This window comes from Pantherophis guttatus, chromosome 1, assembly GCF_059756535.1.
Source record: "Pantherophis guttatus breed Tessera chromosome 1, ASM5975653v1, whole genome shotgun sequence".
In the NCBI taxonomy this organism is placed as follows: domain Eukaryota; kingdom Metazoa; phylum Chordata; class Lepidosauria; order Squamata; family Colubridae; genus Pantherophis; species Pantherophis guttatus.
This window is the reverse complement of record NC_142063.1, coordinates 121,600,716-121,661,898: the sequence shown is the minus strand read 5'-3', so window position 1 is coordinate 121,661,898 and position 61,183 is coordinate 121,600,716. Positions and strand designations below refer to the sequence as shown.

Sequence of the window (61,183 nt, the reverse complement as noted above, 5' to 3'; positions counted from 1 at the left end):
ATGGACTAAAAGTGTTTACCTTTCTGCCTATTATGGTGCAATTTTAAATGCAATTATGGGTTCTTAAAGCAAAGTGTTTTAAATCTCTTATAATGGGATACTTATAGTCTACCGTGTTTCCGCAAAAGTAAGACCCTGTCTTATATTTTTTTGAACCCTGAAATAAGGGCTTGGCCTTATTGCCATGCGCTCAAAGCCCGATTGGGCTTATTATCAGGGGATGTCTTATTTGGGGGAGAACAGGGTATTAAGAGACTCAAAGACCCTAAGACTAAACCATCCAAACAGAATCAAACCTGTCTGGGTGATCTGTTGTTGAGCAGACCATGCAGATGATACTTGTGGCCAATGTGGATTTGCTTTTGCAAGAGTTAAGTTAGGGGTCTCAAACACTAATATTACAAGTCCTGAGTAGTTTATTATCCCAGGAACTGCAAGACTGAAACCTTTTCTTGAATTGCTACAAAAATTTCTAATGTGTCCCCCCACCCCAAAAAAGAAAAGAAAAGAAAAGAAAATGAGCAGCTCAATGGGTACCATTATATATTTTGAAAAAAATCAACCCTATCCTAAGTTACTCACGAATCCTATATGAAATCCAGATCGGAACTGGATAGCAGTCGACCACACACATCTACGTTTAATCTATTGACAAATGCTTTAATTCAGAAATCATATGTTTAAGTAGATAAAACAATGCACACTTTCTAAATGGCTTTCTGAGCAAAGAAATTTAGTTGATTTGATTAGAGAACTTAGGAATGACGTAAAAGCACATACAAAGGAAAGTTATTCAGAGCCCAACTCATTTCACTGTGTTGATGTTATGGGGAAACTAAAGGGAGGGAGGAGTATGTTTTCTGCCTTGACTTATTTATAAAAATAATAAAGGTGAGAAAAAAATGAACAAACCTCCTTTAATTCCAAGGAATGTCTTTCTGCTTACAATATAATGGGCATCTGCCCTCCTCATTGGACTATTGCAACACATGCTACATGGGACTGTCATTAAAGATTACCCGGAAGCTTCAATTGGTGTAAAATACAGTGACCTAGATACTCACAAGTGCTTGAGTATATCCAACTCAAGCACCTGTGAGTATGTATAGTTTATTGAATAGCCCGAAGGCCTTTTCAAACAAAACAGAAGAGAAAAAGGGAAAAAGATAAAACAGTTACAAAAATAGCAATCTAAAAATATATAATAGATGACATTAAAATTTTACCATATCAAATTTCAATAGCTAAGTTGCCAAGACTAGAAGACTAGATAACCCAAATAGGATAGCTCCTCTCTAACTGAGCTCATCTTTCTTACAATCGATAAAATTTTCCTTGATATAACTGGCTCGTATTGCCGTCAACCTTTTAAGGTATCGAGTGATCGCTCTTACCAGGGGAGGAGAGTCAGCCCTCAACAGAAATGCTAATTTTTGGCTTATATTCCAGTGGGGAAATTTATTTATAATTGGGGACAGATATTGATTTCTAATTTCCTGATACAGACTACATTCGAATATTATATGCGCCGTGTCCTCCACGACGTTTACCCCACATATGCATATTCTTTTGTCATACGGGATTTTCCGATAACGGCCGAATCTAACGTTGGTATCTAGAAGTTCGAATCTAAACTTAACAAATAACTGTCTCTCCACTGATGGCATTTCTAAATATAAATACTTTTCCAGGGTGAAAGTTGTTTTAACTGCTGTCAGCAGTTTAAGGGAATGATTAGTTGAAAGGGTTGCCATATCCATTTGCCCATGTATATCTTTAATCCGTTGTTTAACTTGGTTCAGTGTGTCACACAACGGGAACCCTACGCCATATCGGTTCAATATTTCTGACAGCCGGGTTAGCCAGGAATACCTTTGAGGATTTGAAATCTGCTGTTCCTCTAGACATATTTTAGGGAGTCTGCTGGCATCCATCTGGGTCATTTTTAGCCAGTAGGCTACCGCCCTAGTGATTGTATAGGTGTAAAGTGAGAAATGTCCCAATTCAGCTCTGACGGCTGCAGCTGAAGTGGAATTGTTTACCCCAAGCATCCTCCTTAACAGATTATTTTGAGTTCTCTCTAATATGGGGGCCTCTGTAAGACCCCAAATTTCAGCACCATAGAGCATGATTGGAACAAGTTTAGCCTGAAAGACTTTACGAAGAGGTAAAATGGAGGTTGGTTGGATTCGTTTACTTAATTTAGATACAAGGTTTGCTCCTGCTCTAACCTTTTGAGAAAGGTATTGATGGTGCGGAGTCCAACCTCCTGCACTGGAAAAAACAATTCCAAGATAAGTATATTGGGTAACTTGTTCAATTTTTGTGTCGTTAATCTGCCAATTGTGCTTTTTATTCTTGTTGCCAAAGACTAAAACTTTTGATTTAGCTACATTTATAGTCAAGTGGTTTGCAGTACAGTAAGGTGTGAGCTTGTCAAGAAGTCTCCTCATTCCTATTTGGGTTCTAGAAAACAACACTAAGTCATCGGCATACATTAATACGTTAATAAATCTAGAGCCTATTTGGGGGCCACCTGTGAGTAGGTCACTATGTATATATCCTACTCCTTTGCAGGGCCAGCATGAACTTCCAGTTAGCTTACAAGTGAGTAAATCAAATGAGAACAAATCCTACTCCCTACTAGCACTGGTGATGTTACTTAGTTTGGTAACGAAAAGTTTGCAAGAAAACAACTAAGCTCAGACAGCACCAAGGATCCCGCAGTTCAGTCCTGAACTACAAATGTTCTCTTCTATTGGTAGATTCTGAGTACAAGTTAAATTGTTGGTTTTAACTCATGAAGCCATTAATTGCTTGGCACTGAGTTGCTCATAGGAACATAATTCGTTATTAGTCAGCCCAAACACTTTGGTCAAAGGCAGAATTAGGTGGTTATTCCCCATTTTTGGCAAGTGGGAATCAAAGCATGGAAGAATTCTCTGTGTGTGTTGTTGTTGGGTGTTTGCTCATTATACAGTAGGTTTGTCTCCAACATTATCTGATTTCTGGACAAAGCTAAAAACATCTTTTCTGGAGGGCTTTTGGAGTGTCATTCCAGGTATTGCTTTGGGTTTTATATAAGTTTTCCTATTATAAATGGTAATTGTGAGCTATTGGAAGCTTGTTTTGATTATGGCAGGCAGGGCCATTTCTGAGCCTAGGCAACCTAGGATCAAATTTTAGGGGGCACCAACATTTAAAAGACTAGTGAAGTATTCAAGTACAAAATCTAATCTTTCATTATTGCTTTATAACTATGCTTTTGAAAAACACCCATAAAGTTGGTTGACTGGCAGTGAACAGTATCCTTAATTGGATGTTCAAGTCACAAAAAAGAAATGATTATTATAACTAAAGAAGTTGGTAATATTACCGAAGCAAGACAAAGATCTGACTAAGGAACCGAGTCACATGACTTAGCTTATTAAAGTTATATATCAAAAAAATGGAAACTGCATTCTGCATATCAGTATGCCAACTTGAGGGTTAAATATGCAGTAATCATAGGGAGTACCAGAATATGATTTTGCCCAGAGTGCTAATATGTCTAGAGCCAGTCCTGGAGGAAGGATTTAAATCTGTTAAATAAAAATACGCATTTCAAGGAATAATGAATACTTTATCAGCAAAGCTGCCTTTGTACTACATTTCTCAGAGTGCTGTTTGTGGTGGAAGATGTGTCAGAATTGAATGTATTCAGGAGTGTTTGAGAGCTCGGAGCTCAATCCAATTTACCTTGTTTGAAGGCTCTTTTATGCTGTGGGGTGATGCCAGCAGACAGATGAAGTTGCTATACAATTATGCAGAAACTCTTATCCGTGCCAATATGACAATCAGATGTACTTTGTACTTTAAGGGACCATTGGTAACTGGTGAAACAGGTGTACATGTGAGAAGGAAGAATACTGTGGGCTGTAGAAAATGACTAGGATAGCTACATTCAGGCATGGATGTACAAATAACCAGACCATCACTACATGTTTTTTTCTGGCATCCCATTTAATTTATTTCAAATTTCTTACAGTTTAGAATCAAACAAAATAAAGAAAACAGCATTGTGATTTCTAAACAGGAGTAAATTGTAAGCATCAGCTTCCAATGGCAGTATTTACATGGAAAGTATCTGAATTCTTCTTTGATGGGTATTGATAGAAAATAGATAGCACCAATTATTATTAATTACTAAATGTTGCAGTACGAAAACTGGATGCCTCCCACAGGAAAAATAAAACCAAACAGAAATGTTGATTTATATTCCCAGAACATGAAGTGTTTTCAGTGTTTTTATCACCATAGTTCTAGGTTTGTTCCTGAAGAAATATCTACAGTTAAGAGTATAAACTTAAGGGGTAGGTGGTATTCCTCTATTAAGGCACCGATACTAGTTTCTAAATTGCTAGATTGGAAGTGGAAAGTGAATAAAAAGGAACAAATATTTTCTTCCCAATGAGAAGAATATTTGCTTGATGAATTTGGGCTTGGAATATACCAAGCATAAATGTTTAAAAAGAACAAATAATCAAGGTTCTGCCTGATAAAAAAATAATGGTTTTCATTCACTGCAATGAATAAGAATGTGCCATCTTTTATCACAATGGTTTTATTCCTTATGTACTGTGACTGCTGGAAGAACTTCTCCAGTGCAATTTAAGATTTACTCCATCACATTCACTGACAGCAGGGTTGTCAAACTCCCAGCCCACGGGCCAGATGCATCACACACCTGGCCCGGTTTAGTGAAGGGGAAAACAGTCCCGATATGTCATGTGATGCCGCTGTGACACCATGAGTTTGACACCTCTGATTTATAGCATTGCCTTTTTTTCTCCACAGAATTTCTTGTCATCAAAAGCATATTAATTCTTTAGCATATATCTGCTTTCCTACTGGGAATAATCCACTGTCTACAATTTGCTCTGGAAAAATGTTTAAATTCAAATGTAATATTAATAATAGGTTGAAATTTAAATATCAAAGTTAATGTTTAAATTTCAACTCATTTCCTCTGCCAGTCTCTGTCTTGCAACATGAAACATTTTTTAAAAAAATATTCTCTCTTGAAGCAGGTGTGTATATGTACCTGCCTATGGGTCTGAGGTACTGACATTCTCAGTAATTCACAATTCCACCCCCCTCATTTTCACCAGAGATTATGGAAGTGGAAAAGAAACATGGCTTATGCCTCAGATTATGAACTGTCATAGAGTGCTGTAGTTTTGGGAGGGGAGGCAGGTAGAGAAGGAAGGAGATTCTTTCAAGGCATCAACCATGATAGAACAACACGAGTTGCATGTGTGAAAAGGATGCAGTGAAATGGCAAGTTGCCTGAAGGAGAACTCTGTTATCTTAACCAGAGACAAGCCCAGTCATTTTTCTACAGTCATCTTTCTGCTGTGTTCTTACAGAAAAAAGATGGAAATGTTTCATTTTTTTTCTCTTCCAATATATATGGCATAAAAAAAAAGGAACACACACAAAACCTCCTGTCTTCAACATTATACTAATAGCAACTGTTCAGTAAATAGAAATTGGCATATATAATACAAGAAGACATAATACATGCAACTGCTTCTCATTTTTTTCAACATTTCCATGATCCACCCAAAAGCAAAATCAAACTCAAGAGGGTGAAATGGTTATCTGAGAAACTTAATTCATTACTGGGAACTGAAAGTTCAACACCATATCTCTCCTAGCTCCCAGATTTGATTATTCTATACAGGCTTGTATGCATCTCAATGAACATATACATATCATCTGTCCACTTTCAAGGTTTACAAAGCACTATATTTAGTGTCATTTACTTACAGAGACACAGGCACTGCTCATCTTGGACCTACGTCATTTTGGGTAGGGAGAATGACTGGTCTACTCATGGATTTTAAATGGGTTTTTGCTTCTTAAGAGTTATGAAGTCTTATCTAAGAGGCAGCAGGATGCTGAATAATAATCCGTGGCATTGAATTCTCAGTGAATAAGGCTACATGTTGATGTTTTAACATTTAATGGCAGGGGGTAGGGGGTGGTAGCAGGGATTTACACTTTTGTAAACCTTATATTAAATGCAGTGCCTTCTAGGACAAAATGGTGGCATGGTGTAGCTCCTTGCTGGCCATGCCTTCCAAGAAATATTGATCCCTAAGCAAAGATTCTCTTTAGTCCTTTAGCTATAACACACCTAATAATCAAATGGGACCAACATAGACAGACTGCAGGGCTCTGTGTAGCAGGCACAATGTAGTATTTACAATCTTTGGTCTTTGGCTTGGGTGGTGAGAAAGAATTAGGGTAAGGATTATCTCATCCAGCCTGGTGGGAGCAGGAGCACATGTGGGTGAAGAGGTCAGGTTAACTCTTTGTTCTGACCTCGTTTTCTTTGCTCCTTCTGGCAAGAGTAAAAGTGATTTAGAAGAGTTTGGGTAGAGTTGGGAGCAGGATAAGAGAACGCCTGAGATACCAAACCTTTCTATCCACCACCTTTATTGTATTTTCCCAATGGTGCAAGCACCTGAGATAAATGTATAGCCCAGATTTCCCCACCCACCCACCCACCCAAAAATCCCTGGGGATTTGCTGGAACATCAACACGAAGGAAAAAATCAAGATGCATTAAAACCCATGTAAAATCCAGCACTGAGAATAGGCCAAGCCATAAAACAGAGAGTAGGAATGTGTCCATCTATTGCACTTGAAAGGCTGGTGTTCCCTTGTCTTCCTGCTCATCGTCAGTGTAGAAGAGATGGCATTCAGGATCTCCACGAATGGTAGGAGATCCCAGGATGGTTTTCCCAGTGTTGGGATTAACACACCAACATTCTCCTCGCTGGCCATTCACTGACATTTTGCACTAAAAACAGAGAGGGGAAGCAGAAGAATTGATAATTCAGCTGGCTAAATAGACCCTTCTATAGTTGACAATCATGACAAATGATTGCTCAGTCTTCCAAAATCACCAGGATTTATTACTCAACCATAGTATCTGCTGAATACTGAAACCTACTCAAACCATTCCATTTTCTTAGGATGTTTAAAGCCAGCCAATTCTATAGACTAGAACAGGGGTGTCAAATTGGTGGCCTGCAGGCCGGATGCATCACGCACAGGCCACGCCCACCCCAACTCCGTGAATGGGGAAACGTCACATGATGGCAACGTGACACGGCGAGTTTAACACCTGTGGACTAGAACATCAAGCTGGAAAACTTGATTTATTACAAGATTTGGAGGATCAAATGACTGCTTGCAGTCATATTGTCTGAGATTAACAATGTAATAATGAAACATCAGCAGGCCAAATTTACAATTTAGATACTTCCTATTTAAATTACATGTCACAATCACTTGTAATTAAGAAAGAGATACTGAAGAAATGTATGGCCAATGGGAATCAAATGAGCAAAGCAGTCAGCCACATATTTCTTCTTCTTGCCCATACAGACTGCACTTTTCTGTATTTTTAACTCAAATATGCTTCAAACCCTCTAGCAATGCTTATTTTATTTTGCAGTACCAAGAAGGGAGTCCCCACTCCACATGTATCTGCCTGTAATCTGATCTCATTTAAAAAGAGCACATAATAGTTCCTTCAGGGCACTAATCAATTGAAGGGGCATTGTCCACAGCCATGGGTGTGGGCCTTCCAAGATAATTAGACCCCTGAAGGCAACTGGGGTTATGTCCTTTGTCTTACAAAGAAGAAAGTTACATCAAAGCAACCACACCCTACATTGATGTTCACACTCTTGTATGTCTCAACAGGAGGTTCTAAGAAAAGAAAATGTCTTTTAGAAAGGAAAAACTGGATGGATTATTGATGTATCTTTAGAAAATGGCAAGTGGGCTCACCTAGGGATATCTGAAATGAGAAAAAGCTCCTGATTCTATGATCCTGCCAAGAAACCTTGTTCCCTATGTTATTTGTGGACATGGACTCCATCCTTTATTCCTCTAAGGCAGTGGTTCTCACCTTTCCAGCTTGGCGGACCAGCCGGTGGGGCGGGGGAAGAGGGGATAGTTCTGTGTGAGTGGCAGGCACGCATGCACTTGCCACTTCTGCAACCTGGTTCCTAACAAGCTGTGGCCTGGAGTTGGGGACCTCTGCTCTAGGACTTAATCTAGAAACTGTATTTTCTCAGGAACAAGATGTTTTGTTTGGCATTCAAATTCAAGAGCCTAGAGACCTTTTGACAAATGGCTGATGTTTTTCCTAGGATCTTTAAGTACACTTTCTAAAAACCAGGGTATGTATTTTTGAATAATCTCTAGAAATATAGTTCATGCCAGCAACTAAAATTAGGACATGGTTCCTGTCTCCTTTAGAAGGCCAGATCCTGAAGATGAAACTCAAATACTTTGGCCACCTAATGAGAAGGAAAGACTCACTGGAGAAGAGCCTAATGCTAGGAAAGATTGAGGGCAAAAGAAGAAGGGGATGACAGAGAATGAATTGGATGGAGTCACTGAAGCAGTAGATGTGAGCTTAAATGGACTCCAGAGGATGGTAGAGGACAGGAAGGCCTGGAGGAACATTGTCCATAGGGTTGCGATGGGTCAGCCATGACTTCACAACTAACAACAACCACCTGTCTCCTGACTAGAACATCTGTCCCTTTACAAACTTGTCACTTTTGATGTATCAATATCAATAATTTCAGGAGAAAATAAACATTTGACATAATGTAGTTCCTTCTGGATATGGAGATCTAGCAAGGTGTCACCAATGCAGTGAATTTTCTAACTGAAGAACAAATCTGTAGAAATCAAATATGCCTACCATGTCATTACTCTTAGCTGTTTTCAGATTCCAGTGTATAAGGATGATGAAAAGGAGGAAAATAGGGATTCCAAAATTGATGGGAAATCGGAAAAAAAATTCTTTAAGAAAACAGCAGAATGAACACTCTGTATATTGTTGAATTCCCTACTCCAAGAAGCCCAAATGAGCATGGAGACAGTCAAAGATGTGGACTATCAACAATTTTGTGTTCTACAATACATTTTTTAATTAATTAATTCCACTCAGTTTTTTTAAAGTTTGCTTCTTGTTCTTAATGTTTATGATATAAAGTTGTTTTAAAGACAATGAAATAAAAGACAATAAAAACATGACTCAGAAGATAGCAGGTAGACTCTCATCTGGGCAACTCACTCACTAATTACATAGAAACAGCAAAACCTCTTTTCCATGCTCCAGAGATAGTTTACCATATCTATAATGGGCATAAAATTAAAATATTTAAAGCAAAACAGGCATTGTATGCCCACTGGGGATGTGAAAAACAATACGAATGGGAAAATATTCTCTCTTCTGTGATTTTCCTTTGAATGACTATAATATATTCGTTCTATATAAAACAATTGTTTATTAATACACCAATAACAATTGAACAATACACCACTGCATGGTCTCGTGTTCAGTTTTACATGAATCTGCTTAGGGTGGAACTATGCACTAATCCTTTTACTATGTTTTCCACAGTCTCCCAAGTGCTCTTCTTACCTGTTTGAGATTGTAAAGGCCTTGCTTATCACAATTTGGGATGTTCAGGGAATAAAGATGCTCTAATGGACCACGTTCATCTGGCAGGCGCATGGTTGATATACGTTCCAAAACCTGATCCAATTCCTGTTGACAGGGTGTCTGCAATGCACCAACAATACAGAAAGAGAAAACAGAACAGAAAAGCTCAGAGCATATCAAAATTCAAGTTTTTTTTTTTTTTTAAAGAGACAGCAATTGCTTTTGGCTTCTGAGATAGCTATTTCAAGGTTTGTCATGTCTATGCTTGGTTTGTGTTATTATTTTTTAAATTTTATTAGAATTTAGAAGCTGCCCAACTCCAAATAACTCTGTTTAGTTTATATATTAAAAGTAATCAACTACAAAAGCCAAAGTAAAAGGTAATGGACATCCAGAACAACTCAACATCTCTCAAAGGAGAACAGAATGCAATTCCATATACTGGCTAGGACTTGCAATCACCTTATTGCCAGACCTGAGAGTAAAATCAATTTCAAATACTTATGGAACATCTTTACGATGAGAGCCATATGGATTGCTGGGGAGATGATGTTGATGCTTGCTTAACATAACTTTATAGATTTGAACCTAACAATATAATTTAAAAATGTGATCACTCTCTGCCTCCACCTCAGAAAAGTATATTACCATAGCTCTTTGCACTTAATATAAGCTTTTTTAATACAGTGTCCTATGGGATGTATTTCACTGATAGCCTTTCTCTGTGGCTAAGATCAACCGTGCCATGGCACTCTCATATAACTTTGCTACCACATTTCTCCCTGTAGATTTCTGGGTGCAATTCAATGTGCTGATTGTTAGTTTAAAAATTCTACCTGGCATGGGGTCAGATTACTTGTGGGACTGCCTATATTTGATGGTTCTGCCCATCCCACCACCAGGTCTGGCAAAGTGGGCTTGAGTTTCTTTGGTGAAATAGAGTAAAACTAGTGGGCTCTTCCACCCAAACACGTCAGCTAGGATGTTAACAGAGCTCTGGCACGGGTGTGTGCAATATATTGCTACTGAGATTTTCATAGAGGCCTTGACTTGGGTTTTTTTTAAAACAGATTTTGATAATTGTATTATGCCTTTACCTCTGTTCTCCACCCAGAGTTTCACTTTTTAGATGGATGGATATTTAAGTTTGAGTAATAAGTAACTGCTTAACCTCCCATGATCACTTGAAAATAGTTTATCATGATTCTTTTATCTTTAGGTAGCAAGGAGATGGTTTTTATATAGCAAAGACTCCATCACTATCACTTCAATAAATTATAATCAGAGCTTGCCTGTTTTATCAGTGCTCATTCTTCAATCCATCTTGAGCTTCCAAGAATATAAAAGCACCACATGCCAAGTTTTTAACACACACACACACACACACACACACACACACACACACACACACAGGCCTCAAAAGCTTTCGAGAGACTGTGAAAACCAAGTTCAGAGCCTGTCCAAGAAACATCCTGAATAGTTTTCAGCTACTCAGACTCTGCCTGGATTTGGGCCAGTTAGAAAACAGTGAAGCCAATTAGACCAGCCTAAATATGGCACTATGAAGGACAGAATAAGAGAGGGGGAAAACCTCATGCATTGCTAGTATAGCAAAACCAAAAGGGGTGGTGTAAAGGGCAGCTAACTGGTATCAATTTTACCTGAGGGAAAAGATTGAAGACTGAATGACAGAACCTACAACTAGAAATAATCCCTTTACACTACACTCACCAGCTGTATTCCTGATTGACAACTGTGTGCCAAAATCTTCCTGGGCCATGCCAAAATTCTTCAAATTTATGGAAAGAAATGTTCTGTTCTGATCTGTTAAGTATTATTTTCTCTTTTCCCCTGGCAGTCTTCTCTAATTTCCAATTTAAAACTTGCCGCCCCATTTAATTAAGGCAAATTGAGAGACCTACTGTAGTTTCTGATAGAATCTCTGCTGAGCTATAAAGTATATTAAATTTTCAAAGCACATGTATATTAAGGTTCTCTTTAACTGTAAAAGAATAAATAGATAATCAAAAACAGAAGTGCCTTGCTGGATTAGCCGCCATCTAAGATACTTGTTAGCATCCACCTAATTCATTATCTTCTGCAAAAAATCTCAGTAACCAGTAAGTATTATGTGGGTCCAAGAATTCTAGAGTTCTACAGTCCATATTTTGCCATCTAAATGAACATGTCTTTCTTCACTGATCTGCCTCCTAAACTTGTTTAAAGACTAACATGCACAAAAACTATTGCTACCAGCTGAATAATACAATAAAATATGTTGTTCTCTAACAGAATTCATTTGATTAAAAAAAGAGATGATCAAAGTGAGAACAATTACTGTGAAATCTCTGATTACTTTTGATATGGCACCTAAGATATTACAGACAATAATCGTAGTGGTTCAAAACAACAGCCAACAAAAACAAAAGATAAAACAATAATTTCACATAAGGGAACATCACACTTCCTATGACACTTTCACAACATCCCTACATTGGCTGGGCTCACTCCCACGCTGACTAAATGCCTGGGAAGATAGCCAGATCACAGCTTTCCAAAAGACTAAAATCACCTGGTTCTCTGCCTGCCCAATAAAATTCTGTGAAATACTACCTATTGCACAACAAAACCCTCACCTATAATTTAGTTATCATTTTATCCACCCAATTTAACAGCACTTCTTCATTCTATTGTTACCATTATATGTCACTACCATCTAAATTACTTTTTAGCCTAATCCCAAGAATCCAAGAAAAGTATCCATTTCCTGTATTCATGGTTATACTTTTATCTGTTATCTTATACATGCTTGACAAATAAAAATAAATAAAATAAATACAGGTCATCCTTGACCTACAGCCACAACTGAGTCCAAAATTTCTCTTGCTAAGCAAGAGAATTGTTAAGTGAAAATAGCTGTAAAGATCTGGTTATATCTTACCACAGCTTTTAAGTGAATCATTGGTGTTATTAAGTTTGTAACATGGCTGTTATGTGAATCTGGCTTCCCCATTGACAAAAGGAGGATCACATGACCCCAGGGCATTGCAACTATGCAATATGAACCAGTGGCCAAATGCCTGAATTTTGATCATGTGGCCATGGGGATACTGCAGGTTGTAAGTGTGAACACATGGACAAAGAAAGGTCGGGAGACTGACCATATACACTATGAACAGTTGTTCCATATAAGGAGACTGCACATCAGTGGACCATAGTGGGTTTTGAACACTCGGAAATGACAGAAATAGCCATCTTGCTTACAGTTCCAGTTGGTGCCTTTCAAAGGACAGTAAATTCACAATCTTTCTTTTCTGTTCATGTTCAGAAATTGGAAATTAACTACTTTTAAACTATTAGAGACTTTTGGATTGATAAGTCTGAAAATACTAGATGAGTTTGCCGTACATCTTTAATGAAAGAAAAAAAATTAAGTTTTTTTTAAAAATTAAAATAAGCAGCAAAAGGCTAAATACCACTTTGATTCTAGAAAGTTATAAATGGATTAAGGATATAGATAAATTTGGAGTAAGATTTTCAAATACTGAAGGATGCTTTTGAAAAACGAAATCAGAATTTAGTATCAATAATATTAATGGCATCAAAAATGGATCAGGCTGTGAGAATGATATAGAAAAAGTCATCTCACTGCATATTCAAAACAAATGCGATGTTTCAAAAATTAAAAGGGTAATACAAATCATAAATCAAAACAGTGACCTGAATATATATTTTTTATTTTTATGCTGGATTTATAAAATAGGCTTATTAAAACTTTGAAGAATCTTGTGAGGAAAAAATGATAAGAAATCAAATTCTATGACATTATTTTAATGAACTAAACTTTTAAATCAGTGGAAGTAAAAGAAGTTGGCTTAATTGATCAAGGTTAAAATAAAACATGTTCTTATTTCTGGTAAATGATAATGGACTTCCTGCTGGCATCACGACTGAAAAAATGATGCTTTATGGTTTTGTTTATAGATATGGAATGAAGATATCATTGGCTGTAAACTATGAGAGGGAAAATAATTACTAAAATTGTTTATACTTGTGACGTAAGTTGGAAGTCAGTTCTTTATATATTTTCTTTAATTACCATATTATTTTCTTCCTTTTTTGTACTTTTTATATTTTTCTTCTTTTCCTTTGCATCTTTCATTCTCTTAATTCTTTTTTTAGTTTATATCAGACTTTACTATTGTACTTAAATCTTCAGTAAAAAATTATATATCATCTTTTAACTCAAGCATCCCTAAACTAGAAAAGAGACAGACTAGAAAAATCTTCAGTCAAATATTATGCAGTGCCATTCAGAGAAGATTAGTATCCTAAATGGAACCATTAGATCCTTGAAGCTACTTCATACTGTTACTAATAAATTTCATACTAGCATTTATCAACTCACCCCAGGGTGGATTTGATTTAAATCAAACTGATTTAAATCACGATTTAAATCACGATTTAAATCACTAGTCAGTAAGGCTTGATTTAAATAATAGTTTTCTACATAAAGACTAATTCTTGCTGGTATAACTTTAATATGCAAGTAGATGAAGATTTTTAGAATAACAACTTTTCATATTAGTTTTTTTATCCCCAGTTTAATAGGTTAATCATTCATATTTGGACAACTTTTCTGTTGTACTTAGGAAGGAGAAAAATAATCATTACCTTAATAATAACAATTTAAATAGATTTATTCAACTGAAACAATAACATTACAGCATATGTTATTTGCTTAAACAAACATCCATGTTTGTTAACTAATTTGGCTAAACAAAATATATATATTTTAAGAAACTTAGACTGTCAGCCCAGCCTACACATGAAAAACTTAAATACTGTCCTCTGTAGCTCACTCGTCATCTTCATCTTCTTCTTTGTTCATAATCTGGAAAAGAAAAACAAGCTTTCCTGCTTTATCGGGTCCCAAACGATTTCTCAATTTAGAATGAATGAGTCCAAAGGAAGAGAATATTCTTTCAATGCCTGCAGAAGAAGCTACTGCTGTTAAAAGTGAAATCATTACTTGAACAGTCTTTAAATCCAAGTGCTTAAGTGACTTCCACCAGTTCACTGGTGTGACTTTCTTTAAAATATCTTCAGCAAACATATATTTCTTGAATGGTTCCCCCTTAGCTTTGAAGTTTATTATAGTTGGCATTACAGATGGATGATTGCTGGATACCCTTGTCATAGCTAACTCCTCTTCCTCAGCACTTAAGTTTTGACCCTGATACTGGATATTGACAATATTTGCCAAAAAATGAGCTGGAGACAGTACTTGTCCCATTCGTTTTTTTAATGCTTGTAATTTAATTCTGTCCATGTGTAGTTCTGTTTTTAAGTGTTCACTCAGTTCCTTCCAAATTTCAACAGCATCAGCAATAAAACAGCTATTTTTCTGTATTTTGTTTAAAGCTTCAGAGATGGGTTTCAGGATGCTCAGCATATGTTCAACATTTCTCTTAAGCCCAATGTTGAGGATTTTGGCCGTGACAGTGCCATCTATTTTATCTCGATTTTCTTCACAAACTGTCATCAGAATAGGCCAGTTCTTGATATACTGCTCAAAACAGTCCACCACAGAGTTCCATCTAACATCTTGTGGGAGCGTTAGCTTGGTTCCACCCATCCTTTTCAGAGCTGCTGCAGCAAAATGATTGTTACGGAAGTATTTAGCAATTTCAACAACATTAGTGACTGAACCCTATTAATGAAATGTGGGTTCTCAGTCAGATGGAAAGAAGAGTTCGTTGCATAAACAAACTGGGCAATTTTTTCATCAATTAACTTTTTCTAATCTGCTAGTTTTTATCACAAACTTATCTATGGTGGTTCCAGGAGGGAAGGGTTTTTTCTTTCTTTTAGGTGATAGTGATATGTGGCTGTGGGTGTCTGATGATGATGCTGATGCTAATGAAGCACTATCCTGGATGGATAACTCTGAAACTGTAGAACAGGAGGATCGTGATCTTGAAGGTGGATAGTTTCCAGAATCCATGAATTCCCCTAAACAAAAAAGTCAATGCTGTTATTTTATTGTTTATACAATTTCTGCTTATTGTACACAGCACTGCCCCAAAAGGAATATTTGCTTTTCTTCATAACTGTACCAAATGACAGTAACATGCAGTAATAATAAGAAATATAATTTTGCTCAAACATGACAGTTCAAGGCAGTCTTTAGAAATATGATTCAATAAAAATGTTTACCAACCTGAAGATCCTGCCTGTTCAAATGTGTTTCTTTGGTCATCTTCATCACAGCACTTCTCATGATGTTGCCTCATTAGGGCCACCAGGCCTTGCATTTCTTTGTTGCAGTGTTTGCAGTTTGCACGCATGCCTGCCTTAACGATAGCTAAAGGAACTTCATTAAAATATTGCCAAACTGGGTCTCTTTTACGGCCTGCTGCCATTAAAGGTTTTTTCCTCCAAGGAAAGAATGTGATAAACCTCAGGTCATACACACAAAAAGATCCAAAGACTTGTCTGTCTGTGGCTGTGCAGTATTGTGCTCAGAAAGTTTCACTTTCATTTTGTACTGCTTGTCTGATTGCCCCTTCCTCCTCACACTTAGTTTCACTTTCTTCTTGTGCAGATCTATTCCACTCCAAACAATTAGAAAAATATTGTTTCTATTCTATTCACTGAACTTCTTGAAACTTAGCACTGAAGGGGTTGATTCTGTATTCATACGTTTGTAGAACAATAGGATTAAGGTCTTTTTCTCAACTCTGTTCATGTTATAACATTTTTGCTGTGAAGAAGAGGCAGATTAATGGAATTTATTTACCAAAAAAATTAAACATATACAGCCTTATTCTACATAATTAAAAAACTAATCTTTATTTCATGATGGAATAACCTTTGGATGGTAATATATTTTCCTCAAAAAGCATTTTATTTAAAAAAATCCGATTTAAATAAAAAAAATCTGATTTAAATAAAAAAAATCCGATTTAAATTTAAAAAATCTGATTTTTTTGTTTTTTTTAAAAAAATCATTGATTTTTATCCATCCTGACTCACCCTAGGAGGTTGTAGACGTATCTCAACCATTTTATTCTTGTTCATCAGCTTTTGCTGCTCATTCGTTTTCTCACGAAGTATGGCTATTTCCTTTCTAATAGCAGGCCTTCCAATCACCACAGTAGAGGCACCATCTACAAAGTTTTCCACAACAGATCCTTCAGGATGTTCTTCGTTATCTAACAGAGATAAGAAATAAGTGAAAATAAAGGAAATCTATTAGTTACCTACCCTCAGAAAAAGTTCCCATAGATTAATTTGTGGAACACTACCTCTAATTAAAGTATTGGGGGTGAGGGGGAAGGAACCAACTATGATAGTTTGAGGAGATGTCCCCATGTGAAGGCATCCTTATATGGAAATCATAAAGGGTTTGTTTCTGTTTTTTAGGAGAGTATTATAGGTATGGTAGCAATAGAAGTCAATCAAATTTACACTCAAATTTGAGTTACAGGTAGCCCTCAATTTACAACCACAATCAAGCCCAAAATTTCTGTTGTTAAGTGAGACATTTGTTAAGTGAGTTTTGCCCCATTTTATGACCTTCCTTGCCACAGTTGTTAAGCCCATCACTGCAGTTGTTAAGTTAGTAGCATAGTTGTTAAGTGAATCTGGCTTCCCCATTGACTTTGCTTGTCGAAAGAGTGCAAATGTTGATCACATGATCTTGGGACACTGCACCGGTCATAAGTATGAACCAGTTGCCAAGCATCTGCATTTTGATCACATGATGCTTCAAAAGTCATAACCTAAAAATGGTCATAAATCACTTTTTTCAGTGCCATTGTAACTTTGAACGGTCATTAAATGAACTGTTGTAAGCCAAGGACTACCTGTATTTGATACATTTCAGAGTTTTTTACACATTACCTATTATTTTTGTGACAAGGTAGCATTTTTTCACTAGTTAATACTCTCACTTCCCCTCTCAAAAAAGAGCTAGTGCTATTAGTGACTGTACTCACTATGAGACTGAGTGTGTTCTGGAATTCTTATATTGAAATAGGACTGATAGTTGACACAACTCTGTAAACCACAAAGCTAGGACAAATTTCTAGGTTTTTTTTTAATTTTATATTTGGCCACGAAGTCCTCGTAGAGTTAAATCAACCACACTTACATCTTCTGTGTCTACAGAATTCTTAAAGCCAACAACTCCTAAGTAGATTTACAACTTGAATTCCTTATGCAAATGTTGGATTTCTTAGAAAAATAAAATGCTCTGCTCTTGCCATCCTAGGCTATTGATCATACAACACATCTGCTACATAGCTAACTTTAGCAGTTTTGTCATGGAACGTTCTTGGTTACTGAAGAGTTGGTTGAAGGAATGAGATTCCTACTTGATCATGGCATAAACATAGTCAGGATATTGACTTTAAATAAATCCACGTGTCTAGGCCAGGTAAATTGTATCCTAAGCCATTGTCAGAACTGGCTCTATTATATTTAGGAAATCCTTTACAGGCTGTCCCCATTTTGAAAAAATGGGAAAAAGGGAATCCTGAGGAATTATAGGCCAGTTAGCCTCCTACCGATTCCAAGAGAATTTTACAACAGATTATAAAGTAATTGAAGTATCCGTACTATAAAAAGGATGTCGGGTTCACTAAAAGTCAGTGCAGCTGTGTCAAGAACACATCACTAGCGCATACTGTGACAGTTGAAACCGAAAAGGAGTCGGTTGCAACAAGTTTTAGTTTTAGAATTTGTGGTTTAATGACTGCTATGTTGGAAAGCTAATTTTGAGCCTGGTCCAAGAGTGTGGATAGCCTTTCAGATATTGTGTCTCATTATTAACCCTACTTCCCCAATACATTATCTTCTGCCCTTATCCAATCTTTTCAGCAGGACAGTGGGAGTAAGGAAAGGATTGCTAAACAGGCCGATGAACAGTGTGTTCTGACGGGTGGTTGCTTAGCAAGTGCCTCTTATTCTCCTGGACTGCTGCTGGCAAGGGGATGATCCAAATGGGCATCCTTTGGCTGTAACCTTCCCCAGGAAGTGCTTTCAAGCCCTTCAAAAGCACACGGAAACAGTGGCTTAACAATCCCTCTTCAGCCTGAGTAAGTCCAGCTTTAGCAGCCTGCCCTACTTGTTCATTTTGCTTTCTTTCCATTGCTGAAGGTACAGATTGGAGGGTGAACAATGGATTCATTCTTCCCCATCCTTCCTCTAGGTCAATGTCATGCAATCCTCGTCGTTTATTCAACTTATAGCACAGGATAAAGGTCTCAGCTGTGTGTATGCCTTTGTTGTGGCAAAATTGCTGCATCACTCTCTCCTAAATTTCTGCTGGAGACATAAAAACTTAAGTTTGCCTGGAGAGATAAATACTAAATGGACATTTTTGTAATTCCCATTTTAGCACAATATAATGAGCAAATCGAAGCAAACAATTTCCTTATGTTTCACAACGATTTTCTTACTTTACCTAGCAAGATTCCCTAAATCAGGAAAACACCTTAATATGTTTCAGATGGAATTCAATGTATCCTCACATTATGATTTGGATTTTTAGAAGTTAGCTTTGATTCTAACTTTGGCATAAATGTTGATTGGCTTTTCAGGATTTTATGTGAAGAAATGTCCAGCCCTTTCTGATTCAAGGACACAGGTGGGTGGAGTCTACTGAGGGAATCGGTGCATGTTAAGCATACATGTGTGTATGCACATATATGTACCTTTTAAATAAGCTTTCTATAGTCAAACACTTCCAGAAACATGCCGTACTATCTATGTGCTTAAAATCCACATTTAAAATACATTATTCCCTCCACTCCACGTATAAAATGAAAGGGATTTTCTATTTCAATTCATCTTGGAAGTGGATTATTACCATTTTTAACTACTTGCACACTTTGTGATGGGCAACTACTTGCAGACTTCACATAAAGGAGATTAGAAAGAATCTCCTTTGGATGATTTGGCATAACTTCTATTATAAACATCTAAATTACAAGCAGAATTGATTGAGAACAGAGTGTTCTGGAGAAAAATTTATGTGGTTACTAAAAGATGAAACTGATTTAATGGAATGTAATCAATCAATCAAGTTATAAGTATAGTAATAGTCATTTTATAACTTCTGTTACCCTTCTGACAGGAAACAATCATCTTTGGAGAAAAACAAATAAAAAGTGAAGGATTTTCATGCCTTCAGTAAGTAATACAATCTGACCTCAGTTACACCCAACTAACTATTTTGAAGGTTTGGGGAAGTAAACACATGTACTGCAACCAAAAGTTTGCCTTTCCATTAAAAAAACTAAACCCCTAAGGGAAAAAATGCCAATGCTCCACTTAAGCAAATAAAAGAAAAACACAAAAGGATCAAATATGAGTTCTACTCTCCCCTTTAGAGCTATCTACATGTCCGTCTTTGCTTTTGAATCCTATGGCTTCAAGCCAACATGTCTAAATATGATTGGCTTTGAAGCCACATTACACTTCTTCATTCTGTATTTTCCAGACAGTAACTCCACCCAGGGCGTTAGCTCCCTATGTTTCTTTTCTCATTTCACTCTTATTTTCTCAGTCTGCCTTTTCTAAGATCATAAATAACTACTGTGATGTTATTGTAATGTTATCTTCCATAAAATTTGAATCATTTGCATTTCACCAGTTATGGGATTTTGCATTTATATCAGACCTAGGGAACACCTGGAATGGGCCGCATGCACTGTGAAGAGTGCCCTTAGGTTTGTCCAAGTAATACCTCTGTTGCATGAGCTGCACTGGCTTCCAGTTTCTTTCTGGGTGCAATTTAAGGTGCAGATCATCACTTTTAAGGCCTACGTGGCACAGGGCCAGGTTATCTGCAGTACTGCCTTTCCCTAAGGATAGCTATCCATCCTACCAGGATAGATAGGATGGGCATGCCCCTTCTTTTAAACATTGCCATTTTATGGGAGCTAGGAGCTAGAATGCATTTTCTATGCCAGCCTCTGCCCTATGGAACACCCCTGAAGTTTGTAAGGCTTCTGTCCCCCCACCCCCATGCCCCAGCCTTCTGAAAAGAACTGAAGACCTGACTTTCCCCTCAACCTCTGGGATAAGACAAGGTGATTGCACATTGGAAGCTTGGCCTGTTACCAAGTTTTTGTTTTTACGTGTTTGGATTGAATAATTTAAACATGGATTTTTAATGTTATTTTAGTTTTTGATTAGGAGCTGCCAAGAGTTTGTTGTAAGGTAGGCAGCTATATAAATGTTTTAAGTAAGTAAATTAAAATAAAGAAACAATTTTTGAGATCGCATCTTAATCGCTACCATCACCTCTCAGACTGTAGACAGTGCACTCCCATGACTTAAGTTATCAAAATGATTGTGAGTCAATCATCACAGTGGTGGGTTGCTAGTCATCAAAAACGTTTTGCACATGCAAAGAACCTTCTGCGCCTGCGCAAAAGCACCGCATGCTTGCAAAGCGAGAGCATGCACTCGCGCACTCCCAATAGCGAACTGGTAGCGTCGGGATTTGAAAACCACTACTGAATCATTGGTCTCTAGAGATTAAAAAAACTACCACTAGAGAATGTCAGTTTCAGGTCTCTTATGCTTTTGCTGAATCCCTAGAGAACTCTTGCCATTTTAGCTACAGCAATATCTTGCTATTCAGGCATTTCTCATCTCAGCTACCAAAGAAATAATGAGTAGTAATCCCATTTAATATGTCTCATCTCTATTAGGCAGATTCCTTAATTTCTGTCCTAAATAAAAAATATTTAAGGAGAAAATATGGATAGATAGACTGATGGACTCGAGTGTCATCATACATAATGAGAGATTCCATAAGCACAAAGCAAGCTTCAACTTTGTTAGGAAAACATCCAAAACAAACATCGACTGAGATATGTAAATATCTAATTAAATATCCTTCATGCTGAACCCTACCAGACAGACATACAACTACCACCTCTTGTTCCCAGTAATGATTAATTTCCTGAAGCAAAGTAAATGCTTCAGGAAAGAGATAAAATATAAACCTAAAAATAAATAACAGTTCAGGAGAACATTCAGCCAAATATGTAATAGAGAAGCAGTGTTTCATCTAAATACTTAAGGGAATGTTTTACATTGAGAAGCCATAACAAATATTAATCCCAGTCATTATTTTTAAAAGCCTCCCTTTTTCTCTTTCACTTCAATAGTCAAACTTGATATGTATTCCTTTATTCGAGTTTATTAACCCATTTAGTAGATATCATATTAATAAGGTACCAGTGGAAGACATTCCAGCTGAAATAGCAGGATTGAGATCATTAACTCAGATTAAAATTGCAGAAGGCAAAATGTTACAGTTACGATTTCTCAATAGGATCACCCCCAGAATTAAATCCTCCTCTGTGTGTGAAAATTATTTTTTAAAGCTATCCTAATGGCATATGTAATGGCACACAATTTCTATGAGACACATTTAATATGGAACTACTTAAAACCAGGTATATGGTTTTAATTTATGTTTGCTCATTTGCAAACTCTAAAATTCAATTTTCAACCAATTTAATTAAGCAAACTTTTTGTTTAAAAAATAAGGGGGAGGGGGAATCAGCCTTAAAAAGATGGGAAGTTTTATTCTGGTTGAAAGAAAGAAAATGAATGTGCTATTTGACAGCATCAGTGATACAATAATAAAAAGGAAATGCAGAAAGGAAGGGAACAAGAAAAGAAGTAAGAGACATTCTTCAACCAAACCTTGAGTAACATCAAATTTCATACAAAAAAGATAAATTAATACTCTGAATTGTTCTTTGCTATATCAAACCCAAGTCCAACAAGTCAACCTGATTTAAAATTTCACATAAGCAGGGAACAATGAGGATGAATGAAAGAGTAAAGGGATATATAAACTATTATATAAATTCTAAATCACCAGTACTAAAATATAATCCTAATCCAGAACTATTAAATTCTCTACAGATGTGTATATCCAGGTGATAGCGAATGTTAAGCAGCAAAATCACTGAATAAAGCTACTTGAAGCATGAACACCTGCAGCTACCATATAATTTTCTCCTGGCTACTTGAAATAAAACAATGTTCTTAAACAGATTTATTAGTTTCCACTGCCCTCAGTTAATAAGAAAACTGCTCTGCTATATGGTGTTACACCTGTTGTGACCATCCCTTCATCTGCAGCTGTTTCAAAAATATACATGTCTGGATTAGACCGCTAAGCTTATAACTTCTCTATTTCCATCTGCTGGACAGGTTTATTAGTTTCTTTTATGGTAAACTCCACCCCAGGCAGGAATGAAAAGCTCAAGCTGTGACCATTTGTCACATCCCGGGTCAGGCATTTAAATAAGTCCTCCTGTCCCATCTAAACTCTGAAATAGACCCCAAATAACTGTAGTGCATGATCCAAGTTGCTAACAGTTGGAAGCACACCAACACTAGCTTCCGGAAGGAAAGGAGATGCTGAAACTAAAGGTCTTTCAGCCAGTGAATACAAGCAATTCTACTTTCTTCTCCTTTCCCCATTTCAATTGTTTAAATTTCCTGCTCAGTATTCTTTTGCAATTTTTTTTTTTTTAAAAACTCCAGTTATATAGAGCCTGCGGTTAGCTTAAGAGAAAGAACTAATGACACAAAAATCACAAAATATACTTTGGATAATGTACACATAAGTATATTCCTACTACTTGTGCGAACCAACTAAGAAAGAAAGAAAGTTGGTTCTGTTCACTGCTGACCCACTGTATGCATTTTAAAATTTTGATATATAGCTATAAACAAGAAATACAGTAAGCCGAAACTTTTGATATGACTCGGCGTGCTCTCCAGACACTGGTCTTCTGAATACAAGAAACCTGAAGAGCCATGAAACATCCATGCCTCCATGGCAGCCTTATCTCATGCACACAATGTCATTCAGCATGTGGCCCATTATTGCAAATGTCATGTTGAAGAATGCAGCCAAAGATACCAAGCAGAAAAAATATCTCTTCAGTAACTGCCATTTGCTGAAGCTACATATCACTATCTTTCTGTGCTTAGATGCAATGGAAGTTTCTGTTAGTTTAAATGGAATTGCTGCTATTCAAATTTCACACACATCTCTCTTGTGCGACTGAAAACTCTTGCGCAGTCATTCTTGGGTTCTGGGCCAAGTCTTCATCCATTAAACCCTCAAATAATGCTTTCAAGTGTTCTTCCTTTTTACACAACATGGGAATGACCCTGGCCAAGATGCCATGGGAAAAAAAAATTGATGCAGACAAAAAAAAAAAAAAAGTACTCTGCTACTTACCCAGAAGAGTAGTCTGGATGTTAAAACAGTGAGTGCTGAAAGGTGATGTAATAAATGGAAAACATAAAACATCTGTGTTATATCCTCCATGTTTTGAAACCATCTCCCTTATCCTGTATGTTATCATTCTTCTGAGTAGCTTTTGTCTTAGTAAAGGAATCTTCAAATTAGATAGTTCAGGTTTTAAAATATCAATGAATACTGAAGGTTCAAATATTTAAGATGAAATTCAAAAATGCTATTCAGTGGAATCTTGTTCATTGTTAGAGATAGATAAACAGTTAATTTCCCAACGCCGATAATAACCATCCTATTGCATCAGTTCAATGTCGACCAAGTAAATTAATGCAAACAATGTTGTTTCCTCAAACTATTAAAGCAATAATCCTTTATTTACTTGAAGTAAATCCATTAAACTCACTGATCGTATTTTTTTAAATGCATTCAGAGCATTTAAACAATATATTAGAGATCTGGAAGCCCAACAGGACCAGTCTTGCTCTACTTAAGAACATTTTTCTGAACAGTCAAGTCCCTTTTTACAAACCAGCAAGATACTTACACCATAGAACTGCTTCCAAATTCTAAATACTAACTTTAGCATGCATTAAAGCTCTCCCTACAGCAGTTTTGGAAGGTTGATACGAAGTAGTCCCCTATGAACTGAGACTACCTCTGTGGACAAAGGATGGTTGAAACTACACCTCATGTTCTGCTATACTGAATCCTCTATAAGGGCTCAAGGACCCACCTTATACTCCTTTCCTGGTAAATCACCCAGGAAATTCTTATCTTTTTAATGTCTAGTTATTTTAGATCAGTATGATTCAATTTCCTTGACTATAACTAAATTTTATTGTAATGTCTATAAAATTAGGGAGACTTCAATTGTCCATTGATGAACACACCACCAAGATATTTTATCTTCTTTCCTTTTTACTTTAATTTTTTAAATTTGCTTTTGATTGCTATTTTGTTTGATGACCGTAATAAAAAATACTTCTTTGTAGATGTATGTATAGCATTGTACTCCAGTTATCATTATACTGGTATAATCAAGTGAAAACTTGGATAACATGATTGTGAAAGTGTTTCCTATAATAATTGGCTTTCTTTCTCCACAAATATTCCATACACTGAAATATAAATATTCAGGACTTAAATATATCCAGATAATAGCAAAATTTTTACCCAGGTAGATTTGCTGGTTTTGTTGCAGTAAATTAAAAACTAAGGCACTGTGATCTCTCAGAGGCCAGAATATTTACTGAGAGCATGAGCTTTTGCAAACATACATTTACTTTACTTAAAACTTAAAAACTTAAAACTAACTATAAAAAAATGGATGCATAAACGGACAACAGCTGTGTTATATAAACTGAGAGGCAAATTTTATATTTTTAAGAGTACTTTAAAATGGCGTCAGAAAAAAATACAGATTCTGCCCACTTACTTCCTTAATTTAGCTATAATTTATGAGCAAAATTGAGGTACTGACAATAGAGTATCTTTTGCACACACTCTTGCTGTTTTATTGATAAATTGGATATTGTTACTCCAATCATACTTTTGTTTCTAAAATGCATAATTCTAGCTCTCAAAATGCATTGTGTTTTGGCAGAAAAGGTTTTTCGTTTTTTTAAGCACATCCCTTGCTCATGTGAGCAGTATGCAAAAAGTCAGAATTTGAATAGATTTCAATGCCAACTAATGAATACTACCTAAGATTCATGAGTAATATAGGCTCCTTCTGGATGAGTCTTTTATGATGCAATAGCTCTGCCTTCATACATAATTTTACCACAGAACAGATGTCATCATTCATTTGTAACTTCCACTTGTTGTCCCATCACGTCTTTGGTCTTTTTTCCCCCCTTGGCCTTTTTACAACAAAACCCATTAAAATGGAAAACAGGAGTCTCCACACAATGTGTATTAGACGCCATCCCTCAGGAAAATCACAACCTTCCACCTTAATGAGTTTCACCTCTGCAAGAGTCAGGAATTTATGTAAGTACATAAATTCCATAGCACATTTAGCTATCTCCCAACACTGTTTGTTTACACCTTGGTCACATATTGTTAAGAGTTCAGATGTTATGCTAAAATTATTTTTGGTTTTCTTCTCAGAGGCACAAGAAGCCAGATACATTAATTTGGACATTCCCTCCCACCCTCTAAGATTTTGCTGAAAAATAAATGTGATGAATGATAAATATTTGCTCTGTCTCTCTGCTCTCCCCCACTCCCCAAATCAGGATACACAAAACAGCTTCAGGGTCGCAAAAATCAATACCACTAAAACAAACAAACAAAAAACCCTCTCTATATAACAACCTATATAAAGAAAAAATAGACCTTCAACATTTGGCAAGATGAAGGGTTAACTGGTTATATTTCAACTATGAACCCTTTCTGGAGTAATTGCACAGTACCAAAACATACAGGCACATGAGTGGAAAACAAATGAACTAATTCTATTAAGAGTCTCTACAGCAATGTTTCTCAATTTTGGCAGCTTGAAGATGTATTGATTTCAGCTTCCAGAATTCCCCAGCCAGCCAGAGGTCCACACATTTTCAGGCTGCCAAGGTTGAGAAGCTCCGCTCTATAGGCTCCAAATACATTTTCATAACTGTAATCTTGAGTTCAAAGATTTAAAATTTCTACTTCTAGAAAAGGCTGAATATTAAGATGTCCACAAATTATGAGAAAATAAAGATTTACTCTCTGCACCTGAGATTCAGAAGGCTACCTGTGAATTTCAGAACTTTCACTCACCCTTTAAGAGCCTGTCCTGAGCACCAGAGATCCTTCCTAAGTAACATTCAATAATGTAGTTTTAGAAGGCAGATGTCACTATCATAGAAGAAAGCCAGAGACCCTGTATCTACACTTCATAATGTTGCATCAAGAAACATAAGGTACAACATCATTAAGTGTTGTACCTTATGATTCTTGATGCACGTAACTTTTATTTTATGTACACTGAGGGCATATGCACCAAGACAAATTCCTTGTGTGTGCAATCACACTTGGCCAATAAAAAATCAATTCAATTCAATTCAATTCAATTCAATTCAATTCAATTCAATTCAATTCTACTCTACTCTACTCTACTCTACTCTACTCTACTCTACTCTACTCTACTCTACTCTACTCTACTCTGTTCTGTTCTGTTCTGTTCTGTTCTGTTCTGTTTTGTTCTGTTATCAAAGAAGTATTCATTAGTACAAAAAAGCTTTTTCAATATAGTACCCCTAATGTAAGAAATTCTATAGTAATATTTTAATGTGTGTGAAGGGTTGGGGGGAAGGTATTGCCACATTCATTGCTTCAATGACATCTTTTAAACTGAGCATACTCAGTAACACAGTAATTCCACTTTCCACAGTAATTTCACTTTCCACATTCATGTTTTACAAAAACAAATTGCAATAAATGACTGTTACTAAATGTTAAATACCCAGGACTGCCCTTTGGACAGGACGGGTGATTTTATAATCAGTGAACAAATGCAAACAAACTTCATTTCACATGCCAAAATTTGCCTCTGTACAGCTAGAATGGTCACCAAAAGCAACGACTAAGCTCCTAAGGGACCAAAGCTATATCAATATTCAACTTAAGAATTCAACCCAACAATAGATTTCTATTAATCTTTTTTTTATTAAGTTTTTAATTAAAGACAAAACACAAAACCACACCCAGTGTATAATACAAAATAGGGAGAAGCGGAGGAGTTTTTTCTTCATCTTCAGGTCTTCCAAAATTCTCTTTGCATTGGCACTGGCATTATTTCTTCCAAGTTCCCGATTGCGTAGTCCACAAATGGTTGCCATATCCTCCAAAATATATTTTCTTTCAATAGTCCTTTTTTGAATTTTATATCACACGTTAACTTATCATTAAGAGCAATTTTCCAAACTTCTCTGAACCATTCATTTATTTTGTATTCAATATTCAATTTCCAGTATCTTGCAATCACAATTCGTCCCATAATGATCAATATCCTTACAAGCTCTCTTACATCAATTGTTAACACCTTGTCATTCAACTTTAATATGAGGATGGTATCTACTCCCAACTTTACCTTCTTTTTAATTATTTTACTAGATTCTTCTATTCGTAACCAAAAATTCTTCACTTTACGACATCCATACCACATGTGTTTGTATGTCCCATTCTCCACTTTACATCTCCAACATAACTTGCTAGCACTTTTATTCATTTTATATAATCTTATTGGGAACAGGTATCAAAGCTATATCAATATTCAACTTAAGAATTCAACCCAACAATAGATTTCTATTAATCTATTAAGCTATTAAAATCAGCACTTTCTAAGTAACAAGATTTATGTGAATGGAGAGCAATCTTTGCTGACTCTTTTCTTTAAATTTACCAACAGTATATAGTTTGAGCATCTATATTTGTCTTTTTTCATTTAATTACAGCATTATCAGGGAGTGACACATTGACCTCAGTGTAGCATTAAAAATAGCAGTGCATGCTGTGTCACACAACATGCTTTTATTGATTTGAAAATGACCTTGCAATCATTCTGTTAAGACACCGTAATCCTTTAATTTCTGACAATTTAATACAATGCTATGGAAATAAATGAAGAGGATGAAAAAATAATCAGTAACAATTGAATGGCTTTTTGGCAATCTGCAAAAAAAGTTTCAGGCTTTAGTGATGACCAGCTTTTCACTGTGCTAGTTTCCTCTCAGAGTTCTAGTGCTTTCCTGGCTTCCCTCCTTTCCTTTAAATGCCAGCTCCTTTTACAGTCCCATCATCACCATCTTTTCAGACTGGGAATTGTGAGTAGCCAAATAGGAGACACAGAAAGAAGTCTAGGAGAAAACGACGTCAAGTCTGCTGCCCCTAATAACGCAGTAAGAGCAAAAGCACCAAAAGGAAGTCAAAAGGCCTTCTCATGCTCCCTGAGAATAAAGAAGAAAACAGACACCTCATCTATGGAGGAAGAACCCCTCTGAAAAATTATAAGGCAGATTTTTGCATAGTATTAGAATATCATTCAAATAATACACCGAGACAGGAAATAATGTGTAAATTTTACAGCAATGTAGAACACTATACTGGGGGAATGTTAGACCTGCTGCCACCTAATCTTCTAAACCAGGGCTGTCAAATTCCTGGCCCACGGGCTGGATGCGTCACATGCTAGCCACACCCACGCCCAGTTTAGAGAAGGGAAAAAAAGTCTCGATATGTCATGTGACACCACTGTGATGACATGAGTTTGACATCCCTGCTCTAAGCAGAAACTATCCTTGGCTCCATTTGTTGAGACAGCTGACAGGGAAATTGAAAGACTCCATTTCCATGGTACACTAGCAGCACCCATGAATTAACCACATTGGTTAAGATCCACTAATAACCAAACACCATCACTCCAAACTTGGGCCAGCATCCCCTAGACCTGGCACACTGTTCCCCAAGGGACAGACATTATCTCTGTTCCATCTCTGCTCACATTCCACTGGTTTCACTAGCAAGTTTCTTTCAATACTGTAATCTAACATGTCTTTTTTGTGTCTTTTTAAAATTGTGATATTGTTTTACATTTCAAAAAATACATTATTGTTGATTTGCAATAGTGTGATGAAGATGAAGCAAGAAGCCAGGAGAATAGAGCTTCAGTATTTTCACAGAAGAAACCATGCTACTATTTGCCAAAGCAATATTTTTAAGTGTTTGCATGCTGGAAATCTAGGCAACTACCATATATTGTATTGCTTGAAAGGAAGGCTGGATGGAATAGTGGCTGGTGCAAGAATATGTTGTCATGATTTTACCATCGGTCTCCACTCACTCCCCCCCCCAACCTGCCTATAAATCAACATAGCTGCTCCCTTAGCACTTGATCAAGTGTTTTGAATCTTGTTTTGACACAGAAAACTGTCATTACAAATATTTTTCAGGTAACATAATAATAATAATAATAATTTTATTTCTATACCGCCCTTCTCCTGAAGGACTCAGGGCGGTGTACAGCCTATTTAAAAACACAGACAAAACAACAATGTAAAATTTAAAATAATTAAATAAATTGGCTCAGATTTAAAACCCCAAAAATTTAAATACCCCAATTTAAAACTATTGTGTTGATAGTCCGGCCTGGCGGAACAACAGGGTCTTCAGTGCGCAGCGAAACACCCGGAGGTCGGAGATCTTACGAATTTCCAGGGGCAGTTCGTTCCACAGGGCGAACACATGTTATTTGTTACATTTATTTATTTAATTTATATGCTGCCTATCTCCATGACAGGGCAAGTCTTGTTGGGGCACCATTGGTTGGCAGCATGCATTCTTTGCCTTGTTACGAAGTAATTTTGCATTCATTCCCTATATGAAACCATCAGGATCTCCTTTGATGGTAAACTACCACCTGGTCCAACCAGCTCTTCTTGATGGTGAAATTCCCATTTAGAGAACTCACAAGGGAGGTATTTGTAAACTGGAATGTAATTTTGGACAGTGCTTCACAGCTACTCCTTGGGTGCTTCGTGACCCTCCTCTTATTCTGCCCACCAAAACCATCTGGATGATTAGCACACTTGGGGATCAGCTATCATAGAAATAGTTCTGACAGCCTCATGTTCTTCTTGTCCTGAAGTGTATGCAAGATGTCACAAGGGATTATGTCAATCAGCAGCAAACTATGGATTGCACTTTTCCATAGAGATAATAAACCATAAATGACTAATGCAGGCATGTGTGGACAAGGCTCATAGTGAAAGATGTGTCTAACAATTTACAAGGTAGAAAGTCAGGAGGGTTCATAATTCAATGGTATGACACATACGTTGCCACAGATTCAAACACTAGCTACTCAGACATTGAATCCCACCAGAAGGAAACTTCTTTTATTTCATCACGTTCAGCACTATTTTATTAGCTAAGAGTACTATGCACATTTACATACACACATATTTGTTCATACAATTTATTTTTATATGGTTTTGCTGTTGTTTTGGCTTTGTTTTTAGACCATTCTGTCCTTTGATTGGGCCTGTTAAATAAAATTAAACAAGTGCGCACATAAAGGAACAACTTTTTAAAAACACTTCTTTAAAGCAGAATATTTAACTCATTCTTTATTGACTATCAAGATACTTAAGACTACATCCTCTGCGCACTCTCCACTCTAATTCCCTTTTGCTTTTGCAGTTTTGACTTGATGAATAAACATCAAGTAGCAATCTCTTTTATGATTGCCCCACTGGAGTTCAAGAATGCATATCACTTCCACAACTTTCATAACTTCACTGGTTCCTGATGTTATATACAGATCTAATTTAAAGTGCAATTATTGATTTTCAAATCCTGAATATAAGTAATTGTTTTTTCTGTACTTTCAGGATAACAATTGTGTGAAATTGTCCAACTATGGATTCTTCTTCACTGTAGTTCTGCTTCTTAATTCCCTACCAACCGAAATGGAATAGGTCTTTTTAAAAGATGACATTAGACCTGGGGAATTTCTTTCCTTCAGACCTTTGCTTCAATGCTTCCAACAATGCTTCCATTGCCAAGCAAAGAAAAAAAAGAGGAATCACACCACCCTATCTGCAAATCATACATAAAGATGCTCACTTAGAGAAAATTATTCTAATTTAAAGCAGAAATATTGTACTTTATATATATTAGAGGAAATAGCACCCAGGTGACCAATAAACATGCATAATCCAGTATCTGGGTATTAATGGTGGATGGACACCTGAGAAGCTCCTGTTTCATTTATATATATATTTATAATACCAGACTTGGACCAACTAGTCATTCAAGCAAACGCTGAAAAATAAAAACATATGGTTTTAATTTGTCTTTACGTTCCAAGATAAGGCAGACTCCTTTATGAAGGTTTTCAAATTTGTATTTGTATTTATTAGTTTGTCAAACATGTACTAGATAGCAGGTATAAATATAAACATGGATATAAATGAAAGAAAAGAATACAAATAAATGGGGACAATAGGACAGAGACAGTAGGCACGCTGGTGCGCTTATGCACGCCCCCTTTACCCCTCTTAGGAATGGGATGAGGTCCACGGTAGACAGTTTAAGGTTCTACTTCTTTGTGTTTTAACTCTTTTGATCAGTAATGCTGCTAATGAATTTTACAGGAACTTTTTTTCTTCCTTGTACTATTGGCATCTGAAATTTTCCAGCAGGACTGTCAAAGGCAGGGCTATGCAGGAAAACTCAAGAGTGAAGATGAATTATCACTTTAATTTTCCTAATAAAACAGGCTGTACACAGAAGGGTTCCCACTCCTTTCAAAACACATTTCAGCATTTTCCACGATTCTTATCAGTATCCACGTGGAAAATCTCCATTGGCTTGGCTGCTCTAGAAGGATGAGAAATAAAATAATCCTATCTCTCATGAATAAACTCAAGTGGGATTTAATCAACAAAATGAGATCTAATTCAAAGCAGAATACCACGAACAGTTTAGGGATGTCTCCACATCCAAGGAGCTGCTATCAGAAAGGCTCTGCTGGCTAGAGCAATAGTGGACCTTACCACATTTATTGTCAGCTTCCCCAAGTTTAACAGAATCTTGCAAGTCTGAAAATACCACAATCACTTTTAACTGCCTGATAAATTAGGGTGGGTCCTTCCTAAATTTCTTCCTCTGACCATTAAAAACTGAGGGTTCCTGCTTCTCGTCTGATCATTTCCTAGTCAGAAAGTCTCTTTTCTCAAGGTCATTCCTACATACCATGACATTTATCCAGGAGGCCATCAAACCAGCCCAGTGTATTATATGCTCCAAATCATTTTCTCGTCAAGTGTTTCAGCAATTGTCAAAAGACACCAGCAAAGCTGCTAGGCCTACAAATTCTGGCCTGCATTTTTATGAAGGGTTCTTCAGAAGAAATGAGCTGAGTCATGCATAGCAGCCAAGATTTCAATATTGATTACACATTTCTTTAACATAAAGGTAAAGGTTCCCCTCGCACCTATGTGCTAGTCGTTCCCGACTCTAGGGGGCAGTGCTCATCTCCGTTTCAAAGCCGAAGAGCCAGCACTGTCCGAAGACGTCACTGTGATCATGTGGCCAGCATGACTAAACGCCAAAGGTGCACGGAACGCTGTTACCTTCCCACCAAAGGTGGTCCCTATTTTTCTACTTGCATTTTTTATGTGCTTTCGAACTGCTAGGTTGGCAGAAGCTGGGACAAGTAACAGGAGCTCACCCTGTTACGCAGCACTAGGGATTCGAACCGCTGAACTGCTAACCTTTCGATCGACAAGCTCAGCATCTTAGCCACTGAGCCACCACGTCCCTATGTTCTTTAACATAGAGTTCACTAAAGATGGGCTATGATGCATTCTTAGCAGGTAAATAAATAGATGTCATATTTGTAGAAATTATTTCACCTAATTTCTTGAAAATTGAACATATTAAAAGTTCCCTTTTTTTTTAATGGAAGGGAGCAAAATGGCCAGCATTGCAGAAGACTCACCCACATGTTTCATCTCGTACTTTGTCTTGCCAGAGGTGAGAACACAAGAAGAAGAGCTCTCAACCTCTCTTATGCTTTATACTTATAGTTGTTGAATTACTAATAAATACATTGCTGAAATATAATCAGTATAAGGTATTATAAATTATCACAAAATCTCTACTATATAACACACATTGCTGCATTTTTTGATTAATAGAAAATATTGCTTTTTCCAAAACAGATAGATTACACATTTCCAACTATCATTTCTGGATATTTGGAGTAGTAACACAGTTCCAATTTCTCAGTATGATTCTTTCAGTCACCCTCATGCTTGATATAACCATGATTCCTGATAAATTATCAGTTTACAAAACTTGGAGAGAGATATATAGTTCAATATTACATTAACATATTTAACATTTCAAAATTTCCCCATAAATCTAAATATATAGGTTAGTATGCTATTCTAAAAAGATACTAAATGATCACATGACCATATTATAAGGATCAGTGAATACTTAATATATTTTTTTTACACTTCCAGCACAGAAAATTTCATATCCATCCTTTCAACTATATTCTCTGGGCGTCTATTACACCTTAAATAGAACTTTTTTGATGAATCAACTTTAATCTCAGATTTGTTAATACCATTTTAATATTTTAAGGAAGGACATGATATGGCTTTATTGGAAATTCCAGTTTTTTAATCGATGCTTGGAATATCCCAGAAATCTCTACTTTGAAAACATATTTGAGCTTTTTGATGGGTTTTAATTTGGTTATGGATTTAATCAAGTAAGAGAGCAAATCAACTGCTTTGAGATGGTTAAAGCATCTGGTCCACATTGATCTGTTAGAACAAGTTGAAGATATCTCCACTATTGCAAATTGGGAAGACCAAATTCAATCTGAAGTCTTTTCCCACCCTATTGTTCAACAGTCTCCCTGCTGACGAAGACACATATGATCTCAGATTTGATGTGAAGGATACCTCTGCTAATTATTTTGAGTCCCTCAAAAATCATGACAAGTCTGTCTGATAAAGGCAATTCAAAATTCATAGCTGTGTCTAGTCAACCATGTAGTCCCAATCACATTGGAAATCTGCCTCTATTTAAGAAAGTACAGTTTACCTTTGTTGAAATAAGGGGACATGTTACTCTTTGATCCTATGAGATTAATCTTGTCTTCCTTTATAGAAATCATGTACATTTATTGTTGTCCTAAGGAAAGCATCTTGTGCTTATTTCAATGGAGACCAAGAGGCATCATGAACAAATGCCAAGAATCCTATGCTGTCTGCACTAAATGGTACAAAATCACTAGTGTCTTTAGCAGGTAGAAACTGCCTCTTACCTATCCATCTAGCTCAGTCATACATGTACTATTCCTCCCTAATCCGATGCCACTCCAAAATGTTTGAGTACAACTTCTAAAATTTGCAGTTAGCAGGTTCAGCTATGCTTCTTAAACATTTCAAGACTTTCTCTCCTTCCACCCCTACTGAAAAATATATTTTTTTCTTTACAGAGTGAACACCTATAATGAGGTAATTCCTTGATTATCTTAAAAGAGATTCAATTAGTGTGTGTCACTGTCCAATTAATTTTTATTTATTTGGATCCCGCCTTTATTATTGTTATGAATAACTCAAGGCAGTGAACATATCCAACATACCTTTATCCTCCTAGACAGTTACCATGACGTGGGTCAATCAACCATGGTGACATTAAAAATTATTACTCAGTTAGAATTGCCTTAATTCCTCCAGTGGATTTCAGCTATGAAAGTGCAGGCTGGCAGATAATTGGAGTCACAACTGAAAAGCAACAAGGGCCAACTGAGAAGGATAAACTAGATGCTCTCTAAAGTAAATTGCACAATTCTCATATAGGAAATGAAGAAAAGGAAGGAAGGAAGGAAGGAAGGAAGGAAGGAAGGAAGGAAGGAAGGAAGGAAGGAAGGAAGGATGCCAGAATTAATCATAGGTCATATACAAGCCTTTACTTGATCCATCCATTACCAAAGAAAGGAGAAAAGAATTACAAACATAGATCCTAATTAAAGCATCTATGCAGTCATTCTTTCAATAAGCAGATTTAATATTTTGATTTGTCTGGGCACATTGGCCTTCCTTAAGTCAAACCCTAAAACATCATTTCCTGATGCTCATATGGCTTATATGGTATGAACCTGACGAAATAACAATTGTTAAGATTTCCATCATCCATAAGATACAGTATATGTCTCTGTATGCTGGAATAAGTAAAAGATTTAGCCATATGCTAAGTCTGATTTACATTAAAATATTATTTTATGCAAATAATACACTACTATTATGATTGTAATATATATGTATAATAGTCACTATGATTTTCAAGATTATTCCATTTTTATGGAAAAGAAGTTACAATTATCATTTTTTTCTATAGTGTAAAATAATTAAAATATTATTTTTTTAAAAGAACAATCTGTCTGAAATGGCCAATGGCTGGTTTGAAGTAGCTACTTTCCATCTCCTCTCCCAAAGTTGCTGATGTAGTGCTGTGTTGGTAGTTCTTCATATTATTAGTGTCCTGTAGACAAGGGGGCATCACTGAAAATACTCAGAAACGATTTATGCTTATAAGGAAACATCTGATTACAAAAGAGTTATTCTCAAGATGATGTATTTAAAGAAGCTGAAAATTCAGAATCACTTTAAATAATATTTTAATGTAAGTCAGTTTCACCATAAGGCTGTATCTGTTTTAATAATTCCAACATATGCAGACATATATTTTATGAAAGCTGGAAATCTAATGATTTGTTATTTTCCTCAGGTTCAGACCTATAAATCATATGAACACTGAAACCAGAATGTGAAATCATAAGTCTAAAAATTAGTTGCCAGCAAATATAGCTGATCCAGGTATCACATGTAAAACAAGATTTAACTATGATTCATTAAATAAGATACTATATTTATGCCTCACCGGCTCAAGGTTGACTTAGCCTTCCATCCTTCTGAGGTCGGTAAAATGAGGACCCAGATTGTTGGGGGCAATATGCTGACACTGTAAACCGCTTAGAGAAGGCTGTAAAGCACTGTAAAGCGGTATATAAGTCTAAGTGCTATTGCTATTGCTCTAAACCATAAACCACTCACTTGGCTCACCAACAATGCTAAATCAAAACCAAACCCAAGAGATTATGACTTAATGCAACCATGCTGTTCATCCAAAGCGAATAATTCTTTGGGATATTACTCTATATCCTTGGGAACTGTATGGAATAGAACCTGCGTGCTCTCATGAAAGAAAGAAGCACCATACTTCTCAACTTGTCGGTAAGCTTCAAATATATGCATTAGTTTTATGTAAATTATATTTCCTGTCAAACCACTGTGCTAGGAAGAATGTGTAATTTCTTTCCCTTGCAAAGTATTTTTGAATCTGCATTCACAGTTGAAATAATCTGAGTGCCATTTCCCTCCCCCCCTTTGTATACTGACTGATGTTAATTAATCAGTCTAAATAGTGACAACTTTAAGAAATTCTGATGTAATATTTGAACATAGCAAAACATGTAATAGGGCTAATTATTTAGAAAATCTAAGAGTAACAGCCTTGAATGGTAGTTGTAACAGATGAAGAAGGGCCTTTATATTTAAAAATAAACTAGCAATGAAATTTTATATAAAACTAGTAACACATAGCCTTAGTAGGTGGACAGATCCTATGCGATTAGGCAGGGGTGCTCCTGATTAGAACTTGGATATTATCCAACATGACCAAACTGTAGGCTTGATGCTATTAAGTAAAAATGAGAAAGCAAACGGCTTCCACACTGATGTCAAAAAAATTGCATGGATGTTTTTATAAAGGTATCATCAAAAGCCAAATTCAAGTTAAAGGAAATTATTTCTTAATGTACCTTATTTTAATGGAAAACAGTCTACAAGTTTGATGCAGGATACATGTTAAAAGCAAACATTTCTGATATCAGCATGGTAATAACATTTTAGTTTGTTATTTTATGTCATCAATGGGACATTTGTATTATCAATTTATTCCAGTTTTCTGAACTTTCCTTTTGCTTACAGGAAAATATATACTGTAATATTCTCATACTTTTATTATATAATCAATGAAAGTGATATTACAAGAAGAAAAAATTCACAATTTATGTTGATAACCAACAAAATAAAAGTCAGATTTATTTAAAGTACTGTATAAAATAATATTTTGTAAAAATATAATCTTTTCAATTATTATCCTCTATTTTAATTAAAGATTACAAGAAAATCAAAGGAGTGAGAATGTATAAAATATCTCATATAAAAGTAGAGAAGTATTTTGAATATAAGTAACTGTGCAAAACAGGGCAGCATTTATTTCCTATCAGTAAGTCTAAATTTCTTAGCCTTAAAGTGACAGAATATAAACGGCAATGGTTTATATTTCATGATATATAACATTTCATGATATAGCAGCCAGCTACTGATAGTACATAATTTTAAGAGTTCTTGCCATAAAAATAGTTTAAAAAGTTGCCATAAATGATTTAAAAATCTGTTTTAAATTGCTAGCCTAAATTGTTAAACATAAGAAAAAAAATATTCTCTTTTTACTATGAGAACATAATATAAATAACCACACAAAACTGGTAGATGAACGCTATTACCAGATTAGCTTTCTAATGAATGAAAGATAAAAACATAGACCTAACATTGGCCTATTAAAACAAAATTCCATTCTGTACATATGCTGTGTCTTTCATGGACAATATCAGAACTCTTAGGCTTTTCATTTAACCAGTTTTGCAAAAGTTAGCAGTCAGTTGCAACAGATGTACCTAAAAGAGTTAAGCTTTTTATTTTTTGCACTAATCTCAGCAATACTGGATTTGTACATTTGTGTGTGGTGTGTGGTGGTGGACCAATGTTCCTGGATTTTTTGTAACTTGAAAAAAAGACTGTCACTAGAGTAAGTTCTGGGTAAAGAAACATACCTCATTTCCAGTTTAATCCACAACTAGAACAGTGGAAATTAGGAGAGACTAAGCAAAGCAAGGCATGGAAAAGCTTAATAAATAGCAGGTACATCCAGCTACTAATAAAATATGTGTACTTCTAAATCGTTTCTGGAATTATGATTTCCACTGAAAGAACATTACAAACATCACAGTGATATCTGAGATATCATAGAAAAAATCGACTCATATGAAGATCACTGGCTCCTATGAAGTTGTTACTGTTTGCTTATTCTACAAACTTCTAAGAAAAATAAATGTTGAATGAAATAATTAACCAGACTCAAGGTCATTAACACAACTACTGAGATTAAGCAAAATTTCTGTACTCTCAGAACTTCACAATCCCGGGAACTGTTGTGATTTCCAAAGCAATGTTTCTATTGCCTTTAACCCCCAAATGACTTTATGCAACCCTACCCCTACCCCTAAATTCAGTTAATTTTATAAGATTTGATAATCAGGCAAGCAAAAGAAAATATGTGCAAAGTCCAGGGAAGCATTGCACAATTGTAGTGATGGTGTTGTTAACTGCCAGTTTGTTTTGCAATTTTACCTTTTGATGAATATAAAATAATTGATTGTCCTGTGTTCAGAAATAGATACAATTAACATTCCAGATTAGAAATCTATTCTGGTCCAAACTTTCTCCATCTTATTAGAAACTTGTATCATATGGATAACAACCTCATCGTAGGCTCCTTTTTCATATTGGTTTTAAATTGATTGGGGTTTTAATTTGTCTGGGCCAAAACTATTTCATTTGATTTTAATTCCACTTTTAAATTTTGTATGTATGTATTTTATTGTTTGGCTGTGCACCGCCCTGAGTCCTTCGGGAGTAGGGCAGTATAGAAATAAAATAAAATAAATAAATAAATAAATATACTTAATTCAATATTTTTTCTGTGCAAGATTCTGCAAAAATTAAGGCACAAAGGTTTTTGGAAGATGAAAAAAAGAGCAAGCAAATTCTGTATCCAAGAATCTTAATAAAATGTAAATACAAGTTTGCTGCCTTATATCAATGTACACATTCATTTTGTTCCATATATCCAACAGCAGCACTTTAATAAACTGAATGCATGAGAAGACTCTGCTCCCTTCATCTAGTCCAACTTCTATTCGGAACTCTATAGAAGCTTTAAGGTAGTTCTGGGCCATCCCGTCTTCTAACTACACTTATAGCAGCCATATGTGTTGACCCTTTTGACTCCCTCTTTTGGCTGTATTGACTCTTTTCTCTTTTCATCTAAGTTTATGTTTGCGGGCTCCAACCAGTAGTTCTGGCAGTGGAAATCTTTTTGAATCAATTTTGGCAAAGCAGGAATGCAACTTGGAAGAAGGAAAAGCCAAATATCTTTAAAATCAGTACTGACAGTACAATCCTAAAACCTTCAGAATTAAATCCCACTGGATGATATTTACTCCTGTTAAACATATATTCCAATCAGAAACTTTGGAGAGCCAAAAGCAACCAGAAATAATTTGGAAGTTTGTGGACAAATAGCCTGGCCTAGTAGGAAGCAGCTCTTATGTACAAGAGGTTATCTGTGTACAAGAGAAATTGTATGGGCTTGGGAAAGAAACTACCAAAGCCTTACTTTGGTTTTTTAGACTCAGAGAGCATCAAGGATTCCATGGTTAGTTTCCTTAGTGCAGAAATACTTATGTAGTTGCTTCACAGTATCCTTCTAATACTTTAATAACTATTTTGGGGGGATACGTCCTCAGGACATCACTTCCATTTTATCCTCAATCTATTGCTCAGGCAGCCTAAAGTTATCTTCAGATATTCTAAATTGGAAGCGTTGTTTCCTTTCTTCTCTCAGGACAAATTTGTAGGGCACCTTAGCAATAAGCTTGGAGATGACACGGTCAGTAATCTGCTCAACTCCAATTGGCCTAGCAATCTCTTGTAAAATGCCCCCTTCAATTCAGTTGCTTGGTTCTGCACTTCCATGGCCATTCTGACTTTGGCTGAAAGAGAGACTGGACACCAGGTCGTTTTCTCTCTTTATACTGGAAGGGAAAACGCCCAAAGATCAATAGATCTGTCACTCATGAATCTTGCTATTGGTGAGCATGCATGTTATACATTTAGGTGTGTGCTGGGCATAGTATAAAGTAGGGAAAGCATGTGAGATTCTCTCAAACATAAATACAAATGTGGAGTGAGGGGTGAAGAAACTGTTTATCTGATTAAAATTGATTCACAAGGGAAATTGGCTTCAGAAGGAAAAAAAGAGAGGCTCAATACACCTTAGAGCTTCTCAGTTTTGAATCAGTTACCCTCCCTGTCCTGAAGCAACCTTATAGTAATTAATACTGCCCAGCCTCAGTGTTGCAATATGCTAAAGGGATGTTGTAATGCAATTTTATGCGATGATGATTCAAGGATGGGAGGAAAGCAGATTAACATGGCTGTGAAGAAGAGCCCTCTGTTTTGGAATTGGAATTGGAATTCCACCTTTAGTCTGTCTTCTTTGTTAATGGCATGCCACATTTCTGCAGTAAATGCAGCTTGTCAGTAGAATTAGCTTGTTGCAATCAAACTACAGCTGATACTGACAGCATCTGCTTCAATTAAAAAAAAGCTGCTAGCCAATATTTTTAGACTAAAATTTAAAATTATAATCACATACATGCAACCTCCTGTGTCACCATCTCATCGGAGAGTCCTTAAATGATCCATTGATAAAGTTCAATGGAATAATTTCCCTCACAACAGAGGCTCACTGCAACTACAGAAAAATCTTTCTCAGGACTTACTAAGACGTGGTGGCAAAAGAAGCTCCCCCATTTCCATGCTGATACGGTGGAGATTTGGCAGCGAAAATTGTTAAGTTTCATCACATTCCCCAGATCCACTGCTACTGCTTCTCAAGGTTATTTATTTATTTAATAATAATAATAATAATAATAATAATAATAATAATAATAATAATTTTATTATTATTAAATGTTGGGAATACAAGTATCTTCAGCAGAAAATAAGAATGTACACTCATATAAAGGACACATTGCATACAACTATTAAGGGAGCACAGAAACTAAGAAGGAAGAAAATTACTATCTGTGTATGGAGGGAGAGAAAAATTGATTGTTTTAGGGTTAATAAGGTACTTTTGAATAAGTTTCATAATGCGATGCTTCATGAGCCTTTGTGGAAATAGAGATTCTTGTTTCCTCATTATTATTTTTATTATTTCCTGATTTTGTTTAGTACAAAAGGAAATACTTGTTATCTTTGTCTCAAAACTAAGGGAAACTCATCACACCCATGTCTCTAAATCATTCAACACTAATAAAAAGAAACAATTTTACCCAACAAAGATTCCAAAAAGGAAAACAACACAAACGGGATTATAAACAACCTGAACACAAAAGGACATAATCTTATCTAATGAAAGCACGTACATGATGGTTTAAATATTAGTGCAAAGTAAGAGAAGAAACTATAAAAACACCAATAAACAAGGAAATGTTATTGGTACCAGGTTGTAACATTTTTTTCAGCCCCACTTTCTCTATAAGAAGTATGGGGTATTGTTCAAGAAACTTTACCCTACAGTAGCCTTTAGGTTCACAAGAATTCTGTGAAGAAGGCTAGGCTACCATATGCTTCATTTTTTGAATAAAGATTTGAAACTAGGTTTCTTAGTGCAATTCACCAGGATGGGTAATAGGTCTGGAAATGTTCTTTAGCTATCCATTTACTCACAACCAAGTGTACAATATGGACTGGGGCACAACTCTTTGAAAAAATAGCAAGAAGAAGAAGAAGAAGAAGAAGAAGAAGGAGGAGGAGGAGGAGGAGGAGGAGGAGGAGGAGGAGGAGAAGGAGAAGGAGAAGGAGAAGGAGAAGGAGAAGGAGAAGAAGAAGAAGAAGAAGAAGAAGAAGAAGAAGAAGAAGAAGAAGAAGAAGAAGAAGAAGAAGAAGAAGAAGAAGGAGGAAGACATAACTTTCACCCTTAAGCACTTTTACATAATTAACTTGACCTTCAAGATAGCAATCAAATATTGTCTGTTTGAACTTACATGTTCTTATTTAGAAGTAAGGCATATCACTTGCTGTTAAGTTAGCAGCTATTGAGCACATATATGATATACATTTTGTACTGAGGATGAATATGAGAGAAATATGGAAAGCATATATAGCTGCTTTATAACTTTATATAAACTTTATTATACAGAAAGAATCAAATATATACATATACACACAGTACGCATACATCACCTCCAGTAATCAACTACTAATCTAAAGCCTTATTCAAAGGTACCATTACTGAACCAGATCATCCCACCCAATTCTGTATTATCTGCAAATCTGATGAGCATTTTTTGCACCTCTTTCCAAAGTGTACTAGGAGAAGTCCATTTTAAGAAGTTGTATTCCCTTCAAATATTATGTATTTAGCAGTACATAATGATGGTCTATATTTAGCATTGGTTTTTTTTCACCAGCAAAATGGAAACCATTAGAAAGAAAGGATTCCTGCTTCTCAACTCTGCATATCTCTATGCCTTCTTTGGAAAGCTGAGGGATCTCCTGGAAAATACATGAAAAACAAGAGACATTCCTGTTGGACAACCAGATATCCACTTGCATGACATTGGATACCAGCAAAGATCTATAACTTGTGTCTATTAAAGTCATAAGGTATTCAACAGTCTTTCTTAGGCTGAATGTTCTGTAGGACATCATTTGCGTGTGCATGCACATATGTGGTGGGCGCACACATACGCACGCACACACACAGAGTATTGCATATTTCTAAGGGCAGTTAGTAGTGAAAAAAAGCTGAGCTGCTCTTTATACACCTTTATACACTTTTCAGCTTTTCTATTGGGATCATAATAGATTTCATAACTTTACCACTGTAAACTAAGCTCCGTTGATTATAACAAAAGAAGGAAAAACCAACAATAGTTTAGGCTGAATTGCTACCCTGTTCTCCTCACGAAGACAAAGTTATTCAAAAATGGAAGTTAAACATTTACTTCTTCTCTCTTTACTTCCATGCTATTTCCATTCTACACAGACAAACTGCTGCTACTGTTACTGGGGTGGGGGGTTGATGGGGAAAACCTCGTAGTTTAAGCAAACTCTTCTCAGAATTAAATATGTCAGCAACAAATCAGGGGTTGAACTTCACACTACTAGAAAAGCATATTGGATTGTGGATTATTTTGCTTAACTTAAGTTATAACATTGAAAAGGAATGACAAGTACTAAGGATAACAATTCTAAACACATTTTGTCAAATATTGGATGGAGCACACATACGCATATTTTGCTTTATACATAAAGCATCAGTTTGATTAAAATCAAACCTAGAATATCAAAACAAAAATAAATATGTCTCAATTAATAGATTCTGGACAGTTTCATAAAAAGAGCAGAAAAAGGCAACTTAATTGGAATTTAATAGACTTGTGATGCAACATATTGCATTGTATATTTGAAAGCTTTTGAAAATTGTTTAGGAATCCTTCGAAAAATGTTTGTACGAGAATATTATCTGGTGGATAAGTGAACCAGGTAGCTTTAAATACAATTTCTTTTTGTATTTGGCTTTTTGAATTGTGGAACACCGGGTTGTTAAGAAAGAAAGAAAAATATTAGGAAGGCCAGGTTTTCCCCTCTCTCTTTCTCATATTGAAAATACTAATGTAAACACTACCATCCTTCATCTATCCATTGGGTGATTTCTAATGGGAATTGTGAATAAAGATAGGCAAACTGAGAATGTGATGGATGTAGGATAACATATTTCAGAATTACGATACATAGAATTAATTTTTGAAGTACTTATTGTTTGTAAGCCATCCAGAGTCACTAAGAGTGAGTGGGCGGCCATTTAAATCTAACAAACAAACAAACAATCAAAGTCCACCAACTTATTTGAAAACAACAAAACTGGTGGCTACTGTAATGGAGAATATATACTATATGCTGAAACTATAAAAAGCAAAACCTTAATTATTATCATAAGGCACTCTCACATATATAAGATGACCCTTAAGTTTAACATATATGTATTTTGGCTAAGTAAAAAGCCTTTGGGCTTTTTTACTCCCCCATGAACCACTGAAGTACTTCTATACAGAAGATAAAAATCACTTTATTGGAGGCATATCTGCACCCTGAATCATGTTTCTCAGCTCCAGATTCACAGTGGATACTGTTTGCCTTTCTTCTACATCAAGGTAAGATGTGGCCTGAAGGCAAGGTGAAGCTACTTGCCCTTGCTGTAAATTAACCACATGATCTAAAGCTTCACCAGTTGTATCTTCATTTTACATAGGCAGTCATGCAGCACTGACTAAACCCCTTAAGTCCTGTTCTAACATGTATTGTGAGAATCATAAAAAGATGAATTGGTTAAGAATTGATGGGAGGGTAGATTTTTTTAAAAACATGCTGACAGCTATGGTCACAAGCATTTAGAGAAAGCTTCTCCTGGATGTAACAGCTAAAATAAATGCCTTTACTTAATTAATGTCTCAATTTAGCAATTGTTTGAGAAGAGTAAGATAGTGGAAAATTTGTGGGAAATTTTAATTTATTACCATATTAACAAGTACAGAAAACAGTAGGTTGGATACAGATTTTGTCATGTCTAAAATTAACCCATTGAAATCTGATGGACTTAAGCTTTTTATGAATCTATTCAAAGTATAGCTGAATCTAGCCCACTGACGAGAAGCAGTAAAAATCGTTGTATCCTATTCTGTTCTATCTAATTGTTCAATTCTATTCTGCTTGGTCAGACTAAAATTTGAAAACTGTTCGACAGTGACAAATTAGAGCACGTTCAGAGATGGGCTACCACAAAGTTGAAGGATCCAGGAAACTATTAAAGAATCTGTGAATATTTAGCTTACAGAAGAAACAACCAAAGAGAGATATGATAGTAATCTACAACTCTCTGAAGGTTGCCAATATGAAGAGGGGTTAGACCAGGGGTGAAATCTGGAGAACCGGTAGAGGAAATTTTGAGTAGTTCGGAAAACTGGCAAATACCACTTCTGGCTGGTCCCAGAGTGGGATGGGAATGGAGATTTTGCAATATCCTTCTCCCAGGAGAGGGAAGGGAGTGGGGATTTTGCAGTAACTTTCCCCTGCCACACCCACCAAGCCATGCCCACCAAGCCACACCACGCCCACAGAACCAGTAGTAAAAAAAATTGAATTTCACCACTAGGTTAGACTTAATTTCTATTGCCCTAGAAGGCAGTGCCAAAATGAATGGGTTGAACCTGTAAGAAAGCAAGCTCAAATTAGACATAAGTACCTTCCGCACTTTAAGAACAGGCTGCCACAGTAAGTGGTGAGTTCTCCTTTGTTAGAAGTCTTCAAACAGAGGCTAGATGGTCCTTTGTCAAAGATGCTATACTGGGTCTTGTAACAAACAAGGAGCTAGACCAGGGTTCTCCAACCTTGGCAACTTTAAGCCCGGTGGACTTCAACTCCCAGAATTCCCCAGCCAGCGAGAAACCCCTGAGCTAGATTACACGACTTCTGAGATCACTTCCAAATAACAGTGTACAAACTTAACTGTTTATATATCAATGCTTAGAATATATGTAAAAATGAGTCTCTGCTTTTAGTACAGAACAGCAAATATAATTTAATATGTGTAACATATAACAATATGTATAACACATAGCTGGAAGTCTCCCATGACTGGAATAGAGAACTGAAGTATTTATTCAAAAGGAGCAGAAGAATTGAAGTGTTGAGGTGTCTGTCAAAATATCCATTCTTGCTCTGAAATTCAAATGAAAGTACTTGGTAGCACTATATTCTAGGTTACATTATGTGGCAGAACAAATAAACATAATACTATTCCTCTATCATCATTTTCACAAACAGAGGAAATTCGTGAATAATGCCTTTCAAAAGTAAACTATAGGTCTTTCAAAGAAGCACATAGTGATAGGACATTTTAATTATTCTGACATATGTTGGGAGGCCTGTGCTGCCAAGTATGGTCCTTCCAGGAAATTCCTGACTTGTCTTGTAACTTTTCTCTTTCAGAGAGTGGAGGAAGGCATAAAAGGCAAATTCTCATTGAAGGAAAAAAACTTTCTAACAATTAAATGGAAATACAACAGTACTACTCATCACCTAGAGGGGTAGTAGGCGCCTCTTATTTGGATACAACCAGAGGCTGAACAGCTATCTGTCTATACTTTATTTCGAATACTTGCACTGAACAGGGGGCTGTACTTGATGATGTAAGAGTCCTTCCTGTCTCTATTTGCTCTAAGAACAAAGCTGATTAACATGCATTATGAGTTAGAGGCAGACTGAAAGCTAAGTTTTGGTCAATGAAAATTTAATAACTGTCTCCCCAAGGTGGCAACGTTCACAAACACATTAGCAAAGTAGAACAACTCTGCATAAAATCTGTTTCTAGAAACAAATATTTCAAATGCAAACTTGGAAATCAATATAAAAATGCAACATACGTAACTACAAAGTTATGGAAAAGGAAAGTTTTGGACTAGGGGTGGGTTGCACAGATTTCTTTCCAAATGCTAGCTGTTGACAAACAACTTCAGGATTCCTACTCATCTATACTGTCTTGGAAATGAAATCACCTCTCCTCCTATGCATTTCAGAATTCCTCTTCTGAATCAAATCTGAAACACTGCATAGCCACATAAAATATACAACAGACATATACAAGTTGGGTATTTTTGGTTCCTAATCATCTTGAATGTAAAAATCATCTAAATAATTAGGCCTGTAAGGGAATGCACACTGCATACCAGAATTTTTTTTTTAATTAAATGTGCACTAGAAAATGTGATTTGTTTCTTACGGTAATCTTCCTGAACATCAAGTAAACAGAACTACATAAGTAGTTTATTACATATTTAACGTTTCTATATTTGGTTCTATTTAGTCCTATTGCTTTATTATTATTATTACTATTTATCTATATCCTAGTGAAAACCAAATAAAGAGTAAGTTACAATTTGCTGTTGTGTGTTTTTATCTGGTTCAGATTTAGGAGGAAAAAACACCCAACCTTTTGCAGGAAGGGTTTATCAGAAAGTAAATGGTTTACTTTTCCATGCACTATGTCAGTGACGGCTAACCTTTTTAGCACCTAGTGCTGAAACTGGAGTGTGTGCTGGAGCACCGGAACCTGCAAGAGTTCAGCTGTCTGGTGCGCATATATGCTGGACCAGTTGACCAGCGCTCATGTGTGTGACGGAACCCAGGAGAGCAGCTGGTCATGGGGTGCATGCCCACAGAGGGCTCTGCGTGCCACCTCTGGTACGCATGCCATAGGTTTGCACTATGTCATGGTATTAGCTTTCAAAATGACTATGGGTGACTATAGCATGTAAAACTAACAAGGGCTGCCCATAATTAGTAAAGTACATATATAGAGATTGGCAACATGCAGGTAAAAGCAAACAAAGGGGAAAAAAAGCCCAAAATATATAATAGTAGCGTTTCAGAAAGAGAGCATACAATTGAAGACTGACACTTCACATGTCAAAGGTCTATCTTCAAAAAACCTATTAGCATCATAGAAACAGAATTTCACCATTTTAAAATTTATTAGATTTTAATCCATCCATCCAATTTATTTAGTAAATCTATTTATTATGTATGTATGTATGTATGTATGTATGTATGTATGTATGTATGTATGTGTTTGTGTCTGTGATCTTGCATATTTCAACCCATTCTCACACGAAATGGGAGCAAACATCTCAAAAGCTTCACCAACAGCAAGAAGCAAAGATGACTAGCTGAAGGCAGAAAGAGTAAAACTGAGATTTTTTTTTTGTTTTATGATGACTGAATGATGACTGTTTTTATATATTTATTTTTTTTAATTCACTGCTGTACACTAAGAGCCATGTTCTTAGGAGATGGACAGCCATATAAATATGATAAATAAGGAAAGATTTAAGAGTTGTCTAGGATGCATGCTTTTATAAGGACAATTTGAGGGTGCTAAAAGCTGTTTTTTTTTAAAACATTCCTTTCCTGTTACGATGACTTGCCTTTTTGTTTCTAAGTGGCCCTATGCCAGACTTGGAATAGAAAGGCACCAGATGGAGATGAAGAGTGTAAAGCTAACTAAATAGAGCAAGGTGTGAGCACATTCTTTGAGGAGGAGAGGGGATGTGGGTGGACTGCCATGTGCTTCATAGAATGTGAAACTTCCTTGAGCTCTGGAGGCAGGCTACACGGTGCAAGGAAAAAAGAATCAGATAGGTTCAGTTCTAATATTCACATAGTCTAGGAATCATCTACTTCTCAAATTTATATAGAGAATAAATTCAAAGTAACTTTGCTTTCATCAAATGTTACTTTGATCAGAATCTGGATTAAAAAGGAATACCAGCTGTAAAATGCCTTGAGCTCCCATAGAAAAAAAAAATAGGATGTAAGTCTATCAAATAAATGAGACAATTATAAGATAGCTTAGTCAGTCATGATTATGACCAGGAGACCATATCATGTTCATATAACATGTACATGTTGTATACTTGGTAGCATAAGTTATTTCCCAAGTTTAAAAAAACACACCAAGAGGCATATAAAGATTGAGGAGGGTATGCGTGGGGGATGTATCTCAGGTATCTGGTTTATTTTTGGCTTCAGTAGGCTTAAATATATATTGAGTTCAAGAATTGATTGAGAATCAGTTCAGCTAATGATGCACTATAGAAATTAAAATAATTAGCTAGATCTTTTAGTTTTAGGGATCTTCTTTGACTCAACTGCAGATTCTGGAATAGCATCAAGTTTATCTGCCCCAAGAGATTTCTTCAATATACATTATGGACCAAGCTGCAGTGCAACCCAGAACCAATGGTGCTATACATGAAGCGTGGCTCTCTTTATTCGCCCATACATCCCATCTGATTATTCTACTCAAAAGGTTATAAGGAAGAACAATAATGATAATTCGGTGGTGAGGCCTCTCCTCAAGAAGCCATCCCTGGATCCGGCAATATTGGCCAACTATCGTCCTGTCTCCAACCTTCGCTTCCTGGCGAAGGTTGTTGAGAGTGTGGTCGCGCGACAGTTTCCACAATTCTTGGAGGAAACATCCTATCTAGATCCGTTCCAGTTGGGTTTCAGGCCTGGACACAGCACGGAAACGGCATTGGTCGCGTTGGTTGATGATCTCTGGAGGGCTCGGGACAGGGGTTGTTCCTCTGTACTGGTCCTGTTAGACCTCTCAGCGGCTTTTGATACCATCGACCATAGTATCATGCTGCACCGGTTGGAAGAGTTGGGGATGGGGGGCACCGTATTACCGTGGTTCTCCTCCTTTCTCTCTGACCGGTCGCAGTTCGTGTTGGCAGGGGGGCAGAGGTTGACCTCAAGGCCTCTTATATGTGGAGTGCCTCAGGGGTCGGTCCTCTCGCCCCTCCTGTTCAACATTTATGTGAAGCCGCTGGGCGAGATCATCCGTGGCTTTGGGGTGAGATACCACCAGTACGCTGATGACACCCAGCTGTACATCTCCACCCCAGGCCACCCCAACGATGCCCTTGAAGTGATGTCCCAGTGCCTGGAGGCTGTGCGGATCTGGATGGGGAGGAACAGGTTCAGGCTCAACCCTTCCAAGACTGAGTGGCTGTGGCTCCCGGCATCCCGATATAGTCAGTTGACTCCATCACTGACTATTGGGGGCGAGTCGTTGGCCCCCACAGAGAGGGCTCGCAATCTGGGAGGAGTCCTGGATAGGCAGCTGTCCTTGGAGGAACATCTGACGGCTGTAACCAGGGGGACCTTTTGTCAGGTTCGCCTGATCCGCCAGTTGCGGCCCTTTCTTGATCGGGATTCCCTGTGCACAGTCACTCATGCCCTCGTCACCTCTCGCCTTGACTACTGCAACGCTCTCTACATGGGGCTCCCTTGAGGAGCACCCGGAGGCTCCAACTGGTCTAGAATGCAGCAGCGCGGGTAGTGATGGGAGCAGCATGGCGCTCCCATGTAACACCGCTCCTGCGCGAGCTGCACTGGCTCCCAGTGGTCTTCCGGGTGCGCTTCAAGGTGTTGGTTATCACCTTTAAAGCACTCCATGGCATAGGGCCTAGCTATCTTCGAGACCGCCTGCTGCCACCGACGACATCGACCCGTGCGCTCCCACAGAGAGGGCATCCTCGGGGTGCCATCAGCCAAACAGTGCAGGCTGGTGACCCCCAGGGGGAGGGCCTTCTCTGTGGGGGCACCTACCCTCTGGAATCAATTGCCTCCAGAGATAAGGAGAATCCAAGACCTCAGTGCCTTCCACCGTGCCCTTAAAACCTTCCTTTTCCAGCAAGCCAGGCTGGCCTAATTTTTTAAGTGTTTTTAAGTGTTTTGTTTATTGTTTTTAATAAATGGGGCCAAATTTATATATATATATATATTAACTGTATTTTAATATTTGTACTTGATGTTTTTACTTGGCTGTTCACCGCCCTGAGTCCTCAGGGAGAAGGGCGGTATACAAATTCAAAATAAAATAAAATAAAATAAAATAAAATAAAATAAAATAAAATAAAATAAAATAATTCAACAAAAGGGATTTAATTTAGTTACACATGTTATTTAGCATTCAAATTTTGTTTAAATAAGTGGAAAAGATTAAAATATTTAGAAAAATTTGTAGCACTCTAAAAAGTCCTTAAAAGCTTGCTCTATCTTTTTCTTAGTGCTTATCCTGCTCTTATCAATGTCAAAAAAAGTGGTCTTTATCTTGAAAGTATCACAAAAGTATAGTGATGCCATGCACGAACATGTCTGCTATTGAACTCAGTTGGAGGAAGGAGAAGGCTTTCTTATCTTCCTGTGGTAGCTGAGCAGTTTAGAGGGCAGAAGATGTGGAATATGAAATATTTTAGATCAATAAGAAATTAGAAGTCAATAGGAAATTTTATAAATAAGGATGAACTCTTCTTCTCTTCGAGAAATGCATTCCTGCAGGAATAATCTCTTGCAATCACATGTCAATCATTTTCAGATCTTATTTCTTTTCTCTTCCTCTTCACTCCACAGCTACTTTATGCTAATGCTGCTTGCAGAGGTATTTCAAATGAAATGATCAGATGCATTAGGTAGATCAGATTCATGAGACTGAGCAAGCAAGATATGCAGTCTCCAGTACCACATTTACCACACACCAAGATTTTGCTATAGAAATTCAGCAGAAAATGTCAAAATTGTAGAAGTATCATTTTATCTTCTACGTTCAGCAACGGGAATTGAAGGCTTCACATTTCTACTGTTAAAAAAACCCACTATAAACTTCCTAAACTAAGCCCAGCTCATATCACTGAAATCTGGCAATGAAACGAATTTATGGCAGCAGTGCAGTTTGAGACTGTTCAGAGGAAGGATGTTAGGGATTTAAAGGTAGACTCCCTATTCCATTTACACCTCTAAAACTCCAGTTCTTCCTGAATGGCAAAAAACGGCCAAAACATTAGCTTTGTTTTCCCTTCTGGTGATATTGCCACATCAGTTGATGTATTTCTGCAGCTTTCCAATAGGACAAGAGACAGAGTTACGGTCTTTAACCCTTTGGTTAAATTTTCAACCAACTGGCATAGTAGACCTGTTTTATATCTGGTCTAAAAAATTAAAATCGTACAAGAGATTCTATAGTTGAAGAGAATTCTTGATGCTTGCTCAGCTTATTCAGAGAGTCAGTTAGCTTAGATAATTTGGGCATAAAAATCACTATAACAGTGTATACTGTTAATGCAGTATAATGCATCAGAGCTGGAAGGGAAGGGATCTTCTAGTTCAAACCCCTGCTCAAGTAGGAGATCCTATACCATTTCAGATAAGTGGCTGCCCAGTCTTTTCTTAAAAACCTCCAGTGATGAAGCACCTACAACCTCTGAAGGCAAGCTGTGGACCAGCTTGCCTTCAGCATTTGTCATTAAATAAATGTAATGACATGGGAAATGATGCTATAGCCAATTATTTTTAAATAGGGACTCCATGCACTATTATACTTTAAATGAAATGTTATCTGGGAGAAAGCAGTTCCAATATATCTCCATCTAGCTATAGTCATGGCAGACAAATCAGCAAAAGGCGATAAAAGATGCTGATTCAAAAATGCATATCAGTTTAGAAATGCACCAGTGCAAGAATGAATTTATATGTCATGGTGGTACTCCTGCAAATATTCTGTTTACAATTGCCTAATTGTATATTGGAACTGTTATGGGAACAGTTTATATTCAGATTATCAATGGTCTGCATATTTGTGGCTACAGCTGTCCTTTTGCTCCAACTAATATTCAATTCAATAGGAATTCACTGACTGCACTCACAAAATGCACTTAGTGTTGCCCTTTCCATGTCATTTATATATTAAACAAAAAGAAGCCCCTCAAATACTATACTTTCACAATATTATATAATTGGAGTGTATTCAATAATTAAATGTATTTCATAAATTTATTCAATCAATTCACAAATCCAAGTAATAAAAAAATAAAACTTTTCTCCAGGCACAATAGTAGAGAAGTAGTAGTTAATGTTCAATTCTTTTTAAAGGCCACTGAATTTTGCAATGCTTCTAGATACTTTATAGTGAGAACATCCAGTACCAAACTGAATAACTGTGTTCTTGGAGTACCATAAAACTCAAATAGATGGGCAGACTAAACAGTATTTTGATATGCATGAACCTAGGTAGGATAATTGGCATAAGAGAAATTAAAAATAGTGTAACTGAGACTGAGTGCAGTTCTATCTATTAAACAGCTATCAGGGACATAAAATTACAAATAAAGAATTGGAAGTACGTTTGGCTTAAAAATAAAAAGATGTCAAAATTCCACCTATTATTTAAACAGACAGAAGTTTTAAAAACTTGACTTAAAATATCTGGGCTTTATATGATGATGATCAGATAAGAAGATACTGTATTGGTTTCTGTCAAATGTCATATACTAAATCCAAAATTTATTTATTTATTCATAACATTTATTGGCCGCCCATCTTACAACAGGGTAACTCTGGGTAGAAACGATATTGACTCTACACAAGTTGTTCTAATATCCATTTTAAATATAATCCCATTTTAATTTTAGTATAAAATTGCAATTTAACTCATACTCAAAGCTTTACTCAGGGATTTTCCATCTTGCTTCAAAAATCATTCAGCTTTAAAAGAGATGAATAATCTTTTACCATGTCCGAGTCCAAACACGCTTTGTAACATGAATCTGATGGAACAGGGCACTGCAATTACTGGAGTCTACATCAGCAGAAGTTGTAAAATCCTCTGAGTTGAAAGCTAATGTAGCATCAGGCCAAAGGCTAAATTCCAGAGAAGGTCACAACTTTTCTACCACTTCATTCCAGAAGAATTTGAAGGTTGCAAAGAAAATGTCTTCCCCCTTGATTTCCCAGGAGAATGAAGAACAAACCTCTGCAATCTTTTCTTTCTTTTCATTCTATAATTGTTTCCCCTTGAAATGAACTATCAATTCAGACTTCTAACCCTGATATTATTCCTACTCAGAACATAAACTCATTCTTGTTTGATTGTGACCAAAGTAACAGAGTGAGCAGATGATCACTTTAGCCACTCTTTCTAAGATGTACATCACATGTTATGTTAGAAGTACAATTCTATTTTAAGTATTTAAATGTTTTTCAACATGTATCACCCATAAAAAAAGAGAAATACACAACTCATAACGTCTAAATAAAATTATATATTTGATGCGTATTAGTAATTCAGTAGTTCTAAATTATCAAAATTATTATTTTGTTCTTTAAAAGGAATAGCCATTATATCCCCCCTCTTGTTGATCATATGGTCACATTTAGTGTTGAATCTTCAATAAAATCTAGCTAACCTGAGAGGGGGAAGTAAAATGGGCTATGTGATAAGACCAATTTCTATGACAGATGCGCCAATAATCCACTTGGAAAAGTCTTAAATAACCAATGATATTCAGGTTATTAGGCAAAGTTTAAAAAAAAATGTGGCAAAAATCAAGTCATAGAACACAAACTTTTATAGAACCACTAACACTATGAATAATAAAGCCAATGTCCCAGGACACTTTGCAAACATCAGATTTGTTGTAGCATACAATCATGTAGGTTCCTTCTGTCAGATATCCAAAGCACACCAAGTTGGCAGTGACCTGAAGTACAGTAGGCACTCTATCAGGTTAACAAAATAACAAAATAAAAATGGGAAAAACAAAGTAAAAATACCAGAGTAGTATGCAGAAGAAACTTTTCTCGGAGAAGAGATTTAGGTTTACCATCTGTCATTTCTTTTTCAAATGCTAAGCAATTCCACCAAATATGTTTATGAGAATGCTGAGAGTCAAAGGTATCTTGGCCGTCCAATGCATGCTTAAGAGTTTTCAAGTCAGTGAACCTTAGTGTCCATGTACACAATTGTAGCAGTTTTTTTACTATGAACTTTACAAGAGTTCCTTGTATACTTTTATCAAAATATAAAGACATATCTTAGAAATAGGAACAATGGGAATATTTTCATATCAATAGGAAGAAAGCTGCAATTCTTTGTGAAATGGGGTCAGTTTAAAAGTTATCTTATTAAAGAAAAATTGGAATAAAATTCATGAAGTCACTTCACAGAGGATTTGGAAGAATACACTGAGACCAGCTGGTGGTGTTTGATTATAGACATGGGTAGAGGCGGTAAATAGAATGTCATCTTTGTTGACTTAATAGAAGTGAAGCAAGAACTCCAATTAAATACCAATTAGGTATTGTTGAAGCTAGTCTAGTTTTAATTAAGTACCTTTATGAAGCAAGATGAATTGTTCAGAATTTTATAAAACTTAACCCCAAGGGTCATAATTGTACTTGAACCCTTATTTTGATTCCCACAAGTATTCTACTGTTCTCACAGTCTGTTTTACGATCAGAAATGACATCTATTCTTGCCACATTTTGTTTGCATTTCTTCCTACATGAAGCCTGACTGGATTGCACAGGCTTTAGTGGAAGATTAAACAATTCCAAAGCCCATAGTAGAAGCATATTCAGTCTTATTCCTTGTTTGACTCCTGCAACCTTCCTGACTCTCATCAGGGACAAAATCCACTCCCCCCCCTCCTGTCCTTATTTTAGGAATTGCATTCCAGTCCTCAATTAAGAAAAGGCTTGCTCCTCCTGACTTTCTCTACACAGTACAGATAATCAAGAATCCATGGAATAAACATGCACCGCATGTAACATCTGTACTAAATGTAAACTAAATGAATTATTGGAAGAAAAAGTAAAGGATCTAGAGGCAACTGAAACTCAACCTAAAAAAATGAGAAACTCCAATCTAAGCAAGAAGGCTATATATGTACTCTTCAATATCTTCATAAACTATTTGGATGAGGGAATAGAAGGGGAACTCATCAAATTTGCAGACAACACTAAACTGGCAGGAATAGGTACCAGTCCAGAATAAAGGCTCAAGATCCAGATGAATCTTGACAGACTTGAACACTCCGCCCTATCTAACAAAATGAAATTCAGTGTAGAGAAAAGTAAGGTTTTACACTTAGGCAAGAAAAACCAAATGTACAAGTACAGATTAGGTGAAACCTAGCTCAATAGCAGTAACTGTGACAGGGGACCTTGGAGTCCTTAAATATGAGCCAGCAGGCTGCGGCAGAAGCCATAAAATCCTAGGTTGCATTAATAGAGGGATAGAATCAAGATCATGTGAAGTTTTAGTACTGCTTTATCAAACACCGGTAAGACCACACTTAGAATGCTGCATCCAGTTTTAGTCACATTATTAAAAAAAATGTTGAGGCTCTGAAAAGAGCAACAGAGTTTTAGCTAAAACGTATGAAGAACGGTTGCAGGAATTGGGTTTGTCTAGTCTAGTGAAAAGAAGGACTAGAGGGGACATGATAGCAGTGTTCCAATATTTGAGGGGCTGCCACAGAGAAGAGGGGAGTGGGTATCAGACTATTTTCCAAAGCACCAGAAGGCAAGACAAGAAACAATGGATAGAAACTAATCAAGGAGAGAAGCAATCTAGAACTAAGGAGACATGAAAACAGCCAGTGGGACAGCTTGCCTTCAGTAGTTGTGGTTGCTCTATCACTAGAGGCTTTTAAGAAGAGACTGGACAGCCACATGTCTGAAATGGTATATAGGGTCTCTTGCTTGAGGGGTCTAGCCCAACCCCTCTTGCAGGGGGTTGGACTAGAAGACCCCTGAGGTCCCTTCTAACTCTGCTATTGTGTTATTCTGACTATACCTAAAACTTTAAATCAGCACTTGGATTTTGGCAGATGAGGGTGCACTTACCAAACTATGTTCAATTCAACATTAAATAATGTTTTAATTTCTCCCCTGTTTGAAAGAAGGAGTTTAAAGCTCTGTGTCTTACACTGAACTCAAACTCAGCAAAAGTGGTTTCTTCTCATTCTTCCGCTCCATTTATAATGGGGAAAACTCACATCACCCGTTCATCTTTTGCAAGCATCATTTTGGAATGTGTAATGAACAAAGATGGTTTCTGTTGAGAAATTCCTCTTTATTCAATAAATTGTTTTTAATAATCCTTTTATCTATTAACCTATTTCCTCAGGGAAAAAAATTAAGCAAGCTGTGCTTTCCTCTAAATGTTTGTTCTTTTAAGCAATGCAGTACTATTAAAGTTATGTTGTGTGTGTTCTTCAGTCGTCAATACAATACTTTGCAGTAAACATGCAAAGTTATGTCCTAAAAAATTAAGTGTTCCCAGTAACTACTATTACAAAAGTATTTTTTTAATTCTGTAAAAAATCCTATCAAGCTATGTTGATGAAATAAAGTTTGGCATAAAACACTGATTATAGAAGAATGATTTCATTCAAGTGTTAATGATATTTGAAATTCCCTTTAGTATATCTTCTGAAGCTCATGACTTTTTGAAAGTCCCTTAATTAGCACAAGACTGATGTTTCACTATATCCTTTATACCAAAAGAGACTAAATTTAAGTCCCACTAAATTTAGAATGATTTTTTTTTTGACTAAGCATGGAGACATAGGAACATATTGTATGTCCCATAGATATATAGAGTACATTTATAAGGCTAATTTGGAAGAATTTGAGAATTACATAGAAAAAATATTTTGTGAAAGAAATGGTGTATATACCACTGGGGATGGGTGGTTTTAGGACAATTTCTTCTAATCCTAGCTGTAATAGCATGAGAGATACAGACTAACATTCTTCTTTCTTTACCTCAGGCAGAGTAAGTTTTAATTTCACTATAATTAACTGTTTGAGCTGAAAGGCTTTAAGCTAAGACAGTCAAGATAAGCTTTTAAATAGTAAATTGCAGTACCCTCTAGTCACAATGGATTTTGGAAATCACAAACAATTAAATATGTACACTGTGTCCTAAAACAGTTCACAAGGCAATTGAATTTGACATGGATATATCATTCTATAGTGTGTTTTCCATAATCTATTAAAATGTTCTTCAGTATCACTGGAGATATAAGCTAGCAGACAATGGCTGCTTATGCCTCTTCAGCACATCTACTTAATGCTGATACATATATTATTTTTGGCGTCAATATATATTGATACCAAAAAACACTATAAAATAATTATCAAATTACTCGTAAGAAACTTAAAATAAAGTTTGAAATTCATGGATCTGGGATCAGAATTCTGGGATCAAGGATGCCAACATTACCAGAAGGTTGTTTTCCACTTTAATGCTCTTATCATTAAAAGCATTACAAGGGAAAAGAATCCTTCAGATAGTATTGGAAACCAGTTAAGAATTCTGATCCATGAATTTCAAACTTTAAGTTTCTTGAGAACAGTTTTTTAAAAGTGGCACAATAAACCAGGATCTCAAAAATTGTTTTGTAGCATTTCTGCAATTCATTGCAACATTTTACCAAGGAACCCTCTGAAACAGAATCTTGTGTTTTCCAGCCAAGCATGATATAGTTGAGAATTCTATTTCATTCTGCATCCACACTTACAAGCGGTATCCACAAAATGGACCCCACAGCAGAAAAAACTCCAACAACCCACCAAAAACACATTTTATTTTAAGCAAGTGAAAGTATTAGTAACTCTGAAGAAGACTACAAATAAAATAACTTATGTCCACCTGTTTCTCTGCACCCTCAGATCACCCCAATTTCCATTCTATCATCAATCCAACTTCCTAATATCATGTGTCTTACTTTTTACTTGCGGCCTCCCAGCAAAACATGTCTCTTCTTCAAATCCCTATTATTCTTGCCATTCAATTATTTCCATTTGTACAGTCAACACCACATCTAAATTCTCGGTTAATTTACTCCTGGCCTTTTTAAAAAACAAATTCTCCCCAAAAGCTGGTATATTCCTTTCATTAGTTTCCTGTGCCCTGTTCCTTAGAATCTTCTTTTCTTAAATTCTTTCATGCTCTTCTCCTATGCGTTTTACACTGGTTTTCCATACTGCTTTCTATTCTGTTCTCTTAGGCAGTAACCCCACATTCACATTATTGATCCCATCACTATTCTTTGCTCCCAGACTTCTATCTACAGGCTCCCAAGGTCTCTTCTACACATACTCCTAAATTCCTCACACTTCGCAGGTGCTTCTCAGTTAAGCCATTTGCAGTCTCTGGTACTTAAAGAATTATTATGTTGTGCATATTCCCACAAAAACTCTGATATACTTCTCAAACTCCCACCAAACCACTCTATTCTCAATTTTTGCTCAACCCTCCAGCAACTTAAATCCACACAAACTCTAACATACTTCTCAAGGTCCCACTAAACCAATCTATCTTCAACTTCTGCCCAACACCCATAATTTATTTTCTATCAGGAAAGACCCAACAATGCAAAATTCCAACACATCATCAGGGTTCCTCAGATAGGCACCCAAGGAATACACTTCACCTGACCCTGCAAATATTAAGAAAAACTCTTCCTTGCATTGCAATAACAACAACAACCAATGTTGCAACCCTGAGCTCCGGAATTGCAGTATTAAATATGGGCAGGCAGTCACCTTGCTTTTCCTAGCATCAAGCCCAAATTTGAGGGATTCTCCCATATAATCAGTCCCAGAATTTAACTACCTCCAGAGGAGATGCCGAGGCTCAATTTCACCTTAAAATTCTCAACCACAATCTTAAGAAGGCTACAGTGAGGTTACTCAGTCCTAACATTTGATTAAATATACAATCACTGATAAGTCCGGGTCCAAGTTGTTTTTGGGGAACAGTTAAGAGTTTGGAAACCCTTCATCCTTCCCGGTTTGGGGGAAGCACTCTGCACCTATTCAGAAGGCCAGTCCCGGGGCTGAAACAGGACCAGAAGGGTCGGTCATTCTTAGCCAAACGTCCCTTGCTCGCTTCCCCGGATGCCCGCCTTAGCCCACCTCAGGGAGACCCTCCACTCACCCGCCCCAGGGTGCTCGACGGTGGCGGCGCCATACTCAGCGGCGTCGCTCCACCGGGCGCAGGTGCCCTGTCCCTGCACCAGCGCCTGAAGGGGCAACTCAGCGCCGGGACTCGGGTAGCAGCGGAACCCGGAGACGCAACGTGGCGTGTACACCCCGCAGGGCTCCCCTTCGAAGCGGGCACAAACTGGACAGCAGCCGCAGCCGGGCTCTCGCACTAGCTCCGGGCAGTCGGTGGTCTCGAGTCCGACGGGATGGCAGGAGGCGAGGCGGTCGGCGTTGCAAGGCGGGCAACGAAACAGCACCTCGGGCAGCGCCAGTCCGGTTGGCGGCAAAGACGCCCACCAGCCCAGCCCGAGCCACAAGGAGGAGGCGACGACCAGCTGCGGCAGCTGCACCATCCTGGCGGCGGCAACCGCTTGACTGAATCACCGGCCGGGCAGGTGCTGCTGAGCCAGAGACTGGAGGGTGGCCCGGCACCGCTGGGTCCTAGAGGCAGGCGGACGAGCGACGCTCCACCCCTCAGCTGGCGCGGCGTGCGGAGGGAGCCGCTCCCTCGCGCCCTGCCCCCGCCTCCCCCTCACCCCCCGTTGACGGAGTGGGGGTGGGGTGGAAGGGCTCGTTTTGCCGCCCAGTCCAAAGTTCGGAGGCACCTTCCCTCCCCACCACCAATTCCACAAGCGGGACAACCATTTGTGTAGCAGCTTTGCCCCTGAGAACTCTCTTAAAGATCGTAGGTTCGCGTGATTCTCCCACAAAGGGAATAGGGCGAGGATAAAAAGTTCAACCAAAGAAACCGGAGGAGAAATTGGCAGGAGGCGAGGCGGTCCTGTATATCCGTTTCAGCAAGCTTTTGGCATCTGTTGGCCATTCAGGCTGGGACTTCACTGACCCGATCCCAAATATTAGCCCATCTTCTGTTACTCTGACGTTTGGACTTCATTTACTGTGTTTTACTCGATTTTCCACAAAATTCATGTAGCCTACCTTCAGAGCATCCTTATGGAAAATAAAGTGGCCCAAAGCTGCTTATAAAACCAGTTATCAAATAAATGTGAAAATAAATGTTTAATTGGAGAACTAAAAGAAGGGCTTCTTGCTTACATTTTTGTTCTGCATTATGTTATTACTCTGTGTGGTTTTATACCTGGGACTTATTATTTTTAGAGGAAATACATTTTAAGAAGCCTTAGTTATCATCATCATCATCATCATCACCACCACCACCACCATGTCTTCATTTAAGCTGGGCTTTTACCTACTTTAAGAAATACTGCCATCAAGAGGTAATTTATGAGATTATAGAACGTGAAATCCTAAATCACTTTGGAGGCTTTGGCCACAGTTAGCTGATGGAAATGAGCATAAAGACAATAGTGGTCACTACCAGCTCGTAGGTATGTATTATAACCTTCAGTGGCCTAAACCACAATACTGTAGGCTTCTTATGGT

General features: G+C 36.9%; 1 protein-coding gene across 1 annotated transcript; it reads right to left on the bottom strand.

Annotated features, from left to right (window-relative positions):
- Positions 1–3,983: 3,983 nt before the first annotated feature.
- Positions 3,984–60,197, bottom strand: IGFBP2 (insulin like growth factor binding protein 2). Its single transcript, XM_034421906.3, has 4 exons — positions 59,733–60,197; positions 16,562–16,740; positions 9,503–9,643; positions 3,984–6,850 (listed from the first exon to the last, which is right to left on the bottom strand). The coding sequence occupies exons 1-4, from the start codon at positions 60,130–60,132 to the stop codon at positions 6,683–6,685; spliced, it is 888 nt and encodes a 295-aa protein (XP_034277797.1). The 5' UTR covers positions 60,133–60,197; the 3' UTR covers positions 3,984–6,682.
- Between the last annotated feature and the right edge of the window lie 986 nt (positions 60,198–61,183).

Coding starts and splice junctions, on each gene's coding strand:
- IGFBP2 (XM_034421906.3), bottom strand. CDS start 60,132: ATGGTGCAGCTGCCGCAGCTGGTCGTCGCCTCCTCCTTGTGGCTCGGG. Junction 9,644..16,561: donor TACGTCTACAACCTCCTAGG/GTGAGTCAGGAT, acceptor GGTGCATTGCAG/ACACCCTGTCAACAGGAATT. Junction 6,851..9,502: donor GCCTTTACAATCTCAAACAG/GTAAGAAGAGCA, acceptor CTCTGTTTTTAG/TGCAAAATGTCAGTGAATGG.